Source organism: Macaca mulatta, chromosome 3 (genome assembly GCF_049350105.2).
Source record: "Macaca mulatta isolate MMU2019108-1 chromosome 3, T2T-MMU8v2.0, whole genome shotgun sequence".
NCBI classification, from domain to species: Eukaryota; Metazoa; Chordata; class Mammalia; order Primates; family Cercopithecidae; genus Macaca; species Macaca mulatta.
In genome coordinates, this window is record NC_133408.1 from 193247381 (window position 1) to 193319469 (window position 72089).

The window sequence follows — 72089 nt, forward strand, 5'->3', positions numbered from 1 at the left end:
TGGTATAGATTTAAAAAGAATGATTTGCCCAAGCTGATGGGCCAAAATAGTAGTATATCTTTCTTTCTTTCTTTTTTTCGTGATCCGCCTGCCTCGGCCTCCCAAAGTGCTGGGATTACAGGCATGAGCCACCACGCCCGGCCATGGAAGATTTCCATTTTTAAGAAATGTGTCTTGAAAAAAGTAATTTGATAAATATTAAAATGTTTGTAAACAGATATTTAACATTAAAAAAAAGACAGTAATATAGTATCTAAATCCTAACAGTCATTCTCCAGAGATGCTGTTCTTTGTACATGCAATGTGGTTAAGAAAAACATTTTATTTTTCTTTAATAATTATACATTAACATGTAAAAATCCCATCAGAGTCCCAGCACAGTGGCTCATGCCTATCTGTAATCCCAGCACTTTGGTAGGCCAAGCAGGGAGAATTTCTTGAGGCCAGAACTTCAAGACCAATCTGGGCAACATAGCGAGACCCCTGCCTACAAAAATAAAAAATAAAAAACTGTAGCCATGTGTGGTGGTATACCCCTCTAGTCTAGCTACTTGGGAGGCTAAGGTGGGGGAACTGCTGGAATCCAGGAGGTTGAGGCTGTAGTGAGTCATGACTTCAGCCTCAGTGAGAACCTGTCTCTAAAACAATAAAAATAACATAAGAAAAAGAGAAAAGCTGTGGTTTATTTAGGCATTGGTTTTAATAGTGATTTACAATTTCTTTTTTCTTTTCCTATTGTGTCTGTCTTTCTGGAAGGATCTTAATTGAAAGGGTGTTTCTTATGGGAACCTTTAGTGGACACCTTAGAAGGTAGAGCAGTTGAAGGAGAAATATATTATTCACACATTAATGGTTCAGGACTGGTCCTCATCAGACTGGCTAGACTCAAGGCAATAAATCATCTCTACCTTCATCAGATTTTCTTTTATAAAAGGAGAGAGAAATTCTAAGTTCTTCAAGACATGGAGAATATTTTCATAATACTCTAGGTTATTTTGTAGACATTAAATCTGAAAACCTCAATATATTAAATGACAGTATTAAAGCTTGCAGGCTGGTTTGGGGAAAAATATTTCTTTCTACATTTTGGGACACATTCAGCCATGTGTCAGAAAAGTCCCCAGAAAAATTTGTTTGACTCTGGAGGCACAGATCCATTGGCCTTCTGTAGCATTTGGTAAACTATAGTCTGCTGTTACCAACTGAATGACCTGTTCAAAATTAAGTAGTCTGTAGACTTTCTGAACAGTTACTCATACGTGCAAAAGTTTCACTGAAGAAAGAGTTAGATAAAAAGAATTCAATTAGTTCAGTGGCTCAAAAACTTATCCGTTTCAATGCCCACTTTATGCAATGCCACAATTCATTGGTTGACATTTTAACATAAAATAAATTTATACAATCGATGGCATCTCACAGTCAATATTGGCTGGTATGACACAGTTGTCATTGACTGTACAAATTTGCACCTGGTCAGAGGAGTTCATACTGCCATAACTTTAAGTGCAGTATATTGTGGTAACTACGTGTGTACGGGTCTCAACTCATATTAAAAATGTGTTCCTGGCAGAGTGCAGTGGCTCACGCCTGTAATCTCAACATTTTGGGAGGCTGAGGCGGGTGGATCACCTGAGGTCAGGAGTTTGAGACTAGCCTGACCAGCATGGTGAAACCCTGTCTCTACTAAAAATACAAAAAATTAGCCAGGCATGGTGGTAGACACCTGTAATCCCAGCTACTCGGGAGGCTGAGGCAGGAGAAATGCTTGAACCCGGGAGGCAGAGGTTAGAGTGAGCTGAGATCGTACCCTTGCACTCCAGCCTGGGCAACAAGAGCAAAACTCTGTCTCCAAAAAAAAAAAAAAAAAAAAAAAAGTGTTCCTGTTTGTTACCTGAAAATCTTCCATGGACACCTCCAGTAAGACCAAGGAACAGCCAGAATTATTGCTGGCTCTTGGAAGAAAATCGAGGTGTCAATAGTGGAGCAGCCTTTCAGAAGTGCTGTATCACTAATGCTCTTGCTGGCTTGGAAGATGATGTTGTGTCCAAAATTTCAAGCGATGATAAGGCATTGTGTCCTAATTTAATTGCAGTGTGTTTTTGTAAATGTTGTAACATAAAATTTGTTGTGTCTTATAATCAATGTTATCTTAGATCCAATCCAATAAGAAACGTAGTTTGTCATGTCCCCTTTATTATCGTTAAATAAAATTTATGGATAATAAAGCTACCTACATACATAATTTTCAAGAATCAATGTAATCGTCTATCTCCAATATGACGGATAAATAAAAATATATCAGTATTTATTCATTATGAAAATGACTTTGCACAACCATACCTGAATACCTAATGAGGCAGTCAGATGTTTTTATCTACCTATGGCAAATAACACTGCATTTATGAGAAATAAGACAATCAGAAGCTATTCTTAAATAAGAAGCACTTGAATATAAAATGTACAGGCACAGCTGGATGCTAGAGTAAAAAGTAATGGTATGATGAATAATAAGTGAGAAGTTTTTGTATTAATGAGAGAAAGAAGAAAATCACCTTAATTAACAGAGATATCGCCCCTTAGAAAATTATAAAGTTTTGAAGTAGAAATAATGAGAAAGTGTTTTCATAATGGCACTGGGACTTTTTCCACTGTAATGTCAACATAATTGCCTTTGTTATGACATGGAATGAGGTAGTGACAACTATCATTAAAAATGTTTACTTTTAAAAGGCCTGGTGTACATTCAGTTCTCTAAAACTTAGGAAAGATCTTAGAGACAATATACAATCTTCAAAGGTCAACTGGATCTATGGTAAAACACAGAAGCATCTAGAGAATTTGGGTTGACCTCTAGGGATATTATCCAAGTAGGATGGAAAAAATTAGTTAACTACAAAATGAATAAATAATTTAAGTAACTAATTTTTATGAACTAAAAATAAGTTAACTACAAAATGAATAATTTCAGTAACTAACTTTTATAAATTTCAGTAACTATTTTTTATAAAATAAATGAGGTAGTAAAAACTATCATTGAAAATATGTTTACTCTTAAAAGTTCAGGTGTGCTTTCAGTTCTCTACAACTTAAAAATCTTGTTTCTCTCAGGTTTGTCAAAGATCAGATGGCTGTAGATGTGTGGTATTATTTCTGAGGACTCTGTTCTGTTCCATTGGTCTATATCTCTGTTTTGGTACCAGTACCATGCTGTTTTGGTTACTGTAGCCTTGTAGTATAGTTTGAAGTCAGGTAGCGTGATGCCTCCACAAGAAATGGGGAAAAGATTCCCTATTTAATAAATGGTGTTGGGAAAATTGGCTAGCCATAAGTAGAAAGCTGAAACTGGATCCTTTCCTTACTCCTTATATGAAAATTAATTCAAGATGGATTAGAGACTTAAATGTTAGACCTAATACCATAAAAATTCTAGAGGAAAGCCTAGGTAGTACCATTCAGGACATAGGCATGGGCAAAGACTTCATGTCTAAAACACCAAAAGCAATGGCAGCAAAAGCCAAAATTGACAAATGGGATCTAATTAAACTAAAGAGCTTCTGCACAGCAAAAGAAACTACCATCAGAGTGAACAGGCAACCTACAGAATGGGAGAACATTTTTGCAATCTACTCATCTGACAAAGGGCTAATATCCAGAACCTACAAAGAACTCAAACAAATTTACAAGAAAAAAACAAACAACCCCATCAAAAAGTGGGCAAAGGATATGAACAGACATTTCTCAAAAGAAGACATTCATACAGCCAACAGACACATGAAAAAATGCTCATCATCACTGGCCATCAGAGAAATGCAAATCAAAACCACAATGAGATACCATCTCACACCAGTTAGAATGGCGATCATTAAAAAGTCAGGAAACAACAGGTGCTGGAGAGGATGTGGAGAAATAGGAACACTTCTACACTGTTGGTGGGATTGTAAACTAGTTCAACCATTATGGAAAATAGTATGGCAATTCCTCAAGGATCTAGAACTAGATGTACCATATGACCCAGCCATCCCATTACTGGGTATATACCCAAAGGATTATAAATCATGCTGCTATAAACACACATGCACATGTATGTTTATTGCAGCACTATTCACAATAGCAAAGACTTGGAATCAACCCAAATGTCCATCAGTGACAGATTGGATTAAGAAAATGTGGCACATATACACCATGGAATACTATGCAGCCATCAAAAAGGATGAGTTTGTGTCCTTTGTAGGGACATGGATGCAGCTGGAAACCATCATTCTTAGCAAACTATCACAAGAACACAAAACCAAACACCACATGTTCTCACTCATAGGTGGGAACTGAACAATGAGATCACTTGGACTCAGGAAGGGGAACATCACACACCGGGGCCTATCATGGGGAGGGGGGAGGGGGGAGGGATTGCACTGGGAGTTATACCTGATGTAAATGACGAGTTGATGGGTGCTGACGAGTTGATGGGTGCAGCACACCAACATGGCACAAGTATACATATGTAACAAACCTGCACGTTATGTACATGTACCCTAGAACTCAAAGTATAATAATAATTAAATAAAAAAAAAAAGATCTTAGACACAATATATAATCTTCTTCAAAGGTCAGCTGAAACTATGTTAAAATATAGGAGCATCTAGAGAATTTGTGTTGACCTCTGGGGATATTATCCAAGTAGGATGGGAAAAATAAATTAACTACAAAATGAACAAACAATTTCAGTAACTAAATTTATAAAATAAATTTGTCATTGTGCTATATAATTATTAAAAAGTATAAGCTGGCAATTATATGAAATGTTTTTAAAAGCATCTTTATTATTGAATTCAATAAGATCCCCGAGTTTCCTGTGGTTCCATTAGTTTAATTGTATTTGGCTTTAAGTCTCCTAAGAGGAGACTTCATAAAGTTTGTTGAAAACTTCAGTAAACATTAGGTTAGCAAATATTGAATGCCTAACGCTTGCTCTTTCTGTTGTAAAATGTTTCCACTGATGCTGACATTGGTCCTTCCTGGAGCCTCATAATCATGATTTGATGATATACATGAAACAACCGGAGAGGTATTCAGAAGAATGTAAAGTATGTGAACCAAAGAATATTGAAAACATGATCTGTTGTGTCCATTTTTGTAAAAGACAGAAGAGTGACTTATTTCTCCTGATAGTGTTATAAAGCTCAGCTGTAATCAGTTAATTAGAGGAAGCCTCTTTGAAGGAAGATGGAGAAGGAAATGGCAGAAGAGTATTTTGGAATCTTAAAGGGGTTTCATAACAAAGGGGTCTGGGGAACAAATCCTTGACTTCATTTCCGCAGAGCAACTAGTCATTTTGGAAGACCCAAGGAGATAAAGAAAGGCCTCAGGAAATTGAAAAAGAGAAATGATATGGTTTGACTTTTCGTGAGGTAGTTGAACGCAGTTCTGTTCATTATTATAGCCAACCTTTTATTCATCTTTGTGCCAACTTAATTTGTTATAAAAGGCTCAGAAATATTTTGAGAAATTATATGTGTTTTGTTGCCATGTATTTTTGTTGGGGTTTCATTGATACTCTTGATGTAGTATACTAATTAATAAGTTAGAAAAGACTGACTATGTCTATATTATGTTATTAGTGTTCCACATGAGAGCATTCCATGCAATGTCACTGAAACTTTGTTTTATGGCGGAGGGACTTAATATTATGGATAGATTTTGCAGTGCAGTGCACAAATCCGTATCTATTCACATCTCCAGGAAGCTCTGAGTTCAAAAACTGATTTCCTTTTCTTTCTTTCTTTTTTTTTTTTTCAAATGGAGTCTCACTCTGTTTAACAGGCTGGAGTGCAATGGCAGGATCTTGGCTCACTGCAACCTCCGCCTTCCAGGGGGTTCAAGCTATTCTCCTGCCTCAGCCCCTGTATAGCTAGGATTATAGGTGCCCACCACCACACCCAGCTCATTTTGTATTTTAGTAGAGACGGGGTTTCACCATGTTGATCAGACTGGTCTTGAACTCCTGACCTCAGGTGATCCACCCGCCTTGGCCTCCCAAAGTGCTGGGATTACAGGCATGAGCCACTGTGTCTAGCTAAAAACTGATTTTCAATGCTATATATAATAATTTGGTTCTTATAAGAGCACACAGAAGCCTACTTAATCCTATAATATAATTGAAATTAAGACAGAGGTCATGAAGAAGCCGTGAATATGAATGAGAGGGAGACAAGGCTATTTGTGTGTAGACATTATTTGTACCAAGTGATTTTAAGGTGGGCACCATGTGTACCTCCAGTCTGAATGGCAGACTGAGGATCTTTTTACCAGGAAAATTCTGGGTTTGCCCATGTGCTCTCCACAAAGACTGCTGTTCAAGGAGTCTTTCCCCAGAGAGAAATCTATTATCTTGTCTTTTGTGATAATGATTTCCCTGATATTTTTATGGTACACACAGACACACACACACACTACTCTTGTTTGTGAACTTTATATTGCTAGAATCACACCGTATTTATTCTTTCATTATTTGCTTCTTTCACACTACACTAACTTTGTGAGATGTTCCTATGTTGATGTTCACTGTTGTTCCACATTCTCTTCATTTCCATTTCCATATGAATTTTAGAATCAGCTCATCAAATTCTACAAAAATATCTTCTGAGACTTAGATGGGAATTAGGTTGAATCTACTGATCAATTTGGAGAGAATCAATATCTTAACAATAATAAGTATTCTAACCCAATAACATTATTTAGTTGTTCAGTTTCAGCAGTATTTTGAAAAGATACCTGAAAATGTGTAAGTGACATTGGAACTGGGTAAGAGGCAGAGGCTGGAACAGTTTGGAGGGCTCAAAAGAAGACAGGAAAATGTGGGAAAGTTTGCAACTTCCTAGAGACTTGCTAAATGGCTTTGACCAAAAGCCTGATAGCAATATGGACAATAACGTCCTGGCTGAGATGGTCTCAGATGGTGATGAGGAACTTATTGGGAACGGGAGCAAAGGTGACTCTTGTTGCATTTTAGCAAAGAGACTGGTGGCATTTTGCCCCTGCCCCAGGGATTTGTGGAACTTTGAACTTGAGAGAGATGATTTAGGGTATCTGGCATAAGAAATTTCTAAACAGCAAAGCATTCAAGAGGTAACTTGGGTGCTGTTAAAGACATACAGTTTTATAAGGGAAGCAGAGCATAAAAGTTCAGAAAATTTGCAGCCCGACAATGTGATAGAAAAGAAACACCAATCTTCTGCAAGCTGGCTGCAGAAATGTGCGTAAGTAATGAGGAGCGAAAAGTTAATCCCCAAGACAATGGGGAAAATGTCTCCAGGGCACAGCAGAGGTCTTCAGGGCAGCCCCTCCCATCACAGGCCCAGAGGCCTAGAAGAAAATGGTTTCCTGGGCCTGGCCCAGGATCCCTGTACTGTGTGCAACCTAGGGACTTGGTGCCCTGTGTCCCAGTTACTCCAGCTGTGGCTGAAAGGGGCCAATGTAGAGCTCGGGCTGTGGCTTCAGAAGGTACAAACCCCAAGCCTTGGCAGGTTCCACATGGTGTTCCACCGGCAAGTGCACAAAAGTCAAGAATTTGGGTTTGGGAACCTCGGCCTAGATTTCAGAACATGTATGCAAATGCTTGGATGCCCAGACAGAAGTTTGCTGCAGGAGCAGGGCACTCATGTAGAACCTCTGCTAGGCCAGTGCAGAGGGAAATGTGGGATTGGAGCCCCCACACAGAGTCCGTACTAGGGCACCACCTAGTGGAGCTGTGAGAAGAGGGCCACCATCCTCCAGACCCCAGAGTGGTAGAACCACTTTCTTTCAGCCAATTTCTCTCATTTGGAACAGCTATATTTACCCAATACTTGTACCTCCATTGTATCTAGGAAGTAACTAGCTTGCTTTTGATTTTACAGACTTACAGGCGGTAGGGACTTGCCTTGTCTCAGATGAGACTTTAGACTGTGGACTTTTGGGTTAATATTGAAATGAATTAAGACTTTGGGGGACTGTTGGGAAGGCATGATTGGTTTTGATATGTGAGGACATGAGATTTGGAAGGGCCAGGTGTGGAATTACATGGTTTGACTGTGTCCCCACCCAAATCTCAACTTGAATTGTATCTCTTAGAATTTCCATATGTTGTAGGAGGGACCCAGAGGAGGTAATTAAATCATGGGGGCTGGTCTTTCCCGTGCTATTCTTGTGATAGTAAGTAAGTCTCGTGAGATCTGATGGGTTTATCGGGGGTTTCCACGTTTGCTTCTTCCTCATTTTCTCTCGCCTCCATCATGTAAGAAGTACCTTTCACCTCCCGCCATGATTCTGAGGCCTTCCCAGCTATGCAGAACTGTAAGTCCAATTAAACCTCCTTTTCTTCCTAGTCTCGGGTATGTCTTTATCAGCAGCATGAAAATGGACTAATACAAATACATTTGGAAGAAACTAAAGCAGGCGTATGAAGGTCAAGTGCCCTTAAAATTTTCTTTATATTCTCTTATTACCCTTCTAATATTTATAGAATCTGGCTGGTGCGGTGGCTCACGCCTGTAATCCCAGCACTTTGGCAGGCTGAGGTAGGCTGATCATGAGGTCAGGAGATGGAGACCATCCTGGCCAACATGGTGAAACCCCATCTCTACTAAAATAAAAAAAATTATCCGGATGTGGTGGTGCACGCCTGTAGTCCCAGTTACTCAGGAGGCTGAGGCAGGGGAATTGCTTGAATCCAGGAGGTGGAGGTTGCAGTGAGCCGGGATTGTGCCACTGCACTCTAGCCTGGCAACAGAGTGAGACTCCATATCAAAATAAATAAATAAATAAAAATAAATAAATAAAAAATAGAATCTATAGTGATGTCACCTCTTTTATTTTTAATATTTGTAAGCTGTGTCTTACCTATTTTATCTGCTTACTTTGGTTAGAGCTTTATTAATTTTATGGATCTTCTCAAAGAACTAGCTTTTGGGTTTTTTTTCTCCACTATTTTCTTGATTCCTAGTTTACTAATTTCCACCCTGAACTTTTATTTCCTTTCTTCTACTTCCTTTGATTTTAATTTGCTTTTCTTTTTCTAGTTTCTTAAGATGGAAACCAAGATGTTGATTTGAAAACTGTGCTCTATTCTAATGTAGACATTTAATAAATTTCCTTCTAAAAATTGCTTTAAAAGACTCCCTCAGAATTAACATGGCATGATTTTATTCTCATTCCCTTGAAAATTCTCTATACTTTTTAAATTTCCTCTTTGATTTCATTTTTTATTTCTTCTTTGAAACATAGATTATTTAAAGGGGTATAATTTGGTTTCCAAATATTTGGAGATATTCCAGAGATCTTGCTGTTATAAATTTTTAATTTATTTTAATTATAATCATATCACATACATTCCATGACTTGAACCCTTTTAAATTTATTGAGACTTGTTTTATGGCCCAGAATTGGGTCTACTGTGGCAAGGGATCCATGCACAGCTGAGAAGGATGTGTGTTCTCCTGCTGTTGGCTGGAGTTCTCTGTGATAAAAAGTAGGTCAGGTTTGTTGATCCTGTTGTTCTAGCATTCTGTATCCCTGTTTGCTTATTCTGTCCATTATTGAGAGAGAGGTATGAAAGTCTATAGCTATAATGATAGATTTTTCCATTTCTCTTTGCAGATCTATTGGTTTTTGTTTCATGTAGTTTGAAGCTCTGCTATTAATTGCATAAGCATTTAGGGTTATTATATTCTCTTGAGGGATGACACCTATATCATTATGAAACGACCCCTGTATCCCTGGTAATAGTATATGCTCTGAAATCTACTTTATCTGATATTAATGTGCTACTCTGGCTCTTTTATGACCCATGTGGATGTGATGTTTAGTGAATGATTTGATTTGCCCAAATTGAAGCGTGGTGTTTGTCTCCAGCTCCTGGAAGTGAACCTTTAAACCCTTGAAATGTCTTGAGCAATAGGAGTGTCTTTGTTATTTATGGTGGGTCCCTGGGACTATGCCTAGTATTTTATGCTTAAAATATAATTTGTGCTAAAAATATAACACGTGGCACCAAGGCCACATGTTACCAAGCTGATCTCTGGGGGTGACTGGCCTAGAGACTGAGTTCAATGGACAAGCAATGAATCAATCAATCATACCTACATAATGCAGCCACAGTAAAATCTCTGGTCAGCTTCCTAAGTTGGCAGTACTCCATGTATACCGTCACATGTGGATTCCAGTAGGGTAAAATGTCCAGGAGCCTTGTGGGTTTCCTCAACTTGAGTGTGGACTGGGTTTAGTGACTTGCTTCTAGCAGAGAGAATGTGGCAGAGTTGAAGGGATGCCACCTTCAAAACTGGGTTACAAGAAGACTATGGCTTGTTTTGCCTCTGTCTTTTTCTCACTCATTCTGAGGGAAGCCAGCTGCCATGTTGCAAGTTGCCCTGTGGAGGAGCCCACATGGCAAGGAACAATGTGTATGACACCAGCTATCAAGGGCCTGGGATCTGCCAGCAGCCACATGAGGGAGCTTGAAAGTGAATCGTTCCTCATTTAGCTCCGAGATGACTGCATCTCTGGCTGACACTTTCATCACAGGCTTTCAAGAGACTTGGAGCCAGAGGATAAAACTAAACCACACCTTGATTCTTGGCCCATAAAAACTATGGGATGGGTTAAGCTACTGAATTTGGGGGTAATTTGTTATACAATAAGAACTATCTATCAACCAGATGTTAAAAAAAGAGAAGAAGAAGGAAGAAGAGGAGAAGAATAAAAAGGGGAAGAAGAAAATGGGGAAAGTAAAGAGGGGAGGAGGAAAGGAGAAAAGGAAGGAGAGTGTGGAGAAGGAGGAGGAATAGGATATTGTATTAATTAAGCCTTAAGCTCAATGATGCAAAAGTTCTGACTCAGACTGGACTAAAACAAGAAAGTTTATAATATACTATAGGAAGAAGTCGAAAATAGGAAGAATAATAAGTTCATGTGACTCAATTCAATTGTGTCTTTCTATTTCAATATTGGCTTCATCCTCAGCCTTCTAGCACGCTGACTCAGTCTGAATTTCCAGTGTTTTATCTTGAGTTGCCATAACCAACTACCACAGACTGGTGGCTTCAACAGCAGTCATTTCTTTCCCACAGTTCTGGAAAGTGGAAAACCCAAGATCAAGGTGCCAGCAGATTTGCTTCTTGGTGAAGTCTCTCTTCCTGGCTTATAGGCGGCCACCCTTCCTGTGTATCCTCGTAAGGTAGAGAGAGGGAGCTCTGCTGTTCCTCCATCTTCTTAGAAGGGCACTAATCCCATCATGGGAGCCCCACCTTCATGACCTCATCCAAACCTAATTACCTCCCTAAGAACCCACTTCCCAATGCATTGAAGGTTAGGGATTCAATATATTAATTTTAGTAGGTTTCTGGGACAGAGAAATTCAGCCCATAGCATCCAACAGCTAGACAAGGAAGAGATGTTGGTTCTTTGGTTTTCTCTAGAAGGGAGAAATGTCTTCTACCATCCTCCAGCTGATTTTCTGTCTTGTCCCACTGCCTGGTCCTCAGGCACATGCCAGCAGCAATCACAGGCAAAGGCTCTGAGATTCATTCAACCTACATGGGGCTGGAGACGGGGCCCCTTCCACTGAGGCCCTTGGCTACAAGGAGATGTGGAGGATCCCAAAGTAAAATTGTGTTCCTTAAGGCAGCAGTAGACCCAACTTTTTTGGCATCAGGGACTGATTTCATCAAAGATTATTTTTCCATGGACGAGGCTGGTATGGGGTGGCAGGTGGTGGGTTTGGGATGATTCAAGTGCATTACACTTGTTGTGCACTTTGTCTCTGTTATTATTCCATTATAATATAAAATGAAAGAATTATACAACTCACCATAATGTAGAATCAGTGGGAGGCCTGAGCTTGTTTTCCTGCAATTAGACAGTCCAATTTGGGGGTGATGGAAGATGACAGATCTTCAGGTATTAGATTCTCATAAGGAGTGCACAACCTAGATCCGTTGCACGTGCAGTTCACAGTAGGGTTCCAGCTCCTATGAGAATCTAATGCCGCTGCTGATCTGACAGGAGGCAGATCTCCGAGGGTAATCAAGCAATGGGGAGCGGCTGTAAATACAGATGAAGCTTTGCTCCCTTGGCCACCCCTCACCTCCTGCTGTGCAGCCCTGGACAAGGCCATAGATTGGTACTGGGAGTCAAGGACCCCTGCTTTAGGGCATGAAACAGACTGATAGCTACCGGTAGCTGCCAACAGCGTGAATGAAGATGTTCAATTCTTCTATAGAAAAATTCTTCACCTTCATGATTGATGGAATGTAGTAGAAGTTTCTGTTTGACTCTTCCATGGTATATTTCAAACTGACTGATTTACCTAAATGTATATTTTTTACGGAACTAGTCAGCCATACCCATCTTCAATCTTATAAGCAAAGAAATAAATTTTAAATAATTTGTATGATGAAGACCTGTTTTTGAGCTGAGTGGCTCCTAATTGCCCATTTTTCCTTGAGAGCATTTATTGAGTGTTTGCTGTGTGCTGGCAGTGGATTCTAGACTGAACAAAGCAGTCCCTGCTCCCGGAGAACTTGCATCATCTCCATGCATACACCATCCAGCTCTACTGCAGCAGTGCTGGTAACCTAAGAAGTGATAATCAGATTCTACATTTTATAGCCCATAACATTTCCTCATTAATTCATTGAAGCTTAAACTTCTCATCCATGTGTGTGTAGCAAGCTTAGTTCTGCAAAAATGTTTGAAATTTGCCCCTTCCTCTAAAAAAGATATTTTCTTCTGTGATCATTAATTATAATAAAATGCGTTTACACTTTTGAGACTGGATTAACTGTCTCGTTCTATTATCCCATTATTTATGCATTTGTAATTTAGATAAGAATTATTAATACAGTTTTACCATGAGCTGTATGAAATAGATCAAAAGTGACAGTAACAAGGCATATTATAAGAACCCTAAAATATTCCTTTTTAGACAAAAAATAGCATATCTGGCAAAGATGCACAGAAAGGGGAATGCTAGTACACTTCGGGTGGGAAGGTAAATTAGTACAGCACAGCCACTGTGGACAATGGTATGGAGGGTTCTCAAAAACTAAAAATAGATCTGTCATATAGTCCTGCAATCCCACTGCTGGGAATATGTCCAAAACAAAAGAAATTGGTATGTCAAAGAGATATCTGCACACCCATTTTATTGCAGCACTATTCTCAATAGTCAAGATATGGCATCAATCTAAGTGTCCATCAACAAATGAATGGATAGAGAAATTATATATATATATATATATATAAAATGGAATACTAGTCAGCCATAAAATAGAATAAAATCCTGTCATTTGCAGCAGCACGCATGGAACTAGAGGTCATCATGTTAGTTGCAATAAACCAGGCAAAGAAACAAATATTGTATGATCTCACTCATATTTAGGAGCTAAAAAAGTTGATTTCATGAAGGCAAAGAGTAGAATACTGGTTACAGAGGCTGGGAAAGGTGGTGAGGGGACATGAAAAGAGGTTGCTTACTGAGTGCAAAAATACAGTAATATGAGGGAATACATTCTGATGTTCAACAGCACAGTGACTACAGTTAACAAAACTTTTTTTTTTTTTTTTTTAATGGAATCTCACTCAGTCGCCCAGCCTGGAGTGCAGTGGCGCCATCTTGGCTCACTGCAACCTCTGCCTCCCAGGTTCAAGCCACTCTCCTGCCTCAGCCTCCCAAGTAGCTGGGACTACAGGCATGCGCCACCACGCCCGGCTAATTTTTGTAGTTTTAGTAGAGATAGGGTTTCGCCATGTTGGCCAGGCTGGTCTTGAACTCCTGACCTCAAGTGATCCACCCTCCTCGGCCTCCCAAAGTGCTGGGATTACAGGCATGAGCCACAGCACCAGCACAATTAACAAAATTTTATTGTGTATTTCAAAATAGCTAGAAGAAATAATTTGAAGTGTGCCTACCACAAAGAAATGGTATATGTTTCAGGTGATGGATATCCTAATTACTCTGATTTGATCATTACACATTGCATGCAAGTATCAAGACATCACATGTACTCCAAGAATATATACAATTACATATCAATTTTTAAAATTATTTTCTATTGCTTAGTTTAAGGTGTTTGTAGAGCTGATGTATAAACTGCAGCCAATGCAGAAAGTCAATCAGTGGCCAGTGGCAGAGAACAGGCAGCACATCTCGGAATTTCAAAGCCCTGGGTGCGCTTATCTAATCACCTTAATAGTTGGGTGCATCACACAACTTTTTAGACAATGTTCTAGCTTCTAATTACAAAAAATCATGTGTGTTTTAGTTTTCACAGTTTCAACACCAAAGAAATGTATCTAGCACTCATGAGAAGGAATCAAGGAAGCCAATTTAGGAAAGTCAGAATGACCTTTCATCCTCACAACGCAGGGCCTAAATTCGATGTCAGGTCTCTTTGCACATGCTCCACGTTCCTCATTACCCTGATGGGTTCCTCCAAGCCTCACCAGTCCTCAACCTGTGCCTTAAAGACGGCAGGTGTGCACCGGTAGAGGGAGAGCAAAAATGGAGTCTGGGTCACTGGTCATGCTGCCCAGCTGTGCACTGCACAAGAGGGAAGTCCTCAGAGTAGATTGTGTGGATGATGGCAGGAAAGGAGGCCACTCCAGCCAGTCTGCTGGGACAGTGTTGAGAGCTACACAGACCCCTAAGCTATTGAGTGGCAACAGAGGAGCCTCAGAGCCTATTTGTAGTGGGAGAAGAAAGAAAAAAGAAATTGCAAGATGGCTCAAGACAATTCCTAAACTTTTTAGAGGACATGGAAAACCGTGGAACTTCTCCCCAAGAAAGTACATAAACAAAAAGTCCTACATGAAAATTCAGAGAGCCCTTGAGGCAGCTCTTGTTCTCAGACTGGCCACGGTTCATTAAAAGTTAACTGGACTCTTCTTCTCCAATACTGATTTCTCTCTTTCTAAATTTCTCACACATCTAGCACATCACTTTGTTTACGAAAAATAATTCTGCTAGGAAGTCAGGGCAAGTATTGATCTCCTCATCGCTAAAACAGAGGGGAAAATTCACAGAAGCAAACTTCGGAAAGTCAAAATGAAAAGTGTAAGCGACTCGCCTGAGATCAAATGGTTATGTGGTGGCAATACCGAGATGTTGAATTGCATTGAGCTGGAACTCAGAAAGTTTCGGTCAGGAGCAGGCACACCATAGTGCCAAATTAGCTTGGCTTGCGGAGTGGGGCACACCTCAATCTAAATGCCATTTCTGCACGTTGTCTAAGCCACCCGAAACTTTGCTTCCTTGCCTCTGATGAGGGAATAACAATCCCCACACAGGGGACCCCATGAGGGTTAAATGAGGTGAAAAGAAATAATAGCTCAATCCCAAAACCAGTGCTCACCTTTGCCTACTGGCGGGGAATTCTCCCTGTAACAAGTCACCTTGAACTTTATTTAAGGGGCTTTCCTTGTTGAAATACTGAAATGTTACTAAGGCTTTCACACGGTATTTATTTCCAAACAAGAATTCTCTCTATATTCTAGAAATTTGAGAGAAGATAAAAAAGAAAAAATCTAACAAAATATTGGCTGATTTCTGAAATGAGCTCATCTCCTGGCCTGAACTATGACATCTGATTACCCCTCTTCCAGCACAAGTTATTACACTCCTTTACTCAATTATTGATGCTGTAAAATGCACTCGAATTTTATCTCTGTGATGCTGCTGTCTCCAATTCCCTTGCCTATTCAGGAAATGCATGAGGAAAGAAAATTATAATTCTTACTTCTGAAGAAAAACCTGTGTTTTGAAGTTTGAAACGTGTGTCACTCATTTAAAAAGAAGCCCCCTATTTTTATTCTAAAGAACTTGGAAAGAATTACGTTCGATGTGTCAGGGACTCCCAGTGGCTCTACTTTGAGGACACACCAAGGATCTGACCACTTTTCATCACTGTGGTGGTCTTGTCCGGCTGAGCCACCAGTATCCCTCGCTCCAATCCCCACACAGCCTTGTAACTGGTCTGCTTCCTTCCTCGACCCTCTGATATGCTCAGCCTGGCAGGCAGGCACTGTGGTCCTAGAAGAGCATGCTTCAGATTCACTGCTGCTGTGTTCCACATCTTGTGAGAGCACGGTCTCTCATGCAGAGTAGACCTGACCCGACAACAGCCCACGTGGTCCTGCTGACCAGCTTGACCACATCTCTCACCTCTCCCCACTGGCTTGGTCCAGACACATGGGCATCCTAATGTTCTCCTACGATGCCAGCATACCCCAGCCTGGGATATGTATCCATTTGTCCCTGGTACATGCAAACAGTGATGGTTAACTCAATGTGTCAACCTGAGTGGTACACAGGATGCCCAGATTCAACATTATTTCTGGGCGTGTGTGTGAAGGCGTTCCTGGATGGGGTTAGCATTTGAATTTGTGGACCCAGTAAAGTAGAGCCCTCCCCAACCCAGTGGGGCATCTTTCAATCTGTAGAGCGGGGCCCAAATAGAACAAAAGGCAGAGGAAAGAATTCACCACTTTCTACCCCTGCCTACCTGCCTGAACAGGGATGTTTCACCTCACCTCCTCTGGCCCTTGGACTCAGACTCATACCACTGTCTCCCGGTTCCCAAGTCTTGGCACTCATACTGAATGATACCACTGGCTTTCCTGCCTCTCCAGTCTGCAGACGGCAGATTCTGGGACTTCTCAGCCTCCTGATCGTGTGACTATTCCTCGTAATAAATCTCCATATATATAGGTATATATGTGTATTATATATATAAAGATATACATATCTCTTACATATATAATATGTAAAATCTCATTTTATATAGATTATATATAAACTTACATATATGGATATATACACAGATAAGTGTATATATGTATATATATAAACATATAAGTGTGTGTATATATATGTGTGTGTATATATAGATAGATAGATATACAAGGATATATGTACCTCTTCTATTGGTTTTGTTTCTTTGAAGAACCCTAATACACAAACTCTGTATCCAGATATCTGCACTCCTTACTCCCCAGCAATTTCAAGCCTTTGCTCAAATGTTAACTTTTCAAGGAGATCCTCCCTGTCCGCCCTCTATCTGAAATTGCACTACAATCCCTAGTACTTTTTTTTTTTTTTGAGACTGAGTCTCACTCTGTCGCCCAGGCTGGAGTGCAGTGGTGTGATCTCGACTCGCTGCAACCTCCACCTCCCTATTTCAAGCAATTCTCCTGCCTCAGCCTCCCGAGTAGCTGGAATTACAGGTGTGCACCACCACACCCGGCTAATTTTTTTGTATTTTTAGTACAGATGGGATTTCACCATGTTGGCCAGACTGGTCTCGAACTCCTGACCTCAGGTGATCCACCTGCATCAACCTCTCAAAATGCTGGGATTACAGGCATGAGCCACAGGGCCCGGCCCACTAGTACTCTTGAGGTCTAGCTTTCTCTACTCATGGCACCATAATTCATCAATTTTAGTGTAGATATAATTTTCCATATTTTAATATCGCTAGAATTAGGTGGATCTTTACAATCCCTATTGTCAGGGAAAGGTGATGATATTATTGCCATTGCTTGCAGATATACATCAAAACCTGTCGCATGGATGTCGGAGGCTTCTGAGAAAAATATTAGGATGGTGCAAAAGTAATTGAGGTTTTTGCCATTTTAAAAATTACAGCTGGACCCATTGGCTCATGGCTGTAATCCCAGCACTTTGGGAGACCGGAGCAGGCAAATCACAAGGTCAGGAGTTCAAGACCAGCCTGGCCAACATGGTGAAATCCCATTTCTACTAAAAATACAAAAAATCAGCTGGGCATAGTGACGGGCGCCTGTAATCCCAGCTACTCAGGAGGTTGAGGCAGGAGAATTGCTTGAACCCCAGAGGCAGAGGTTGCAGTGAGCCAAGATGGCACAATTGCACTCCAGCCTGGGTGACAGAGCGAGACTTCGTCTCAAAAAAAAAAAAAAAAAAAAACTTTTGCACCAACCCATTAATTAAGCACTGTTAATGACATCAAGCCTGACATTGTATAGGGAAAAAAATGATCCTGACTCTATTGGTGTTGAAATGTGATTCAGAAGAGCCGACCCTGGATGTGAAGACATTTCAGGAATGCAGAAACAAATTTATTTCATTTGTGTCTTCCTTTCAACTTATTAACAAAATTGATATGTGGCAAAAATCATCAGTAGACATAAAGGATTATTTTAATGAAATAATGACTTAAGTAAAAATTAATATTTCAAATTTTAAGTGTCGAAATGTTTCTTTCTCATTGGTATACGAAGCAATAGTCTTTATTACAGTCAATGACATTTTAGACTTGATAAAATATAGTATATGACTGATGTATTTTGTTGATTATAACCTGTTGACTTTATTATTGTTAGTCCAAGGGCCCAGCAGAGAGTAAGCCTCAGGAAATAATAGCAGCTGTTACTGTTGGAACACTTAGAATGCATCCAAGTCAGACGTCCCGAGGAAGGCGATCCTCAGGTTAAGTTTTGAAAGAGTGGCAACGGTTTTTTTTTTTTTTTTTTTTTTTTTCTTTTCTTTTTTATTATTATTGTACTTTAAGTTCTAGGGTACATGTGCATAATGTGCAGGTTCGTTACCTATGTATACTTGTGTCATGTTGGTGTGCTGCACCTTAAAATACTTTTCTCCCTCCTTTCCTCTGACTGAGGGAAGAGCACATATCTGATGTCAGGAAGAATGAAGCGTTTGGTAGCTCAGGACCATTTTTCATGATCAGAACAGTAAGGTGCCTTTGGGGGCAGGGAGAAATAGCCTGCCCTGCCTCTGGTCACTCCTGTCCATTTAGCCAGAGTCCTGCCCTGACTCCTGGCTCACTGCCTACCTTATCTACCCTTTTCAATCTTACAGATTCTCTGTCCCCAGCTCCTCCACCATGGGACCCTCCTGGAAGTCCCCTATCCAGATGTAATTTCTCTGTCTTCTCTGAATTCTAAGCACTTTATACTCCTGTAACTAATGTATAAATCATACAAATCATATACTCACTCGTTGGCTTACTTCTTTGACAAATATCTGTAGAGTGCCTTCTCTGGGTCAGTCCCTGTTCAAGGCACCAGGAACACAGGTGAAGGAGGTAGAGTGGGTGTGAGACTCCATTTCTAGCTTCAGTCTAAGCTCCTGGAATTCAGGGATGAGATTCTATACATACATTTTTCAATCCTTATGTAATGCCTTCCATATAATTGGTGGCTTATAAAGGATGATGGCTTATTGTCTTTATTAAGATTATCTTTATTGATAACATTTCTCATCATTCCTGTACAAATGTCACAAATATAAACATCAAAATGCCTCTAGATCTTCTTTTTCTCATAAAGAGTGCCTTCTCCTTTCTGTCATTTTGAAAGTGTTGTAGATTTGATGCCCCAGTCCTTTAGGAATGCCCATTTCTCTTTGTTATCATGCTGTTGTGTGGGTGAACATTGACCTAGTTTCAGAGAAGGGGTGAGAAAAGGCAGGGACAAAAAGAATAAAGGAGAGAGTTTCTTTTGAATGCAAATAAAAACTACCAGGGAAATCTGATTTACCAAAATGTGCTAGGGATTAGATTTGCGACTATTAAATATGATTTAACTGAAGGACCTCTATGGCCTTTTTAGTCTCTTCTTTTTTACTAGAACTCTTTATCAAGTTGCAGAATCCTTTTTCATTTGTCTCAGTAAGTAAACTTCAATACATTATAGGTAACATTTAGAAAACTGAAAATTCTGTTAGAAATCAGAATGCATTAATATTTCTTGCCTTAGGCTGGGTGCGGTGGCTCACACCTGTAATCCCAGCACTTTGGGAGGCTGAGGCGGGCAGATCACCTGAGGTCAGGAGTTCAAGACCAGCCTAGCCAACATGGTGAAACCCCGTCTCTACTAAAAATGCAAAAATTAGCCAGGCGTGGTGGCAAGCCCAGCTACCTGGTAGGCTGTAGCTGTAATCCCAGCTACTTGGTAGGCTGAGGCAGGAGAATTGTTTGAACCAGGGAGGCGGAGGTTGCAGTGAGCGGAGATGGAGCCACAGCTGAGATCTGTGAACCTGGGCCACAGAGAGAGACTGCATCTCAAAAAACAAACCAAAAACAACAACAACAAAAACAAAGACCATAGAAGCGTATGAATAATATGAATACGGTTTTGGAGATTTCACAGGACATGCAGTAAATACAAGGCATAGAAGAAAAGTAAGGTGTCCAGGGTAAGCCCCCAAATCAGCTTGCTTCCTGGAGATGTACCACTCTTTCCTGGCAGTTTACAACAGAGGATGTTAGTTATTGGAGGTTTCGACGGGGCTCAGGTGGAATGTTGTGATGAATTATTCCTTAGATGCCCTGAGACTGAGCGTGGGTTCCAATCTGGATGTTTCCAGCTCAGCTGCAGGAGGAAGGAGAATTTAGACAGAGACGTTGTGCGCCAAAGCTAAATACCTTCTGCCCTTGCCCACTTTTCATTTCCAAACACCCGTATTGATTCCTTCCACGATGAATCGATCCTGTGGCTTGAAAGAAGCCTCTGCCTGGAAGCTGTGGGGGAAGGATGAAGTGCAAGAGAAAAAATCTGTTAATCTGGACAGAGGCGGGGGTCTGAAATGACAGACATACCAACCCCATCCTGGGAAGAAGGGTTTCTACAGGTAGCAGCCAGCAGCAAGCAGAGCTTGTTTCGAACAGGCTTCCCGCTGGCTCCTTTCCCTTTGATATTTTTTCCAGCTTTATTAAGGTATAAATGACAAATAACAATTGTGTGTATTTAGGGAGTACTATATGGTGTTTTGATAAACACATTGTGAAATGATCACCACGATCAAGCTAAGGGACATACCCATCCTAACCTTGCTGCCACTGTGTGTGTGTGTGCCCGTGTGTGTGGCTGTGTGTGTGTGCGTACGCATGTGTGTGCCTGTGTGTGTGTGCATGTGTGTGCCTGTGTGTGCGTGTGCGTGTGTGTGTGCCTGTTTTCCTGTGTATGTGTGCGCGTGTGTGCCTGTGTGTGTGCGCATGTGTGCCTGTGTGTGTGTGCACATGTGTGCCTGTGTGTGTGTGCGCTTGGGTGCCTGTGTGTGTACCTGTGTGCTTGTGTGCCTGTGTGTGCGCACGTGTGCCTGTGTGTGTGTGCGCCTGGGTGCCTGTGTGTGTGCCTGTGTGTGTGTGTCTGCCTGTGTGTGTGCCTGTGTGTATGCCTGTGTGCTTGTGTGCCTGTGTGTGTGCGCGCGTGTGTGCCTGTTGTGTGTGCCTGTGTGTGTCTGCCTGTGTGTGCCTGTGTGTGTCTGCCTGCCTGTGTGTGTGCCTGTGTGTGCCTCTGTGTGTGTGTGCCTGTGTGTGTATGCTTGTGTGCCTGTGTGAGTGCCTGTGTGTGTGTCTGCCTGTGTGCGTGTGTGTGTGCCTGTGTGTGTGTGTATGTGTGAGAAGAACATTTAACATCTGCTCTCAGCAAATTCCAAGTGCGCAATACAGTGTTATATACATTAGTTCTGCAGAGCTTATTCAGCTTATATCTGCAAGGTTTGACCCTTTGACCAAGATCACCTGTCCTCAGCTCCTATTCTGCTCTATTTCTTCGAGCCCGCCTTTTTAGATTTCACATATCAGTAAGATCATGCAGTGTTTATTTTTCTGTGCCTGGGTTATTTGACTTGGTGTAATATTCATATTCTTGCAAATAGCAGGATTTCATTCTTTTTTTAAAGCTGAATAACATTTCATTGGATGGTTACTACAATTTCTTCATCTATCAATGGATTCTTAAGTTGTATCTGTATCCTGATTATTGTGAATAATAGTGCAGTGAGATGGGAGTGCAGTTATCTCTCTGAGATAATGATTTCATTTTATTTTTTTAATGTATACCCAGACGTGGAACTGCTAGATCATATGGTGGTTCCATTTTTATTTTTATTTTTTTGTGGACCCTCCATACTACTTTCCATAATGACTATAAACAATTTACAGTCCCACCAACAGCATGCAGTTTTCCCCTTTTCTTCACATCCTCACCAACATTTGTTGTATTTTGATCTTTTAATCATAAACATCCTAATGGGGTGAAGCGATGTCACATTGTGGTTTTGACTTGCATTTCCCTGACGATTAGTAATGCTGAGCACCTTAATACACACCTGTGGCATCTCTGTGTGTCTTCTTTGGAAGAAATGTCTATTCAGGCCCTTCACATATTGTTTTACTTGGATTGTTTGATTCTTCACTATTGAGTTGTAGGAGTTTCTCTTCTTCCCTTTGGATATTAATTCTCTGCTTTCTAGTGCCTTAAAGTTTCTGTGTCCCACCCCTACGACGTGTTAGCCTTTGCTCAGTTCTACTCATCCCTGTAACCCAGCACCGTGCCTAGCGTGAACAGATGCTCCAAGAGGGATTGATGACTGAATGTATAGACAAATGTGGCTTGATGCTTGCCCTCAAGCAGTTCATAGTCTTGTGAATGCTCAGTGGTAACACTTTTGCAAGTCCTGCCCATTCTGCTCTTCGTCTATGCTTCCTACTTAGAGCATTTGAGTTGGAGGACCTTGCAGCCCTTCCCTTTGATGCAGGGTTGGTGGAACTCAGGAAACTGCAGTTCCTAAAGATAATGTGATCATCTAGATATAATGACTTGCTGGTAGAGAGGATGGGGCAGCACCAGAAAGCCTGTGTTCTAGCCCTGGATCTGTTTCCTACTGAGGGTATGTATGAGCTCCACCAAGTTGCCCAACCTCTCTGAGTCTCACTTTCTCACATCTCCCAGTTGGGTGATTATTCCTCTGCACTCTCTTCTCAGGGTTGTTACAAGGGTCACATGAGTTAATTGATGTGAAAACGTTCAAATAAAGTTTAGAAACTATTCATGTGTTAAGGATCATTATTTTTCAGCCTATTATCTCCCAAGGAGTATCCTTGCATCTTAGTAGAACTCTCCAGTGCCTTACAGGAGCTACCCCTAGAAGGAATCCAGGCAGAGTCCTGAAGAACACGTTTTGGATCCTGATGAGTCTTCAGGTCACTGTTTTGACAACAATATGCTGCAGTTTTAGGCAAAGTTCACCGACTTGATGGCAGAAAAGCGAGTTTGCATGACATAAACTGGACAAGTACCATGCGTCTCATCTCACAGCTGTAAAGCCTTGTCCACAAGCTTCTGTATTTCAGAGAACAGCTGAAATATCACCATCATTTCACAGCAGCTCATTTCTGGTGTTGACACATGACTCATAGAGTTTTAGAGTTGAAAAGAACTGATAGGTGGTAAGACTTAGGACGTACAATTAACCAACCCCTCAGTGAACCGTGAAGTTTTTAATTAGTAAAATACTAGACAGGAATAAACCTTCATCCTTTACAGTACTACTGATACACAGTGAGAAAACTCAAATACCTGGAGAAAAAGGAATGGGATGACATTGGTGTAAGAGGTGCTGGGAGGAAATAGTTGAATATGTATACTACTACATTAAATGGGAATTAGGGGAGGGAAGAGCCATTGGCCTAACTAGTGTTTATTCCAGAATCAATAGAAATTTAAATTGAATGATCTTGTTCTCAGTATTTCATTTCTACTTATTATCTCTCCAAAATAATCCATATCTCTCTCTCTCTCTCTCTCTCTCTCTCTTTCTCTCTCTGTCTCTCTCTCTCAGTAAGCACCAGGATACCTATTCTATGGCACATGCTTGATAGTTCTTGCTAAGATACTCAAGTCTTAAGTCCTAATCAACTTTCATTTTTATTTCATCAAGAGTGTAAACATTTATTTAGTGATAATGATAGAATGGTAGGAAATTGGTCCCACAGCCTCAGAACAAATCACACCATATAAATGTGTCTATCATATTCAAGATTAATTTATTTTGATGAACTGTTCTGTTAGTGCGTAGTTTAAACACATGGCCTTCCTATGCTTTAACCAGTTCTGGAATTTAACACACAGCCGCAAACAGGAATCTTGCTTAACTTGACCTGGACTGTTGCTCAGGTCCGGCTGCTGACCCTCCAGTAAGAATGCAATAACCTGGAATGACGAATGAGTCAGGGAGGCTGGACAGCAGATTGTCCAGCACAGTATGTAATTCCCATGAGAGGGAAGGCTGTGGAGACCAGCTCACCCACCTCACTGACTTCCTGCAAGGCCCAGGTTAAAGGATGCTCCACAATTTCCTCTCCATTCCAGAATGACATTTCATTTTGGTCAATGTCCTCTTACAAGGTTGACTTTTACTCTCTAAACGCGCTGTTGAAAATACAAGGAGCTCTGGGGTGTGGCCCATTACATGAATTACTAGGGCAGAGCGTTCTTCCCTACATTAGAGAACCAGAGAAGCCCAATGGGAATTTGGTGCCTAGGAGGATGCGGAGTGAGGAAGAATGAGCAGAGAGGGGAGGGCAGGACACGTCCATATCCAAAACTTGAGTCGTCCACTTCATGATCTCCTTTCTGAGGTTTGCTTGTCACTTCTTCAGGGACCCTCTGCCAGTCGAAGGCATGTGTCCACCCTCTCTGGAAGGCTGCCTGTGAGGAATGACAGGAGATGGGACCACAGAGTCACAGGACACTAGAAGTCAGAGAAACTTTTGAGACCATGGGTCTCAAGTCCTCATTTTACAGACCCATATATTACAGCTCTGCTCTGAAGGTCACAAAACTTACGTAAATGTTGTGTTTTTACTGGGTAAATGAAGACCATTTTGAGGCCTTGTGCACCTGCTGTGTTTTTGGTGGGACTCTCTCCTGTCCCCAGGCTAAGATTCTTTATATGAATTCTCAAATTCCACAGATGATGAGAGTTTATAGCATCTGCCAGTGTTGGGTTTGGGTTTTGTTATTTTGAACGAGCTTGCTGACTGTCAGAAGTGATGAACTCGAGCGGCAGTTGAGATAAGAGGGACTGAAAACAAAGTCAAGTGTAACAGGATGCTGCCTCGGTGATGTTTTCACTGCCCAAATGCACAGCCCTGATCCACACACCTTGACTTCATCTGTTCCCCGTTTATTTTCCACCGGATCTCCACGGGCACTTTTTTCTCCTCTTTCATCTTTTCCTCTACTCAGAAAAATGCTCATAAAAGAACAACTGTGATATTGCTTCTATTTGTCTTCTTGAAGGAAACTGGATTACCCTGACCCCGTCTTGTAGATTTCCAGCCCGGTCGATTCTTCTTAGGCCTGTGTTTGTCTACGTTCGCCTTTTAACATTTGGGCCAGGGAAGGGACAGGATCCTTAAAACACGATACCTATTTCCACATCTGAGGAAATGTAAATAGGTTGTTGTAGATTTTGTTAATATCATTTTTGTACCAATTCCTTACCCAGGCAATTCGCTACAACCTTGGAACTCAGCATGTTTCTGGGTATCGTGTCGTATCTGAAGACTCCAAACCCAATTCTGCATGTGGCTAAATTACAAACTCAGAGGAGCAGCTTCACAATATGAGAATTTTCTGGGTGATGATTTAGTCAACATGTAAGTGCTAAGCTCTGATTGGAATACGAAGAGCCCCCTCAAAAATTTACTTTTCAGAATGAATGAGTCAAAGCGTTATAACTTGCCGTGTGCTGGACACAAAACCAAAAAGCCTGATTCAACAGAGAAAGTGACTGAGGTGCATGTGCAGGTTTGTCATGTAAGTAAAGAGTAAAGCAGGGACATGGATGCAGCTGGAAACCATCATTCTTAGCAAACTATCACAAGAACACAAAACCAAACACCGCATGTTCTCACTCATAGGTGGGAACTGAACAATGAGATCACTTGGACTCGGGAAGGGGAACATCATACACCGGGGCCTATCATGGGGAGGGGGGAGGGGGGAGGGACTGCATTGGGAGTTATACCTGATGTAAATGACGAGTTGATGGGTGCTGACGAGTTGATAGGTGCAGCACAGCAACATGACACAAGTATACATATGTAACAAACCTGCACGTTATGCACATGTACCCTAGAACTTAAAGTATAATAATAATAAAAAATAAATAAATAAATAAATAACAAAAAAAAAGAGTAAAGTCGTGTCATGAGGGCTTGTTGTTCAGATTATTTTATCACTCAGGCATTAAGCCTCGTACCCATTAGCTATTTTCCCCATCGTCTCCCTCCCATACTCCGCCCTCTGGTAGGCTTCAGTGTGTGTTGTTCCCCTCTATGTGTCCTGTGTTCTCATCATATAGCTCCCACTTATAAGTGAGGACATGCATTCCTTGAGAGAATGTTACACTACTGTTGGGATATTTTTCCAAGTGTGCCTTTTTTTAATCATCCGGAAGGTGTCAACCAAAAACCTCCTGGTAATAACCAGGACTCCTATTCCTGCCTGAGTGGCTTTCCTGTGACTGGACTGAAACGTCCTGCAGCTGTGGTTGAATGAGGGTGACGGCGAAGTTTGCATGGCACACACATCATGACTGCTGCCTGACTCACAGACACCACACAGCGCAGCCTTGTTTCAGAGATGCCAAATGTGGGGAAAATGCATCTTAAAAGTCACAGAAATAAATGTAGTTTATTAATAAATATGATAATGAATAAATGATTAATTATTTGAATCATTTATATTTTATGTCAATTTAAAAAATCACTGAAATAAATGTAGTTTGATCAGTATTTGTTTCAGAAATATTTCTGCAGCTTTTTTGTTTGTTTCTGCTTATAGGTTTTGGCCTCTTTTTTCTTCTTTATGTTTTTCTTTTATCCCCCTGTTGTTTGTATAAAAAGATAATTCATCCCATCTTAAAGCTAGGGACATTTTTTTTTTCAAATGGCGAAAGTTTAATAATATAAAATTACATCTTCTTTGTGGCTATAATCACGTTATTTAATTCTTCAGGGAATGATATTTTCATATGCCTAATATTTTAAATGTTTTTAACTGATTTTCAGTTTCCCAAGGAAGATAACCTCCTTTCCAGAGAGGTTCCTTTGTGATTTTGGAACAGAAAGTCAATAGTTGAAGCCTCGACATTATAAGAGGCATGGTAGGTTTTCTGTTGAAAGGTACTGGAGGCAAATGCAGTGTACACTGCATTTTTCATTTTACAAATGGGTAGCAAGAGATGCTGTGTAAAACTGATGGGTACATTACTTAAGGTTCTTCCATTTGCTATAGCAAATAAACCCTGCAATCTCAATCTTTTAAGAAAATAGTAGTTTCTTTCTGAATTGCTCAAAATAAAATTTATTTTATTACAATAAAATATATCAGTTATTTGGCAGATGGACTTCAGAATGCTGAATCAAGAACCCAGGTCCCTCCACCTTGAACATCCATCATCTCTGAAGATTCAAGAATAGTTTAATTCCAACTTTAGAATGGGAGAGAGCCAGAGAGTTCTCAGAAGGTGTCCCCGGATGTTTCCAAGGCCAGGCCTGAGCCTGGCACATACTTCTGCCATGTTCCAGTAGCTAGAATGTAGTCACATAGCAAAGGAGGCCAAGAAATGTGGAACAGCTGAAGGGCAGTCAAAAAAAGAAAACCAGTTTGGTAAATAATGAACAAGTTTCTTCCAAAATGGATTAAAAAACAGTGTTTTAAATTCATTATTGAAGTGATAATGTCAACTTGAAAAGGTAATACAGGAAAAATTGGTAAGAAAAGGAGAAAAGAACAATTGATTGTGGAAGTTAGTGGAACTCTTTGTCTTACAGCTGAGAGGTGATGGATTATGTTTGAACTGGGGAAATAAGGAAGTGGATCTGTGTTCCTGCTTCCCGGGTGGACAGACCTGTCCACCACAGAACTCGCATTGACACCGGCCAAAGTGCTTTTCTCTGAGAACTTGGAGAGAGGATAGGGGTCATGTTGGATTTGGTGATGATAGTGATGGTGGTGATGAGGAATAATTTATATTTTTACTGTGAATTTTCAGTAATATTTTGAATTTTTATTTTAATGTGCATGGATAACTTTAATAATTACATAATGAATCACAGTAAAAGTGGTAAAATACAAGCTGAAAATTACATCCAAGGACAGAGATCCAGTTACATAATAAGCAACTATAGACATGGAATAAGAATACTTTTTCATAACTTGTATTATTACATTAGCAAATGTTCATATTTTTAAGAGGAAATGCAGAGTAGAAAACTATACATAAGTATAATCTCTTTTACATAAATACTACGCATAGAAAAGACTAGAAGGGAAACACAGGTGGTGTTTTAGTATATTTATTTATGATAAATTATATCATAGTCTTTGTTTTTGCTTATATTTTATCTTTGTTGTCATCTATATTTACAATGAGTTGTATTAATGTCCATACTTTTGTGTCTAAAAAATTGAAATTCATTGTCAAAAAATAAGCCATGACAGAAAGCACAATAACTTAATAGTGAAGTAGAGTTCAGGGTGCTTGGAGCCGTAGCTGGCTTTGTCTAATGATGAGATAATCATTAGGATTAGAACTCAAGAACCCTAGGTTTCCATCCCAGATAAGTTGCTAAATAAATGTGTGACCCTATGTAGGTCACTTTATCAGCACCTCAGTTTTTCACTTGCTGAGTGATGTTTGCATTTTCATTTCCTATAACCCTAGTATTTTAATGCAGCCACGACCCTGGTGCTGCCTGTTGAAATGGAGCAGATTAAAGACCACAAGGCCTATGGCAGGAAAGATGCTTCTTTTTCCACCTCCAGTGACAGGCTCTGAGATGAAGAAAGTCCTTCTAATTCAGCCAAATTCTGCTGCTGGTGGCTTTTCTCCGTTGGCCACATTTATACAGCTGCGGACCTGTAACACACGCCTCTCCAGGGGAGCCCTTCAGGTCTTCTCTAGCTAAATATTCCCGACTCTCCCTCTCCTTGTGGCTCACTGGTTTGCCATTTCCTCATCATCAGGTTGGCTTATGCCCAAGTTAGCACCCTTATATATTCTGTATCATTTGACCCCCAAACTCCATTTTTTCCTCTCAGTTATTTCTCTAGGTGAGCTGCTTGCAGTGAAAAATAGGAAGAGGGAGTGGGGAATCTTTTTTTTTTTTTTTTTTTTGAGATGGAGTCTCACACTGTCCCCCGGGCTGGAGTGCAGTGGTGCCATCTTTTGTGGCACAATTCTCCTGCTTCAGCCTCCCGAGTACCTGGGACTACAGGTGCGCACCACCACGCCCGGCTAATTTTTTGTATTTTTAGTAGAGACTGGGTTTCACTATGTTAGCCAGACTAGTCTCAAACTCCTGACCTCAGGTGATCTGCCCGCCTCGGCCTCCCACAGTGCTGGGATTACAGGCATGAGCCACCACGCCAGATCAATCATTTTGTTTTAAATAAGTTTCAGAGAGAATATAGTGCTCCTTCCCCAAACAGAGTAACCTTCAATTCTCCATTTTCTTGTAAAAGCAGGTGGCATTTCTTGCGTACTGTACAGATGGCATGATTATTAAACAGCTAATAATTAGAAAGCATTCCAGAAATAAAATCAGCATATCAATACCCAGTATGATGGGTGTGATTAAACTACCAGCTGTGGTGGACAAAAAATAATATTTTTCAATAGTTTATATGCATTTAGCTGATCTAACAAAACATACATTTGTAAGATTCCAGTCAGAAATATTTCCAGGTAGTAAAATATAAATTATAGTGTTCCCTTATGGATTGCATACTTTCTTCCCTCTTTACATTTCAAAGAAATTACCTTCTATGTATCGCTTAAATACTATCAGGCTTCTGAGGTGCTTACGACAATTTGAACAGTACCGAGTTAAAATACATCTTTAACGTGGTATTTTTTTCTAGTCTCTAGGAAAGCTTCACTCAAGTGCATTTTCAAAGGTTTTGAAAATGAAATATTCTGAGGGCCTTGTGCATTGCTGCTGAATTTAATAGTCCTTAGCAATCACACTGAAATCCATTCCCTTTGCCCTCAGCTTCCCTTCCTAATTCTATCACGTAACTGCCTTCTTCAACAGCCTTCTTACCACCTTAGCAAAAATGACAACTTGGATTTCAGTGAAAATGTATGGATTTAATTTGCAAGCTCTCTGGTCTTGGCTTTGTTCTCTGTGAGTCTTGACGGAGGGGAGAAGCTACACCGGAGGCCAAAAGAAGCCTTGCCCAAGCTCACCTGATCTCCTTCTCTTCCAGAAGCCCCCCCAGGTTCCAGCCCACTCTCACCTTCCATAGGGGGCTTCTTGCCTCCTGGCTTCTGCCCAGTTCAGCCAGTGGGAGTCGGGGGTGTGAGTTCTAAGGGGAGGGATGAAGAGTCAGGGTCGCAGGTGGGTCCGGCCTGCTGTCCTCTACCTCAGGTTCCCACAGATAGCCCTGTCCTAAAGCTACAGGATGGCTGAAGGACAACACAGTTCCCCAGTCCCCAGCAGCCGCATGTTTAATTTCCACTCTTATAGTTTTGCCTTTTCCAGAATATCATGAAAGTGGAATCATGAAGGATATACTCACCGAGGGCCAGGGGAGAGGACTCATGGCTGCGGGGTGTGAGGGGTTGTCTGGGAGCGCTGGGAATGTTCCGTGTCCTGATTGTGGTACCCGTTACGTGACTGTTTACAGTCATTGAATCTGTGTGCTGAAAAGGGTGAATTTTATTGCATGTAAATTATATTTGAAAAAGCCAACTAAAGAGTGAGAAATAACTTAATTATGTCTGTTTTCACTGCAGTCAATTCCCTCGTGACAATAGGGGGAGTTTCAGAAGATGCTTTGATATCATAACTCTGTTGTACATTGTGCATTTTCATAAGTCATTAATATTTATAGGCCAGATAACTTCATCCCTCTTGATTTTGATTATGCAAGGAGATGCTAAACAAAATGTGTTTCAGGAAAAACTCACACCTCCACAGCTTTCCATACCATTGGCCAATCTCTGGGTGGTCCTTCCTTTTCAAGTTTCTACCCTATCACATCAGAAATAGGTATTGGGGCTGGGTGTGGTGGCTCACACCCATAATCCCAGCACTTTGGGAGGCAGAGGCAGGTGGATCACTTGAAGTCAGGAGTTCGAGACCAGTCTGCCCAACATGGTGAAACCCTGTCTCTACTAAAAATACAAAAATTCGCCGGTGAGGTGATGTGAGCTGTAATCCTAGCTACTGGGGAGGCTAAAGCAGAAGAATCACTTGAACCCGGGAGGCAGAGGTTGCAGTGAGCCAAGATCACACCACGGCATTCCAGCCTGGGCAACGGAGCAAGACTCTGTCTCAAAAATAAAATAAAAAATGCTGGGCACAGTGGCTCACACCTATAATCCCAGCACTTTGGGAGGCCGAGGCGGGTGCATCACCTGAGGTCAGGAGTTTGATACCAGCATGGCCAACATGAGGAAACCCCGCCTCTTACTAAAAATATAAAAATTAACCAGGCAGGGTGGGCGCCTTTAGTCCCAGCTACTCTGGAGGCTGAGGTAGGAGAATCGCTTGAACCCAGGAGGTGGAGGTTGCAGTGAGCCAAGATCACGCCATTGCACTCCAGCCCGGGTAACAAGAGCAGAACTCCATCTCAAAAAAAAAAAAAAAAAAAAAAAGAAAAAGAAAAAAGATAAAGGTATTGGAATTTATGTCCTCCTTGGTGACTGGGAAGCTTTTGAGACCAGATTTGTATTCATGAAGATTTCTCTTAAGTCGGCTGAGTATTTCTTTGACAATACAATTCCTCAAACATTTAACAGATTTATGATTTGTTTGTTTTCCCTCAATTCTAAGGACTAGTATCTACACCCAAAGTTTGACTTCACCTTCTCCAGTGTGCCTGAATTCAGCACCTCTTTGCTTTCTCTCAGTCCACAGCAACTGGCCAGAGATGACTTAGAGCAGTAAGAGGGGAGGCAGTGCTCTCGTCATAGCTGTGACCTCAGTCACGCTACTCAGCCAAGTAGCTTCATTAGGCTTTCCTGTGGGAAGTGTTGTGATACCCCATCTGTTTCTGTTTGGGTTCAAGAAGCAGATGGGTTTTCTAAACCTCAAGGTCCCAAATTTCTTGATACTCCTATCTTCTTTTCATTTTCTTTGCGTATGTCTCTTTCCTGTGCTTGTCTATGTCTTCTATTAATTTACACTATTTTGTAATGAAAACTGGTCCTGCTTTCTCATCTTGGAGAGACCCCCTTTGAGGAGTACCACTTATGAATCCCCTCCAAAGACTCTACTGTAGGTAGACGTACTGCTTGCTCCTTCCTTTCCTATTCCCAATCCCCTTTGAAGTCTCCTCTGACTTCCCCAGAGATTCTCAGGCTGCTATGGAGGCACAGCTGATGAAATTATTCATATAGAATTGGTACACAGACATATCATAGTTGATGACAGTCAGTTATCCTCCCTCCATTTTACCAGACAGTGCCCCTTAGGGACCTCCACATGGCATCTTGCCCATTTTTCTTTCTTTTCTTTTATCTTTTTGTTTGTTTGTTTTTTAAGACATCTCACTCTGTTGCCCAGGCTGAAGTGCAGTGGCATGATCTTGGCTCACTGCACCCTCTGCCTCCCAGGTTCAAGTGATTCTCCTGCCTCAGCCTCCTGAGTAGCAGGGATTACAAGTGCACACCACCATGCCTGGCTAATTTTTTGTATGTTTAGTAGAAACGGGGTTTTGCCATGTTGCCCAGGCTGGTCTGAAACTCCTGAGCTCAGGCAATCCTCCCGCTTCAGCCTCCCAAAGTGCTGGGGTTACAGGCATGAGCTACCACTCCTGGCCTTTTGCTCATTTTTCTGCCTTCCGTGTCTAACTTACTGTCAATTTCATAGCAGCCACCCAGTAAGTATTGGCCAAATAAAATTGTCTTCATTTAAAAAAGAAAAATAAACCTTGATAATATGTATAAATTGTTAAGCATGCTTGCCTGGTACCGTAAAATAATACAAAATAGCCCTGCACAGTCTTTTGATGGAGATGTCTTCATATAAAGGCAGCGAAGAGAAGACAGCACATTGGCTGCATGATGACCCGTTGGAAAGTGCTTAATACCACTGGGAACCTGAACTGCCAGGGCCATCATCAATGAGGAACAAAGCTTCAGAGAGTGTGTGGGATTGCAGTAGATGGGGAATTGGATGTAGAGTATTTCAAGCTAAAGGAAAAACGGATAAAAGTCAGCTTTAGGAATGGGCCTCATATGTTGGGGAAGAACAAGGCAACCTGCCCAACCAAAGTGAACACACGTTTGGGATAGAATTTAGGTTGCCTGAATTGCTTTGGATTTTTCTAGATATAGAAAACTAGGCTATCTTTTTTGTCCTTCTGCATAATCTCCCAACCCTAGCCGTCATCGTGTCCATTGAAGCATGGTCTCTCTGTGTCCTTGGGCTGCTTTTATTTGCTCCCTTTGGTCTCTGACATTTTAAAAGAGTTGCAATTTCCTGTTGCTTGCTTGCATACGTATTCTGAAAAACTGTATTTATGTTAATAATTAGATAGACAAGATTTCTGCTAATATACCCCACCTGCTAGGAAATTAATTTGGATTCTACATTTGTCTACAAAGGGTCTTAAGTATTATCACCCTGATTAAAAACTTCTGTGTCTCTAAGTTACATATAGAAACATCAATTTGGTTTCCATATGCCACTTGTTATTGGGGGAAAAAATAGATTAAGAATCCCAATACATTAATAATAGCCATGAAATTTAGCTCTCTGCTTTTTGCTTAAAAATTATATTCAGCATACGTGTGTGTGTATATATATATGCACATACACATATATATATGCATACATATACTAACAAAAAAATGAATTTTGGCATATAGATAGGTGTAAAAGTGAAAATGTAACTCATTTATTCAAATGTGTAAGCTAAATGTATTTGGAAAAATAAATAGAAACTGAAAATCATTAAAATTAACTTTTATGACATTTTCTGGGAAATTTATGACTACCAAGTGTTGAAGACCATGTTTGAAAAGAAAAAAAAATTAGGCATGAATAAAAAAGTTAAGTCATTAAATGATAAAATATTCTAAAGAAATTTTCAAGATAAGGTGACAGAATACAAGTGTGGTAACTGTCTTAACTTTTAGAAGAAAATATAACACTGAAGTGTAAGTTATGCCAAGCTACAATTTTAAGAGTTTTCAGAAGAATATATAACAGTGTATAAAAATATCCAAGTAGCAGAAAGAAACACAGACAACAAAGTGAATTTAAAATTTATGTCATACATTGTACTTGTGCTTCTGGTTGCTGGAGTAGGCATCCTTGTCTGCATTCCTCCCACTAAGTGCAGCTAAAGCCACTGGGCATTACATGTAAAACAAATGTAAGACGGCTCGGAAAGGAGGGAAGAAGGCAGACCAGCTGGGGAGCTCGTGACCAGAGGAAGAAACCAGGAGTAAATTCCTGGGTTTTCTTTTTGCCTTATATCTCCAGACTAGGTAGTTGAGAGGCTGACACAAAACCCCACTACGTGCAAACAAACATGCCCCAAGAAATGCTCATCTCTTGCCAAAGACCAAGGAATGGGCAGCCTGAGACAGCGGCCACTCTAGTCCAAAAAGGACCACATAGGACAGACACCATGGTCCACTTCTGCTGCCACAAGGAGAAGCCAACTGGAAAGCTTTGCCAGGCTGCAGTGTGGCCCCAAACTCCCACCAGGATGGCATCAGAGGAGGCCGAGTGAGAAACTTCCCACTTCTACCCACACAGTCAGGGGCTCCCCTCCCTGTGGTGTCAATGCAGGCCCTGTGGAAAGCTGGACTTTTACCTGCACCCCGTGTCACAGCGTGCCCCCTTACCCTCCACCAGCGGTTGTCCAAGAAGCCTAGTAGAGTCGGGATGGTCACCGATGCTCAGAGATAATGAGGCCCCTGCCCTAGAGTGCCAGCGGGACTCCACGTGGAGCGGTGATGAGCTTCTTTACCCCTGGCCATGGTGTTTTGATGTGGTTAGTGGAGGGTCTGAATCCCACATCACCCCACAGCAGCAAGGAGCCCTTCCTCCAGTGTCCACCAAGACCAGGTGCAAAACCTCAATTGTCCCTCCCCACTGGCAGTGTCATGAGGCGCCCACTTCCTCTGCCAGTGCAGTGTCCAAGAGGGCCTGCAAAATAGGACATTTAAGTAATATATTGAGTACCTGGGGATAGGGCAGTGGAGGGAGACGGTGTGACTGTGGCGTAGCAGGAGAGAGCTTGTGGTGGGGACACAGTTCCATGTCTTGATTGTGGTGGCTGTTAATGGAATCTACACATGGGATTAATGACCCAAAATGATACATGCACACATATATCATTGGCCGAAGCTGAGGGAAGGGTGGGTACATGGGACCGCTTTGTACTATGACTGCAATTCCCTGTGAATCTATCCTTGTTTTACCAAGAAAATCTTTTTGAAAAGTATATGCCATGTATCAGAGAGGGCATAGTATGATTATTAACAATAAATGTGATTAGGATAAAACCTTGAATTAGGAAAGAACTTATATCTGGTTAAAGAGTATATTCATGTGCAAAAGATGGAAATACGTATGCAAACATGTTTGTGCATGGGGAATTTTTGGGATGGATACACAGACTCTGGATAGCGGCCTGATAATTGAGAAGAAGCTAGGAATTTGCATTTTATTTCTGCCTTTCTATACTATTTGCCAATTTTACCATGGGAATTAATCACTTTTATAATTGAAATGCGCTACCTGAAGGCTGTAAAGAAAAACGATCTTGAGAACATAATATTTTCAAAATCTGCTTATAAATAATATTAAAACCAAATTGAATTAAACCACAGAAGTCTGGATGGGGAAATCATTTGAATGCAAGGTACACAGAACATTTGAATATATTTATTCCAAAATGGACAGTTTTTTGGGTTTCTGTCCAATCATGCCCAGTGTGTGGTACAGTCACACAGATACATCATGCTTGTGCATTTATCATGCATCTGCATAGCTAGTTAAGCACAAAGTCAGGCCCAGGAGCCAGAGTAGAAACAATATTTTGCAATATGAGAGGCAAGAATCTTCAAGCGAATTATGATAAAGAAAACCTCAAAGTCTTCCCTGGGGCCATGTTCTGGCTTTCCAGGTCTGTGTAATTGCTTGTCCTCCTCCTTTTTTTTTTTTTTTTTTTTGAGACAGAGACTCGCTCTGTCCCCCAGGCTGGAATGCAGTGGCATGATCTCGGGGCTCACCGCAACCTCCACTTCCCAGGTTCAAGCAATTCTCCTGCTTCAGCCTCTGAGTAACTAGGATTACAGGCACATGTCACCAGGCCCAGCTAATTTTTGTATTTTTAGTAGAGATGGGGTTTCACCATGTTGTTCAGGCTGGTCTCCAACTCCTGACCTCGTGATCAGCCCACCTCCGCCTCCCAAAGTGCTGGAATTACAGGTGTGAGCCACCGCGCCCGGCCTGTCCTCCTCCTTTTTGTCTCTCTCTTTCCCTGATATTCGGCACTTTAAGTTTTCTGTCCTCGTTCATTCTACTGTGCCTTCATTCCACAAATCATTTGTTGAGCAATTTCCTATGTGACGGGCAGCCTTCTGGGCACTGAGAATACAGCTGTGAAGAAAGGAATGTCACTTCTGGAACACAGAGTGCATACCAGCTTTGGGTGGACCTCTGATGGCCACTTTTCATTTTACCACGCCTCGGTCTCCTAGACAGCAGTGTGGTGTCCAGCAGGGAGCCGGAACTGGGCAGCTCAGATTGTTGTCAGATTGACTGATTGTTTCAGGTACTCTCTACCTGCAGCCTTAGGCATAGACAGCGGCCACCCCTTCTTATAACTGCAAGGAGCTCGTGCCCCTCATCCACTGTCACTAAATGCTACTCTGTGATTCTGTGTGCCTTGCCATCAGACAGCTGCAAGAAGGGAAGCTGAGATTTCATCAGAGAAGGTAATTGGGGCATGGAATTGTATTTTGAAACTTGTGCTCCATTTTATTATATGTTTATAGGAGACCGAAACAGAACAAGGGAAAACAAATTTGGGCTCAACAATAATGTACTTGTCTCCTGGTTGCAGCTTTAATCATGTATTAAATTGTATAAATCTTTTTCAATTAGATTAATTTAACTCACTATCAATGGCAGTGGATTGATGTCAGAACATTTTCAGTTTTCATTGTTAGCCAAAAACCCTCAGCGAAGTAAATAACTGACGAAGAAATATGTAACTCTTCTCTGAGATGAGCTTGGAAGGGTTTCAAAGCTTTGGTCATTGGATTTTCATTTTTTTACCATAGCAAAACCTGCTGAAAGAGCACCTCATGCTCAATCATTCCTTCTTCCAGTCTTTGTGCACATTTAAAAAATGAAACAGTGATTGGCATGGCCTAACACTGGTCTTTGATTAATGGTCTTAAGAACTTTGCAAGCTTTCTGAACTTTCCAAGAGCAATTTGACCTATTAAGACAGCTTTTGGTAGATGATTTGCCTTGGCAACTGAGGCCACAAAGAAATCAACAGAGATGAAGAATAAGAAGTGTCTGAGCATGGACAGGAGCTCTCTTTTCTCTCCCTGTTGATTTCGAATTGGCCACCGTTTAATTATTCTTGTGTTCATGCTTGGTAACAGTGGCTGTGGGGGTGGGGAGTGTGCCATGTTACACAGGGTCCATCATGAGTAGAATTTTATCTCATACTGAATTTAATATTCTTATGACTTAAGAAACAGAATCACACCAGGAAATAACAATAGCTTAAAATATGTTTCACATATTTTGGCTAAAGAGCTTAGGCAAGAGGGAAAACACGTCATTCTATTAAATACTGACTGCTTCCCTTCCAATGAAATAACAGATTGATGAGCATTTCCTAAGCAAGCTGTTCTGCGTTTATTTGATTCACTTAGTGTCCATACATATAACTGATTTAAACTTCACATTCTTTCTACACTTATACAGATCACATCAGGGAAAAGGAAGATTTTCATGGAATAAATTAACTTACACTAAAAACAATCTGAGCACAGAAACATTAGCAGAATGAATATTTATGAATTTGCAATTAATTTTACCAATTTTATTGTGTATTACCCACTATGTAATCTGTGACTAATTTAATGTACTCATTTATTTAACAGATGTATACAGAGGACCAACAATGGGCCCACCAGCACTGTGTAAGTGCCAAAATTACAACATTAACGGTGGCAAACAGACTCCCTATTTTCATAGAATTAATATTCTAGGGGAGGAGCTAACATTTCCAAAGGCAACTCCACATTTTGTATGACCTATAAAGGAGAGGCAAGATGGTGTTGCCTGCATGTAGCTGAGTGAAAGGCAGCCAGCAAAGACCTCTCGGAGGAAGGAACATGGACACCTGACTGGAAGTCCAAGTGGGTGAAGAAACTAAACTATGAAGAGGGACACAGAGGAGGTCAGTGAGGCTAGAGCAGGGCGTGGCAAACATTTTCTATAAAGGGACACAGAGTCCATGATTTTGGATTTATGGCCCAGACAGCCTGTGTCACAATGACCCCCTTTTCTTTGGCAAGTCAAAAGCAGCCACAGCAATATGTGAACTATGATGCCAATAAAATGTATAGATGGACACTGACATTTAATAATTTTGTGTCACAAAATAGTGTTTTTTAAAAATTTTGTTATACCCGTTGAAAAGCATAAATACCATTCTTAGATCACAGGCTGTAAAATGCAGGCAGTGGGCTGGGTTTGCAGTGGCGATTGTTTGCAGACCCCGGGCCAAAGAAAGACCAGAGAGGGAAGAAGATGAGGGGGCTGAGGTGGGCCCTAGGTCACTGTAGACCTTAGAGACTATTATTTTGTTCTAAGAGAATTGCAAGCCATGGAGGGAATTTAAGCAGAGGAGAAGGGGTCTGATTCATGATTTCATAAAGTTCCCTCTGGTTGCTGTCATGAGTGCATCATAATAGGCAAGTGTGGAAGCAGAAATGCTGTTTAGGAGGCTATTTTAAGAGGCTATAGGTGACAGGTGCAGGGTGGTGGGGGTTTCAACCAAGGTGAGAGAAGTAATGGGGTATGTGAGTGTATGAACATATCATATTATATCTGTTCTTCCTCCGCAGCCTCCAGCCTGGCTCTGTAAATAACCAAAACTTACGGATGTACCAATAAAAACTAGCCTACTTTAGATCCCAGCTTAATTCTATTACCAACCACACACATGTTTAATCTCCTTTTCTCACTTTAAACGAAAGCAAGGACAAATCCTCTGTTCTCTGCTGGTAAAAGGGATATGTCAAAATCTCCAGCCATGAGGGGGCTCCTGTCATCATGCCTTATGTGTTCATAACGACATCAATTGATGCCTCCTTCTGTACACTGGTTTCCGTTGGATGCTTCTAGAAAATACTGTTTTGCTGTTGAACTGAGTCTGATGCCACAGATGTTTGCATTTTATTTAAAAAAAATTCTCATATAGTTCATGGATATCCACCACTTTTCAGAAGTTGCTTTTGTAGGGCTAGTGGCATGTTCTTCCCCAGGCAGTTTGCCTGATCCCAAGGACTTACATACATCATTTGCCATCAGTGGAAGTTTGAATAGGATCCAGGGATATATCAATAAGTCAAGAATGCATGACCCAGAGTGACATATGATACTGGAATGATGGTATACCATGAAAATATATGGCATAAGGTAGTTAGAGGTTTTGATGTCCTATGTTTAGCTGTGATGTTTTTCTATAAGCACATGATTGTTATTCCAAAGATAATATGTACTTCCAAGCGTAAGTGACTTTATTTCAAACTATAGTCTCTTTGAATAATTTTTATTCTTCCATTTCCAAGAGTCACATCATGTTGGGGCAATAGAGATAGTGCACTGCAGAATTGTTAGAATCCCAAATGCCTCCCCTTGCACTCATGGAGGCTCAGATGTGGGGTGATATTAGAAGGATATATTTGCTGGTTTTTCAACGTGACACAGCTAGGGAGCATTTCATTTTCCTTGGCCGTGTATGGAAAACTTAGCACTCGTCTTCAACATTTGGCTAGAGATTTGGGCTACATGGTATTTCTGGCTGAGGCCTGGAGGTTTTCATGGTCATGTGAAAATGTTGATGGAATGACTTCCTAAAGTATTCCTCTCTTGCCTGTGCTTCAGTGGAAATGCATCTACACTGCAAAGGGGATTTTCCAGAGTTGTGGATGGAACTAATCTCCTAAATAGATCCCCATCTCTAGTCCTTCATCACCCAACTCCACTCATGTCATATGCAATCTAAAACGTAATCCTCTTTTTGTATAGGCATAAGCACGCTTTACAAACTCTCAAGATTTAAACTGAAATGGAAACAATAAAAAGAGAGAAGCCGGCTGAGTGCGGTGGCTCACGCCTGTAATCCCAGCACTTTGGGAGGCCGAGGTGGGTGGATCACTTGAGGTCAGGAGTTCGAGACCAGCCTGGTCAACATGGCAAAACCCCGTCTCTACTAAAAACACAAAAATTAGCCAGCATGGTGGTGTGCCTGTAATTCCAGCTACTCGGGAGCCTGAGGCAAGTGGATTGCTTGAACCCAGGAGGTGGAGGTTGCAGTGAGCTGAAATTGTGTCACTGCACTCCAGCCTGGGCAACAGAGCAAGACTCTGTCTCCAGAAAAAAAAAAAGTGGGGGGTGTATAGGGAGAAGTCAAACTCACCTATCTGGCTTTGGAATCTCTCTACACTACATAGTTGGTGTGCACTCTTGTCTTGCTGTACAACATAGTCCTAAGTAACTCTATTATGGGACTGAAAAACCTTGGCTCATGCGTTTCCTACCAGTGAGACCAAGGACAATGCATTCTACTTTCATCTCTGCAGCCTTTAAGACACAGCTAACCGTCTTCAGCATAAGGACTTGCATGCCTCACATTGTCTTAAAATATCTGTTGTACTTTCGCCTTGTACTTTAAACTCCCAACTTGTTGGTTAATAGTGTGAGTACGGGCCGGGTGCGGTGGCTCATGCCTGTAATCCCAGTACTTTGGGAGGCCAAGACGGGTGGATCACCTTAGGTCAGGGGTTCAAGACCCGTGTGGACAACATGGTGAAACCCAGTTTCTACTAAAAAAATAAAACTTAGCTGGGTGTGGCAGTGTGTGCCTGTTGTCTCAGCTACTCTGGAGGCTGAGGCAGGAGAATGACTTGAACCCAGGAGGCAGAGGTTGCAGTGAGCTGAGATCGCACCACTGAACTCCAGCCTGGGTGACTCAATCTAAAAAAAAAAAAAAAAAAAAAAAGTAAGTACATCCATCTCCTCCTAGGAAAGATTAAAATATATTGAGGAATATAATGGTAAATTTATTTATTTCTATGCTAATACTGTCAGCCATGGTACAGATCTGGAGCAATGTGCTTAACCCTTCTGGGGCTCAGTTTTCTGAGTCAAAATTTCCTAAGTCTCAGTTCATTTATATGTAAAATGAGGATAAGAACCTCCACTTTACTTGCTTCTTCTAAAGGTTAAATTGTACAATAAAATGAAGAGCCCAGCAGCATGTGTCGCATAAGGGATTAGCATGGTTACGTATCACCTTTTGGTTTACATAGAATTTCACAAATATTATCTCATTTGATTCTTGAAACAATGAGATGGCCAGAACCTGTAGTTTTGCATCATTTTTTAGTAGAGTAAACTGAAGTTAGGAAGGCCTGTTAGCAAGCTGCATTTGCTGGAACTGCCTGTTATATAATTATCGAATAAATAAACAATTTGGGGCAAGGAGAATGTGTCTTTTCATATAGAGAAACAACGTGGCAAACAAATGTTAATCCAGTTAAGTAGCTACGTTTTAATGCTAAATGATTATTCAGGTAACTAAAGCTGGAGCATTTGTATTTTCATTCCACAATAACTATTAGCAAATACTCTGTATACTATCTCAGCAACCCAATGCAGTGCAAGGCTCCTCTTGGGGAATGCTAGTATTAAGAGAGAAGTAAGCAAAATTGACAAGGAAGAACTTGTTTCTCTTGGCTAAAGGAACATGGAGGTGCCCCATCATTCTTGTTATGTATGCAGAAAACAGATTGTAAATAGGTGTGATGTTAATGAATCCAGAGGGGAACTAATGGAAGAAAACTGAATTTATTTCTGTCTAACATATTGTTTCTTGTCAGTTTCCTTCCTTTGTCATATAATTTTTAACAAAATGCCTGACAAGTAATTTAGTGACAGGTGTGATTAATGCTGATGTGGCTTTTAGGTAGCGGTGAACAGTTAGAGGAAGCATTGTTGTAAAAATAAAAGCCGTCTTCCTGGTGTCTTTCAAATACCTAGAAAACGAAAAGACTAAGTTTGCCCTCTACTGGAATTCAGAATTACACCACTGGCGGTTTTATGAATGTATGGAAAAAAAGGATCTATATATTTTTCCTTTCCATGTTAAAAATTCAAGCCTCCTTTTATTACCTTGGTTAATCCACTTTCGTATTAGTTCTATACATAGATCAGATTCTGTGGACCAAATACTCTCAAGATAGAATTTCTGTTCCCATGGAAGACGGCTGTGAGAGCAGGTGATCAGATGCCCTACACAAGGATTACAGCAGGAGTTTTGGCTCTCCTCATTTTGCAAAATATGAATAATCACCTACCACACAGTCTGGGGTTTTAGTAGTTTTTGACTGGTGTTAGGAACTTAAAATAACCCCCAAGAATAAAATTGTGCCAGAACCTAGAACATCATCCAACAATTGGTTTTGAGGACAGACCTAAGGGCAGCCAAAAGGGAAAAGTGGTGTTAGGGAGGCAGAAAGCTGCTCACTGGCCTTTTATAAAAACTGCACTCCCAGTTCACTGGCTCTGAGCATGCCTGGTACAACAGTCTAAGGGGTGGACTTATTATGGCAGCTGCCCTGGGACCAGTGCCAGTAGAGACCCGGAGACTCTAGGAAAGATAAAGGTCAAAAGATGGATCACAAGACCCGTCAGCTGGAAGTAAAGTTGGTTTAGGCAAAGCAAAGTGCAGCCCTAATTTGTCCTCTCCTTCTGGCTAAACATCACTTAGACTTTGTCTTCCTTATCTGATCTGCAAACACCACCAGTCAATGCCTGTATTTTGTTGTAACATGAACATTTATATTTGCACACTCAATGGTGCACAGATTTCAGAAACCGGAAAACAGGAAGTTTGCCACGCTGGAGGCCAATGCACATCAACAAATCAAACTCTCGTGTGCCTCTTCCTGGCTCATATCTTTTTCAGAATGTTTTGCATTTGCCCAAAGGTTCAGAAAGAAAATAGATGCAATATTATCTATCAAAGCTAGAGTAAGCATTTGGAACGTGGGGTGGGGGTATAGGGGGAAGAAGAGTACATCCCAGACCCATATTTCACTCTGATATTTAGACTTTAGTATCTAATATAGCAGTTTGCTGTAATTTTAAAACAGCCAGGGAAAAGTGAGTTCGAGACTTACCTATGCCTCCATAGAGGACATTATATAATTTATCTTTGCTGGTCCTCTAGAATAGTAGAAACTGGCTCCTTCTATCTAGATCAAGGTGTTTTATTGTAGAAAGAGAATAATGCCATTTTTTCTCAGTTTGTAGAAACATAGTAGATTAAATTTTATACATGTTTGAGCTTTCTCAGTATTTTTCATAAACGTAGGTAGCCTGCCAGTACTCATCCCTACCAGAATGAAGCATCTTCCAGTCTCTGATGAGGCATGATGTATTTTGATGTAAATATTTTAAGTTTAATATATCATAGCGTTTCATGCCATGATGTATTAAACCAGGTCATGAATTCCAGGGCTCTGTCCCATGAACAATACTAGACTCACTCTGACTTCCAGTTAAAATTACTCCCCAGTTTCAGATAAATTGTGAAAATAAAAGATACTTGGATTACCCTCTATCTTGGTGCTGATAAGAGAGTGGCTGCTGGGGAGGCTGGTCCAGCAGCATCCTTGGTCAGTCAGGGCCATGGGTGTGCCTACATCCCAAGCAGAGGGAGGCAATGTGCTCATTGTAATCATCATGCCACACTGCCAAGAAAATATTTGACACTGAGGTCAGAAGACAGGGATTCATAGGGTTTCTTTTTAGATCATAATCACTTCTAAACTATGGGGGGTTAAATAGGATTCTACTTCAAGGAAAGTGAAAACTTTTGAGGTGTTTTCTTTCTCAAAGTGTACAATTTGTCCACTAAAATGGGATGGTGCATAATTTTATATCTGAAAATGCTTTCTTTTGTTTTTAATCCAGGATATTCCCAGCAATAGCTGCCGATGTTTGACTCTCTACAATGGGTCACATGTATTATGATAACTAACTAATTTAGCATTGCTACAATTCTGCAAGGCAGATGCTGTTGCCTCAAGCTTTAGTTAAAGAAATAGAAACCCAGACAACTTAAATACCTTAACCAAATTCACTTAGCTAATCAATATTAGACACTGCATTCAGACTCAGGTTTTTCTAATGCTCACGCTCATCTTTGTGCCACGCTACCTCTTCAGGAAACCTGTTAATTAAAAATCCCTTTTCTACTCAGAATATACACTCTTCAGTGCTAATACAGACCCATTTTCCTACTGTCTTATTGAATGTATAGAGGGTCACTGGTAACATCAAATAACAATGCCCTTTTCCAGATCTTTCTAGTTTTTTGTTTGTTCTTGTTTTTGTTTTAAGACAGACTCACTCTGTTGCCCAGACTGGAGTGCAGTGGCATGATCTGCAACCTCCACCTCCCGGGTTCAAGCAGTTCTCTTGCCTCAGCCTCCTAAGTAGCTGGGACTACAGGCACCTGCCACCACGCCTGGCTAACTTTTTTTTTTTTTTTTTTTCAGTAGAGATAGGGTTTGCCCAGGCTGGTCTCGAACTCCTGACCTCAGGTGATCCACCTACCTTGGCCTCCCAAAGTGCCAGGATTACAGGTGTGAGCCACCATGGGTAATACATGGGTATTACCGAAGCTAGTTTTGGGAAGGAAGCCACTTCAGAAAAGAAAGGCAAGTATATTCATGAATGGGTGTCATAATAGGGCCAGTGTAAAATTTCTCAAGACGGTAGGATAAAAATGTGTCTGCACGTTAAGCCACAAACCTCATACTGGGCATCCAAGAAGTGGACCAGAACCAGGAGTCCCATGCATAAGGGTTCCACTGGATTCCACACTCCCAGCAGCAGTTGGCTGTTGAGTCGAGGTTGCAAGGGACCAGAGTCCACAGCCAGAAACCCAGTGAAAGGGTGGGGAACTCTGCCAAAGGGAGACATTTTCTCTCTCCTCCATGCTAGGCTCTTCTCTGTGTTTCAATGACTCTGCACCCTGATGTTGAAATGAGCAGGCAGTTACCCCAGGATAGTAACTCTGCCCCTGATTGACTCAGGTAGAAAGAAGTGAGAATTGTGTTACCATGTAACTATTATTAAAATAGCAAGGTGGAGATAATGAGAAGCATGAAAATGAGAGGAAGAGAATGGGATACTGAGTAAAAAGGATGTCTGTGAGAATCATTGAGAGGATGTACTGATTAGAATAACAGAAACCAAGTTAAGAGTGAAATAGCTTATAGTAAGTATTTTACATCACCTCATTCCATCTCAATGTCTTGGTGTAAGAAATGAGAAACGTTTTCTGAAACGATAACAAGAAAACAGTGAATGGCTAGGTCAAAGTATCGGAAATCACATTTTGCCTGTAGCTGATTTTGCTAGCAGATGACATTTGCTTTAGCTTAAACTAAAATAAAGGAACATTATTGCTCTGATTGTTTGAGCTTATAAACGAAATTCTTTCCCACTTAAAACTGAAAAATTAGGAGCATTCCTGGCACGTGAATGACATTCAGTTCTCAACACCAGTGGTTCTCAAATGTACCATTGGAGTCAGTTTCTGAAACGTTGTTAAAACTGATTGCTGGACCCATCTCCAAAGTTCCTGATTCAGTGGATCTGGAGTAGAGCCTGAGACTTTGCACTTCCAAAAAGTGTCCAGATGCTGCTGCTGCTGCTGCTGCTGCTGCTACTTGGAGGACCACACTGGCAACCACTGCTCTACACTAATGGAGCCGTGGCATATGTCTTGCTATCTGATATTACTCTTCCGTTTTCCCCCATTGGAAATGATAAACTATGAGAAAAAATCTCTGAATTCTTACACTGGTATCATTGACTGGAAAAAACAAATAGTCATTAATTTGACAAATGTCATCGTTTAATTTGGCAGGTTAAAATCTGACAGGATGTGAGGCCAAGGCATTTCATCCTTCGTGGTCCCTTTGAGGTTGCACACAGTATTTCTTTGCTGAGACCTTGGGAGCACAAATGCTTGCCAGAGGTTTTGCAATGAAATGGTGAGGAATGCAGAATGTTCGGTTCAGCTGATGGAGCCTGAACGCTAACCAGAAGGCACACATCTGCACACTTAGGCTTAGAGTCCTCTTCCAGGCCAACTAGTCCAACCTCAGACAGACACAAGAGTAGGGAGAAGTCCCACTGGGGCAGGCTCCTTTCTGTAGTCACAGCTGCATGGACAGATTTCTTTCCTACACCTGCCCCTCTGGAGAAGAAAAACACACATTTTCACAGTAGTCATCAATAGACTCTTTCAAGTTAATTGCATGGAGGAACCTAAATCATCGTGTGCTGATGGATCCAGAGGTTCTCAATCTGCCCTTGCATCACAGTCACTTGGAGGACTCACTGGAAAATAGCTTGCTGGGAACCGCCCCAGTGTTTCTGATTCAGAAAGTCTAGGTCTGATTCTAGGGTCCAGAAATATGTTTCTGATCCCCAAGTGAGGTTGTTGCTACTGGTCTTGAGGTCCACATTTGGAGAACCATGGGTCTTTATCCAAAATACATAGAAGAATTCTACACTGACCAAGTGAAGATGATTGTTCCCAAACGCTGTAGATGTGTGATCTTGGCTTTGTCCAACAATGAAAGCTCGACATAGCCACTGTGTCCTGGAGTCCTTATGAGAGGCAGACAGTTTTATTGATTGTAGAAATTTGCAACTTTGTACAAGGAGCAACATTTACACAAGATGTAAGTTTTTATGAAGACCACTTCTAAAATTTTGAATAATACTCCATTTCAGTGTGCTTCACTGAACTTGTTGCAAACATGATTTCAGTAATTTCCCTACTTTCAGTTAGTAATTGCATTAAAATATCGGAGAAAAATATATACTGTGCAGCAAATCTCAGTCCAGGAAAGAATGGATATGTAGAAAGGATTTTTGTTATATAATTATAGTTTTATAATAGAAACTATAGAACTGAATTAAAATTTATCTAGTAAAAATTCTTACTCTTTCTAAAAGCAACTCACACATGTTACCCTGTAATTTGATTTTGGTACTTGTATGAATTCTGGTATGAAATAGGAATTTCCTGAGGGCAGGATAAAAAATTTTAAAAAATTCTGCTCTGGATGCTTTAACCAGTGCCTCAAACATAGTAATTGATGCTTATTAAATCAAAGTTTTATCTCCACTTCTTCACGTAGAAAAGTAACTTGGAAATAAACAATCAGAACTGCAAATGTAAGACTTTGAGATGCAAAGAGACTATCTGAAGCTGAAATGACCTGTTGGAAAACCATCTGGATAGAGTTCTGCACTTAGGGGATTATTGTAAGAATTTGAATATCTACACCCAAATAATTCATGGAAAAAGATAGCAGATATTTCTGCCTAGGACTCAGTAATGTTCATCAAAGGGATCAGAGCGTGGGTGATATTTGCCTCTAGCAATAATAGACATTTCCTTCCACCCCAATCTTTACTTAATAGAACAAGAAGTTCAAATGAGGGTTTCTCATCTGAGTTGAGCCTGAGAAACAAAGTGAAAGGCATGCCTCAGGAGGAGTCAACTCTAACTTTGTCCAGCCCGTTTGTGAAACGAGGCCCAATGAAATAGCCAATTAAAAGCTCCCTCCTCTGAAGAAAAACCAGCAAGGTCTAGAAATAACAGAAGAGCCCCAACCCCAGCACCTGTCAGTGGGCTGTGGTTTCAATCTCAGGCAAGAGTCACAGAAGATGCCCTGTGATAATGAAATAAAACCCCAACCAAACCAGTCATTGATTCACCAATAACACTCATTTTACCTTAATGGATATTATGTGATGATGGGGGGATTACTTAAACACGGTGCAAAATATTTTGGAGAAATGAATTCCCAGGCTTGAAACACTTCATATCTCATTGCTTATACACAAAAATGCATTATCATTTTGAAAGTCAGAATATCACTTATCACTAAATTATGTAAGTAACCTCCAGGAAGTTTCACAAGGAAAGTCTCACCTCACATGTGACAAATGATCTGGATAATTGGAGTGCTCTTCTTCAAGATCCAAGCTTTCGTCTTGTTGACTGCCCGCTCTGCTTTTTCCTCCCCTTCCAAATGCCAAGTTCAGGCTGCTCGAACTCATTTTTCTTGTGCTGAATGAGGCATTGAATTAAATTCTCTAAACACAAATTAAAGGGTATCTCGGCATTACCAGGAAGATTAGTGTCTTGTGAAATAATAGGATGGTTTGAGTCAAACGAGTTTGCAAGAACTACTCAAACCAAATTCGTTTTATCCATATTTTAAAATCTTTTCACATTTCACTTATATATTCCACACAAATGCATAAATCTTAAAGCAACTGGAGTCAGCTGAAAAAAAGAAGTGTTCTAAGCATTTACCGTGAAGAAAAGATCGTTAAGAAAGTGGGCTGAGGAAAATTGGGAAGAGTGCTGAAATGAGAAGCAGTAACTGATGAGCTGTGCTGATCTAACACACTCCAAGGAAAGAGACTAGCAGTCAGTTGACATAGTGTTGTTTCTTTCTATGCGATATGTTCATCTTGCTAAAGAAATTCCCTAATACAAAATAACTCTGTCACTCTTTGCTTCTGGCTAAATTCTTCTATATGATTCTCTAATTTAATGTGTGCCCAGGTTTCTCTTGACGTTTCATTGATGATCCAGTGGCAAAGAAGAAGAAATGATACTAAGATGGAAGGAGTTACTGTGAAAATGTACATGGATAAAAACAAGAACTTATTGCATAAACACGTGTTTCCTATAAATGAAAATCAAACATACATATGTAAGTCTTCTGATCAACACTGCAAATTTGCCCTTCAGAAAGGTTATGCAAGTGTGCAGTCCAAGAAGCATTATTCAGAAATGCTACTAAACAGCTTGGCATTGCTTTGAGAAATAACTCATTGTTTGTTTAAATAACATTTTTAATTTTATTTCATTATATATTGTTTAGTTGTATTTCTTCTTCATAATTTACCATTCTTTATTCTTTACAAATCATTTTGACTACAGGAATTAATAATTAATATATCAACTGTTATAATTCAATATTCCCGTAGTTAATATTCTCATTTACCTTACAGGTTTTTCTTTTTGTGTGTGTGAGATACAGGTTTTTTTTTATTTTTCTATTTTGCATTCAATCTTTTCCTTTATGGCTTCTGCCTGTTTAATCATGTTTAAAACTGCCTGTCTATTGTAAAATTATATAAATATTTATCTTAATTATCTCATAATCCTTTTATGACTTCCGTTTTTACATTTAAATCTTCAAACCATCTGGGTTTTACTTTACAGTGGTAAGAAGGATGAGATAGACCTTAATTATTTCCAAATGATTAGCAAATTATCACAGAACCTTTTGAAGTAATGATTTCTTCACTGATTGATTGGAAATTCACTTTTTTTATATAGTACATTATTTATATATGAAGTTATGATTCAGAGATAAATTTAAGCTCAGAAATAGATCTAAGTATTGGAAGTAATTTTAGAACACACAAGGTGTTCTGATAATGTTCAAATCTCCTCTAAAAGTTTTTCATCGATATCATTTATTTCCAAGATTTTGATAGAAAGTATTTTTTATTGGAAGAAAATTGATGCCCCCACTCACCCACCTGCGCATGTGTGCATCTGTATGTGCACACACACGCGCATACACAAACACACGCACACACGCGCGCATACACAAACACGCGCATGCACACATGCGCATACACACATGCGCATACACACGCGCACGCATACACACACGCGCATACACATGCACACACATGCTCATGCACACATGTGCATAAGCACATGCACGCACTCACGCACACATACACACGCGCACGTGCATACACAGGCATACACACACACACACACACACACTTCTTCTCTATATCAAAAGTCAACAAACAGTTTCTGTACATGTTTCAGGCTTTGTGGTCCCAGCCTCTCTCACAACTACTGAACTCTGCTGTTTCGCCACAAAACTGTGGGTGACACCCAGATGAAGTAGTGCGGTTCTGTTCTAATCAACCTTGATTTTTGTACATTACAATTAGAACCGTGGATGACTTTAACATGTCAGAAAAAGCTTTTTCTTCTTGTGATATTTTTTCAACAATTTAAAGCTGTAAAAAGCATTCTTAGTTCACGGATCATACAAAACAAATGGTGGGCCAGATCGTTCCTGTGGGACATCGTTTGCACTTCAAATATTGGAAGACTGTTATGATAGACTTTCTATAATCTTTAGTTGGTAATTAATGTACTTTTTAAATATAATGTTTTGAATTGGAATGGTCACAAATTATTTGTTGTGACTTACTATCAAGTTATATTAACAACTGAATTCTAAATAAAAATATAGGCTCCTGAGTGTGGTAGAAGTAAACAAAAAACGTTGAAGTATTTGTCACACATGTAGATTAATTCATGCATCCTGCAATGGTCCTGTGAAATATTTGACCATCCAGGCACCAGGAGCAATACAAGTAGGTATTTAGCTTTCATTTTTTAATTAAAAAGTAGAACATTCACCAGAAGAAGCATAATTTAGAAGGCAAACTTTAAGAAGAACTGGCTTTAACAGATGGATTCTGTTTGGGGAATGATCATCAATGTAACAGACAATGTATTGTGAATGATTTTAATTTACAATTTTTTAAATTAAAATGTGCTGTATTGGAATTCTTGTATTAAGAATGCTTATAGGTCAACCTCACTTTTACTTTAGCTGTAACCTAAAGTTTAATAATTATAGTAGTTTTGTCATGACTATTTTGATGAACATATTTTAAGCTAGATTATTAGGTTTAAAGAAGTGAATTCATGTTACCATATATTGAAGCCGTCTGTTTCATTAATAAAACTTATTGTCTTAATAACTCTTTTGTCTGACATTAATGTACTGCTCCAGGTTTCTTTTGATCAGTTTATCCTATAATTTTTCTTCTATATCTTCAATTTTTCTCTTATATTTTAGATATGCCTCTCTTAAAGAGCATAAATCTAGATCTTTTTTTACATTTTTGTCTGACAATTTCAATCTTTTAAGTTTATGTTTAACCATGACTGTAATTACTGATACATTGGAATTATTCTAATTTTGTGCTTTTCATTTATCTGTCATACTAGGCTAAGTGTTTCTTCGCCTTACTTTATAAACCAAATCATTTTCTTTTCTCCACTAGTATAAGAGTGAAATACTCTATTTCTGTTCTCTTGTGGTTATGATAGGCATTTTGATATGCATATTTAATGTAATAAGCCAAAATTTAATCATCTTCTTCTTCAAATTAACCATGACTTTAGACTAATTTAACTCTAATCATATTCACCCTTCTCTTTGCCCTAAATATATTCCTGTAATGCCCAGGTTTGAATGCACCTTGATTTAATTATACTTTCATTATTTTGGATTATTTAATTATTTTGATTAAATAATTTCATCTGATGATCTACTGTTTTCTATCTCCCCGATAAGTACATAAAAGTAGAAACCTTGCTCATAAGTTAGTGTATGTTTAACTTTATGACATACTACCTAACGTCTTTCAAATTAGTTTTATTTGTACTTTTCCCCACTAGCACAGCAATGTAAGAGAGTGTCAGGTGCCCCACATCCTTGTCAACACTTGGTGTTGTCCATTTTAATTTTAGCCATTCTGATGAGTTTTAATTATTTTCTCTGATAACTTATAATGTCAAGCAGCTTATTTTTCTCCTGTACTACTGGCTCCTCAAATTAATTATTCCCAGAAGTGTCTGTTCAAGTTCTTTACCATTTCCTTATTGGTTGATTTATCTTTTGGCTATTGATTTGTAGAAATTATTTATGTATTCTGGATACCAGTCCTTTGTCAGATATATGCAATGTGTTCTCCCAGTCTGCTTTTTATTCTTCTTTCTCTTAATGGTGTTTTTGATGAGCAAAGGTTTTTTACATTGATGAATTCAACTTACCAATTTTTTCTTTTGTGTTTCCTTCTTTATGTGTCTTTTCTGGGAAAAGTATTTAAATTTATTTTAGAGCCCAGCATATATTCTACCTTGGTGAAATTTCATGTATGTCATTTTTTTCTGCCTCATCCAATCTCTATTCTTCTTTTGCAACTCCAATTATATATGTATTTTACACTTGACACTGTTCTAGAGCTCAAAGTGGCTTGGTTCTTTTTTAAAAATATTTTTTTCCTCTCTGTTTTTCAGATTTGACAATTTGACTTGTTGCTTTATCTTCAAGTCTATAGACTATTGATTTAGCCATCTCCAACTGATGTTAAGAATATCTGTGATTTTTTAAAAAAATCAGATAGTTTCTAATGTTAGAATTTCCATTAGTTTGTTTTTATTTTAATTTTTTAAGTGAAAGCAAGTTTATTAAGAAAGCAAAGGAATAAAGGAATGGCTACTTCATAGGCAGAGCAGCCTAATTTATTTTTATACTGTACATTTCTCTGCTGGGATTATCCCTGTCTTCACTCATTTATAGCTATTTTCCCTTTTACATCTTTGACCATATTTATAATAGTGGTGTTTGATTCTTCGTCTACTGATTTCAACATGTTGATGATCTCAGTATTGGTTTCTATTGATGCTTGTTCTCTTGATTGTGCATAGTATTTTGCATTTCTTTGCATATATAGTATTTTTGCATTGTATGCTAGACTTTGGGGATGATGCATTCTGAAAAGAGAGTGGATTTTGTTATCTTTCGAAAATTATTCATTTTTGTTTTAGTTTGACAGTTACATTCAGGGCTGATCACCTTGAATTTATGGAGATTTGGTTTTGTACTTTATTGGGGCAGGCTCTAAGTGTGAACCTTACAAGATTTTTGCAGACACTCCAAAGCATTTACTAAGCCCCTTTAATTTGAATGGAGTTAAAATCTAAATTCTGTCTTCCCTCTGATGGGCAGCAATTGAAACCTATGTCCAATTTTTTTCATTCATCTAACTGTTGCCTTCTATAGGGCTGGTGTTTTTTGCATGCATCTGCAGTTCACAGTTCAACGAAATATTTATGGGGATTTTATATGCAAACTTTTGTCCCCTCCCATTTCTGTGATTTCCCATCTCAATTCACAGTCACATTGGCAGTGTCACACTCTCTTCTCTGTTACCTAAAGCCAACAGGCCTGTGGTTTTCTACTTTCTCAGTAGTCACCTGCATCACATGTACTGGGAACCCTGCCAGGCCCAACCCACATACCCTGGCCGAGCGACAGATGAAAAAATGTACGCAGACACAGGTTTCTTGCCTCGCCAGGCGGCTAGGGAACCAGGCCGCTCAGACATCGAGGAGGATGCCATAAAGAGTCACAGCGGCTGAGGCCCTGACAATCTGGTGCTGCGGGCATTTGTTTAGTACAGATTTAATGACAAAGGCTTTCAGCCAACACACTTGTGGGTAATTAACATGGCTGCCCCACCCCACCCTAGAGAGAGCAGTCCTACGAACGGATGATTAAAGGCCAGGTTCCAAGACCTAAGTAAACTAACTTATCTGGATTAATTCCCTTACACTTCCTTGTTATCTGTCCTTAGAGAATTCAGCTGCCTTTGGCCATAATTTTCTTCTGCAGCTATGCAATCCCCTGGCCTTCCGAGGTTTGCATTCTCTAATTTTTCCCACCACCCTGACCAATCTCCTACAGAACACTATTAGGGGAAATCTGTATAAATATGTGTCTAACTTAGTGCATTTCTGTCTTTTCAAGAGTGAACCATACTTAACCATACTTTTAGAAATTCTCTACAACTGTCAAATAGTTTTCTTTTTAAAAAATTTTCCAGAGATTATAAGGTTAGTTTGATGTAGGCTGCTTTACCATTATGAAACTCAGAATGATCAAAATCATTATTATAGTTCACAAACTCTCTCTTGAGCTGTGTTTTATATGTTGTTATATCCTTTAAGGTTTAATTTTTGCTTTTTTACTTTTATGCATTCTACTGGGTTATTACTAATTTGGCTCATCAGTTTTGATAGTCTCTTGTTCTATTGTGATACTTTCCACTATTTCTTTTTTCTTTAAATACAGTAAACAGCCATTTTATTCAGTAATCCCATTGTTTTCCGTATCTTAGGTCTAATACATAAAAGGGTTCTTTTACTTTAATTTATGATGGTTTATTTCTTCATGTTTATTTGAGATATTTTTATTGTAAGCTCCCTACCCCTAGGGAAATTAATCTGTAGGAATTCATTGAGCATAGAGCTTAAAGTGTTTGCCTACAGAGAATAACTTATTTTCTTCTACTGAAATATGAGGGACGTATCCAAAATTGGATTGCCTTGCATTAATGTTTGACCTGATGTTTTATGGGCCACACAATTAGTACAAATGGAGACCTTAAACCCAGAGGTGGTTAGAAATAATTACCAGAGATACAGATGTTTTTCTTTTTTTGAATACTCTGTAGCATACTAAGACTGAGGCAGACAATTATACCCACAACTCCCTCTACAGAGGTGCTTTCCTGCTTCTCCTGCTGAAGGTGTCATCCTTGCTGGGTTCTGACCTGTGCTCTTATGTTCCATCCAACCCCCCTTATTGCTTGGAACCAGGTTTTGTCTCATTTCCTGATGCTCCATAAAACCCTAGATAATTCTCCCATCTTAACTCCCATTAAGCCACCTATTTAAGAAAAAGAACTGGGTAATATCTTATCCATTTTTTTTTGAAATGCCATAATAACTAAGTTATTCCAAAAGTCTATTTAGCAATTTTGCTGGAAATGGAAGTTTTCCTACCGGCTTTTGTTTCATGTGTTTCTAGGCTGAGTTTTTAAGTACATACAAATTTTGACTTTTTAAAGTGTTCTTTGACAACTTTTACATCACCGACATGCAATATCCTTCCTTGTGCATTACATTGCTATTTACTTTGTGTTCCACTTTGTTTCATACAAATTTTGGCAAACCTATCTTCTTTTTGTTAGCATTTTCTTAGTATTTTCTTTATAAACATTTTCATCCCTCCTATATCATTTTAAGTGTCTTTTTATTGAGTAAAAAAAATAAATTAATTTGTATTCTGTTCACAAGAATCCCTCTGTTATTTAATAGATACATTTGGACCCATTTATCATTATTGAGAATATTAATAGTTTGGGTCCTATTCTTGCTGCATTGTTTTGTGCCTCCTTATGCTTTCCAGTTACTTATTTTTCACTTTCATATTATTAGCTATCACTGTATAATAATATTGCCATACTTATCGCCTTACAACAACACACATTAGTTTTCTCAGTTTCTGTGGTCAGGAGTCCAGACACAGCTTAGGTGGCTTTGCTGCTTCAGGGCCTCACAAGGCTGCAATCAAGATGCCAGCCAGGACTGTGGCCTTATCTTAGGCCTGGCTGGGGAGGGATCTGCTTCCACACTCCTGTGGCTAATGGTGGCATTCATTTCCTGGTGCTTTGTTGGGCTGAGGGGTTTCATTCTTATTGGCTCGGGGGGTCACCTTCCTTCCTGTGTGGGCTCTCTGTATGACATTACACAACATGGTAACTTGCTTCTGCAAAGCCAGCAAGGGAGTAAGTCTACTGCCAAGACTAATGCTACAATTTCATGTAATGCAAGCATACATACATCTGTAACATTTTCCATATTCTATTGGTCAAAAGGAAACCATAGATCCTATTCATACTCAAGGAGAAGGTGTATTAGTCTGTTCTCGTGCTGCTAATAAAGACATACCCTAGACTGGGTAATTTATAAAGGAAAGAGGTTTAATTGACTCACAGTTTCACATGGCTGGGGAATCCTCACAATCATGGCAGAAGGCAAATGAGGAGCAAAGTCGTGTCTTACATGGTGGCAGGCAAGAGCTTGTGCAGGGGAACTCCCATTTATAATAAAACCGTCAGATATAGTGAGACTAATTCACTATCACAAGAACTGTATGGGGGAAACTGCCTCCATGATTTGGTTATCTCCACCTGGCCCCACCCTTCACACATGGGGATTATTAGAATTCAAGGTGAAATTTGAGTGGATACATGGACAACCCGTATCAGGCGTCACACAAGTGTGTAAGTACCAGGAGGCAAGAATCCTGGGGCCACCTTCAAGTCCATCTACCACATTTCTTATATCCTTTTTAGGACTGGCATCATTTTTTTTCCTGTCACATTTTTTAATGCTTTGAAGGTTATTTACATGTGTTAACATTTCTATTTATACCTATATTTTCCCAACAAGGTCTAGCGCTGATCAGATTACATATTCTTCCCTTGAATAAACCATATAACCTTAGCAAGTGTGGAGTTCCTTTCTCACCCAGTCCCACTTTGGCCATTTGCCTTTTGGAATTCTAAGTTGAGAATTCTAAATTGAGAATTTAAAAAATGTAAATATAAACAATCAGCAATTATTTGCCTTAAAATTAATTTTACTAAATTACTTGCTGACTTTTCATTAAACCCACTCCTTTTCTCTTGGGTTTACTTTGTACATTTCAAAATATCACTGTCTTGCTCTCATTCCTGAATGCTACCCTGATTAGATATAGAATTCTTGATTCAGGGTTATTTTTTCTTTCTGAATTTTTGAAATATTGCTCCCTTCACCTTTTGTCTGAAACATTATGTCCAATCTACTCCATATGCCAATCTGATTTTTGTTCTGTTGTATATAGTCAGATATTTTTCACTTTTGTAACTTTCAAGTATTTTCTTTTTATCTTTGGCTTTCTGAAATTTGACAATTTGATATTTTAAGTTTTTGTATTAGGTTACTTATATCTTAGTGTGTGTCCTATCCATTTATGGAGAATAATTTCAACATAAGTAGATTTATTCTCCAAGATCTAGGGAAGTTTCTTTGGTTATTCTTTGAATATTCTCCTCCATCTTTATTCCTTTTTCTAGACATTCTTTCATACAGTACTAAAGTCACAAATCCCAGATCTAGTTTCTATGTCTTTCATGCTTTCTGAACTTTTTCATTGTTTGACTAAGTTCTTGAGGAATTCCAAAGAGTAATTTCATTGCTCTGTAATTTACATTTTAGGCATATCAAATGGTATTTGGCTGATACACTAAGGTTTTATCTCAATAAAATTTTTACTCTGCACGATTTCTATTTGATTTTTTACATCTATTATTCTCCCTCCCATCTCTCTGTGATGCTGCTTATCCTTACACTCTGCTTTGTTCTTTGATTGTGTGTTATTCAACTTTTGGAGTTTGTTATTTCACGGTGGCTTCTCCCTTTCAGTGCTAGGTGAATCTCGGTAATGCTTTCAGCAGCGTTTTCTGTTAGGCTCCATGTCAGCACAGCCTGGCTGGGAGGAGCAGTGAGATGTGCTGGAGTGGTTCATTCTTTCTTCTGGCAATGATGCTGTACTAGGCTGTTGCCTTGCTCTAAAGAAATACCTGAGACTGGGTAATTTATAAAGAAAAGAGGTTTAATTGGCTCTGAGTTACATAGGATGTATGGTGCTGGCATCTGCTTGGCTTCTGGGAAGGCCTCAGGAAACTTACAATCATGGTGGAAGGCAAAGGGGGAGCAGGCGTCTCACATGGCCGGAGCAGGAGCAAGAGAGTGGGAGCTGCCACACACTTTGAAACCACCAGATCTCATGAGAACTCACTCACTATCATGAGGACGGTACCAAGGGGGAATGATGTTAAACCATTAATAAGAAACTACCCCCATGACTCAATCATCTCCCACCAGGCCCCACCTCCAACAATGGGGATCACAATTCAACACAAAGTTTTGGCAGGCACATAGTTCCAAACCATATCAGATGCACACGAAGGACATAAAATATACATTGTGAGCCATGACAAACATGTGTATATGTCTGTGCTTATTTATGAAACAAATAGTTTACTTACCAAACACTTATTTATCCTCTTGTGAAATTTAATATGAATCCTCTTGTGAAATGAACTCTGGTGTTTTCTATTCTGCTCAATTGCATTGCACTTTTTCACACGAGTTAAGTACTTTTTTGATTTTCACACACCAAAATGCATCTCAATTATGGTTGATAAATATTATTTTAGGCCATTTTCAGTAAAATGAAGGAAGAGGATGGAGAAGCTATGAAGTGAGTATAAAGAGCTAATTCTCAGCATGTGGGCACCCCTCTATCTCCTGGTCACCCCCAGCCATTTGTACACAATGCCCCATCTCTCTGCATAACACCCAGGCTAATTTTACTTAAAAGACATACAGCTCTGTTGTTCTGTGCCTAAGCACAGAAGAAAAAGAGGAATCACAGAGGAATAAAATATATGGCTGTAGTGTCCTCACTATCATCTTTCAGCTTACCCTTGGCCCCTCTTCTCTGTCTGTCTCATATCAGAAAGTGAAGCATTTCAGGCTTGCTCCCACATTTATAGCTGTTCTGCCTGTGCATGTTTGGTGATATCATTGTATCTTTAACCTGATCTCTTTCACTTCCATTTCAGAAGCTACTAGTAATGTCTGTTCTACCAAGAATTCTCCTTCGGCTTTTCCAGTGTTAAACTGTATTTATTTATGTCTGTTATGCCATTTCTGGGGCTTGAGGCAGGATGGGTAGCTATAATATGTTCGGTTTGCTTCCTCGAACTAGAAACCTGGGCTATCTTTGCCAAGAAGCATTGCTGTCAACCAGTTTTTGCTGATTTAAGGAGTGCTGGTTTTTAATGATATAACTAATGGAAGTTTCTATTAAGGAAATACCTCTAGGACTTGTACTAGGACTGGACGGAAGGCCATCCCATCAGAGCTTGGAAGTGTGCTGTGAATCAGTGCTGCAGAGAGAGTGAAAGTGCTACTCAGGAAAGGAACTCTTTGATCTATGTGTCTCAGTGGACATGGCAGAATCATGCATTCAATTCAACTTAACAAGGAAACATTGTTTGCTAACTTTAAAAAAAGTTATCCTTTTTCAATATTATTTTGTCTATTAAGTTCCTTACTTTTCCATATGGATTTTAGGATCAACTCATTGACTTATGCAAACAAGGGAGCTGGGATTCTTTTTTTTTTTTCTGTTTTAATTTATTTGCATGTCTCCATTTTTTTCCCCATGAAAATTACACATTTAAAATCATTCACTGTGTTAACTTTGGAAGTCAGATTCCCTCCTACTTTTTAGTGTTTGCTCTTGTTGTTGTTGTTCTTTGTTTAGCAACTTTGTGCATTAATTCTGAAAAGTCCCTATTCTTTTTCACATGTGGTCATGAAGACTTTGGTTAGCTTAGTGATCAGCTAATGATTAGACAGAGATTTCTAGTCTTATTGACCTGGAACCAATAGGGTTCTCAAATCTGCCAGTGTACTTATGTGTGTGTTGGGGCACACGTCAACACTGAGCCAGACATTGGACAACTCTGCCTTAGCCCTCCCTTCCTGCTTAGGAAGTGCCTCAAGGTCAGACAGAGGTGAGACCTTAGAGTCTTCAGTCATTGTTTACCATACGTACATCTCTGTATATGTACTTGGTCTTCTAGATTCAAAAAAAAATGTGTTGGAACTTTTCAACATTCCTGTGGAAACTGCATTTCCCAGTCTTACCTTTTTTTTTTTTTTTTTTTTTTTGAGACGGAGTCTTGCTCTGTCGCCCAGGCTGGAGTGCAGTGGCGCGATCTCGGCTCACTGCAAGCTCCGCCTCCCGGGTTCACGCCATTCTCCTGCCTCAGCCTCCCGAGTAGCTGGGACTACAGGTGCCCACAACCGCGCCCGGCTAATTTTTTGTATTTTTAGTAGAGACGGGGTTTCACCGTGGTCTCGATCTCCTGACCTTGTGATCCACCCGCCTCGGCCTCCCAAAGTGCTGGGATTACAGGCGTGAGCCACCGCGCCCGGCCCCCAGTCTTACCTTTTAAGCTTTTTGGTTAGTCTAGTGTTTCTCCCATCTATTATGTAGTGCCATAGGTGACTCAGAAGTTAAACAATTGCCTCAGTACTTCCAACAGTGTCCCCCAAGTCAAAGGCTTTCTGCACTGGGCAAGCACCAAATCATGTCATATAAACACAGCCTTGTGAGCAGGCCCTTTCAGAGAACTATCAGGCAGGTCAGATCGTGACAATTCTCTGGAAATGAAGCACCTCATTGAAGGTACCTCACCCTGTTCTTGCCACTCCAGTGGCAGCTAGGTTGCTGATTTTCACTGAGTTTGCAGACAACTGGTTACAAAGCCTTACCACAGAGCTAAGGGTAGTGTTGAGGATGGGAACAGGAAAAGTTAAAACACTACAAGGTCACTGGTCATTTTGCTGGAGTAAATGTTTTCCATATTTGCATGAGGCTTCGGTTAAATTCCATATTTCTGAAAAGTTGATGCTCACAATTTTTGTCAATTTTTCCATGACTTTTAAGAGGAGAAAATGTTCAGAGGTTCTTCTTCTGCCATTTTCACTGGCATCCTATTTACTTTTTTATAATTCCTAATATTATGTACAAAAAATATTTAGTACACATCTGGGGTATTGACTCTGATCAAGAGAATAGCTTAGTCCTAAGCATAAACATGAGTTAAGAGGAATTCTTTACTGTGGGATTTCATATCTGGTCCTGCCTTATGGGACAGTTTACTGTGAGTTTACTTACCTCTGAGCCCCTCTGTAAACACATCTGCCCCACATCCCATTCTCAAGGGATCTGTTTGCTAACTTACCAGATAATTAATTTAGGGTCAAGTGCTAATGACTCATAACGGCATAATATGTAATCATCCAAATCACATTTTCAGGATAACCAAGGGCCTCTGTATCTTAATCCAAAATAGTAAACTGTGTGGATTATTGGCTCCTTAAGAAGATCAAGCTCTCATACATAGAATGAGCTCTGAACAAGATACTTAGCCTAAGACAAGTCAGGGTGATTCATGGAGTTGATATTTCTTTCACTGAAAATGCCAGAACGTTACTTTATTCAAATTGTCTGAATAATGTTGGATTTCTTATCGCCTCTAATTCATTGTCTCTGTTTACTTTGCAAATATAGAAAATATTGATGAAAATGATCATCAATATGAAAATAAAATGCTCCAAATTAATTCCTTTTTACTATTACAAAGAAACCTTTACAAGTGGAAATAATTTGTATCTTCACAAGGCTACCTTGTTAGGTCACAATCTGGACTAAAGATTTTATCTAAAATTTTTAAGCATTTTTCTTTGCAAAATAGTTAAGCACAATTTTTAATAGTTATTTAGAAAATATTGGCTATAACCCTAATCTATACTTATTAATATGTATCCTTAGAACTCAGAGGTTCTCTCTCTCTCTCTCTCTCTCTCTGTCTCAGCATGTGTATATAAAATTGCTGGTGCTAGTTGCTATGGTCAACATTTAAAGTGCTAAGCAGAATACGAAATCAAAAATTCTGTCAGAAAGAAGCTTTTTCTACCACTTGAAAAATGTCCTCTCTGCCCAGACACTGCTTACAGCTTTCTGGCATGTGACTTAGGAACAAAGCCATGATTCTTTTACCAGAGAAGGTTTGGGGATATACTTTGAATGTTAAGTTATTTGGGATGATGTTTTTCTCATTTGATGCCAGCTGCCACTGTTCATGCAGAATTGAGATATCAGTTAAACTAAAGCAGATGCAAAATAGATATTATATCTAGACTAAGTATCATGCTTAGAATATAAACATATCTATGGTGCTTTGTTATAAAGATAAGGCTATGAATATTTCAGTAATGTTTGGTTTTCCTGATAGAATTTCGATTTGATCTGCATAGGGCTGAAATCTCTTTAAGAACACCACCATATACTTGGGTTTTGTGATCATTTGGATATGATCCACGGTTAGGTTGTCCTTCTTGTAAATGAAGAACAGGTTGAATAAATCAATTGTATAAAAATGTTATAAGTGAAGTTCTCAGTTGACTCCAGTTTTCTCTAGCTTTAAATTTGTGATGATGTGATCTTTTTGCAAGCACCATTTACATACTGATGTACTTGTTACATTTCATTCTAATTAGTCATTAACATATGTCTTCTAAGGACAATTGAGGAAGCATTCTCTTACCAGAACTTGTTATGAGTTTTTTTCTTTTTCCTGTTTCTCTTTCCCCTGCTTTCTTCAAAATGACAAGAGAGTTTTCTTTGCAGTCATTCAAAAGAGGCTCAGTGGAGTTAGAGTGAACTCATTAAATGTAGATGTGTAGTAACCATAACTAATTTTTGAGGAAGGCATGGCACAGATGACTGTATCCACCAGAAACAAGTTTCCTATTCCCTGATTCAATCACCCAGGGGATTGGTTCTGCTGGGGCAGCATGATGGGAACAGTTTTCAGTGTGTGGGGTAAAAACAGAGATGCTAGTAACAGTGTAAACACTTGTTTCTCCAGGGAAAGTTCTGGACCTGGCTCAAGACGGGACTCTTGTTCTTGACTTCTCGGATTCTCAGGCCAATGATGATGCTGCTCTTCCCCTCTGCATTCCCTAGATCACACACGAGGCTGTGAATACTTGTGCACCTCGTGTGTTGGGCATTTCCAAGAACCAGTGGCTTCCTGTGAAAGCTGATTCACAAGTATGTTTTCAGCTTGCTGTGCGAGCAATTAAATCCACTGCTCTCATCCACAGTAAAAACTTTCCACATGCTGCTTCACAGACCTTTTTTTCCCTTCAGCTTTAAACAGAGATGTTTAATGAAGATGAGATTTTTATTTCCTTTTCCATATATAGGACCTACTGAATGTGAGGTAGAAAGAACGTGGCTTAATATGATGGAGGTAATGGAGGCAGTATATAATTATCATTATCTGCTACAATTAAGGCAGCATCACGCTGTGTTGTGACAGTTTATTGTGGTGTGTGGTGATGCAGTAAAGTGATATTTATACCTCCATGACTGCCTTGCCATTCAGAAATCCATAACTCTATAAATGCATTCTGTGGCTATAGAGCATATGTCTTCAGCACTTACCTATTAGACTGGGTCTTTACATTGAGAATGTGGCCCATGAAATGAGAATAAGCTCATAGAATAGATCAGAAAGTAAAAAACTCTCCAACAGCAATGATGAACAAAACCTTCTCCGATGCAATAAGGGTGTTGGGATCTATTGGTAAAAAGTCTGGGACCCATCTGGTGATAGGCCAGGACCCTGAGGCAGGGCTGGATACGATGGAGAGGGCTGCATTGCACCACACATTGGTGAAGAGGCACACTCATTTCAAGAAAGGATATGGGCTTGGCTGGGCGACACATGCAACTAAAACTCAAGACACACATTCTAACTTTCCCTCAAGCTGGAGTCAGGAGGCTGGCATACAAAGAGGACAATATAAAGCCAGTTATCACATGCCAATAAGGGTGGTGAAGAACCAAGTGTTCCATGCGACGTGGCTGTCTAGACCATATTGTGCAGAAAAGAACCCGAGTGAGACATAAGAGCTGAAATCAGTGTTCTGAGCTGGACAGGACAGAAGCTCTAAGACAACCAAGTGGCATTTGAGTTCTGGCTTTGCCAGCGCAACTAGTGTGGCCATCATCCTATTTACTGTCTGTTGCATGGAGACATGATGGTACCCAGAGGACAGGGCTGTGGCTAAGTGTATTATTCTGTTCCCATGCTGCTATGAAGAAATATTCAGACTGGGTAATTTATAAAGAAAAGAGGTTTAATTGACTCACAGTTCTGCATGGCTGGGGAGGCCTCAGGAAATTTACAATCAAGGCAGAAGGCACCTCTTTACAGGGTGACGGGAGAGAAAATGAGTGCAGGCAGGGGAAATGCCAGATGCTTATAAAACCATCAGATCTCATGAGAACTCACTCAATATCATGAGAATAGCATGAGAAAAACCGCCCCCATGGTTCAATTACCTCCACCTGGCTCCGCCCTTGACACATGGGGATAATTACAACAAAAGGTGAGATTCGGGTGGGAACACAGAGCCAAACCATATCACTAAGGTTCACTTAGCTAATGTGTAGAAAGGGTTCAGGGCAATGTCTATAACATAGCTGTCACTCAATAAAGGTTGCTGTTATTATTATTGTTTTCATTATAAAGTTATTATTCCAGAACAGCAAAAGCCTGCACCATCTATTCCAGCATATTTGGAGATTTAAAAGTACGCCACTGTTTCATTCTAAAGGAATGACTTGCCAAGATTTAAATTTCAAGTACTTTGGCACCCAGGGGAATCTCCACCATGTTGGTGCTGCAGGGGGTACAGGGCCCCTCATTTTACCCTTCTGGTGCCTCTCCACCCTGCTCAGTGCCCCGGGAGGACTGGCAGAAACTCCATTGCCATTTGGTGTTTGACTGTGTTTGGCCAATGGGAGGCACTGGCACGAGTTGGAGGATAGAAGGGAAGTGAGGCCAGAGCATTTGCACCCAACCTCCCTGCCCACTCATTCCCTGAACAGAAGCTAGAGCTTCCACCAAGCAACCTTGTCATTCAGCCTTCCCAGGTTACAGGGCCTGCTCTCCTCCTGCATCTTCCGCAAGCCTAGAAGGGGGAATGCCTTCCCAATTACAAGCCCCAGGTACTGCACTGTCCTTGGGTGGTTTCCCTAAATCTTGCCCATGCCTCTTTCCTTCACTTCCCAGTGTGAGTATGCTTCCTGCCTCCTGCCATGGGTACTTCCTGTTGTCCTTTAAATCACACCCATATAATTGTTTCCATGACTTCAAAACTATTTATAGCATACTTTACCTCATGCCTCTCTGTTCTCACCAACTAAAATAGCTTATATTTTAACCTTTGTCATAGAGACACACAAATACACACCTAGTACATAAACAAAGCAGAGGAGAGACAAATTAATCCTCTGTGCCTACGAATATGTTAATTTTTAAAAGCATTACTGAGATGCTTAGCAAAGTAGCAGGTGTTGTGAAATTGCATTTTTATTACCCTTCCCCATATCAGGCAAGGAAATTATGGTCTCTTCAGCTATCTTACCATTTGCTAAATGTTCCCAGTCAGTTATCACAGATAATGCTTGTTTTTAAATCATATTTAGGCAATTAGAAACTTTTAGGTTAATTAATTTTGTATATTAGAAGACAGGACTTTAATATAAATTTAAGGCAATGGGTTTAATATTGCTAATAATAATAGCTATCACAAACCATAAACATATTGATAATTTATATGCATGAAAATAGAGCCTCTGCATGTAAAAATATTGAAAATTAAGATAACACAGCTTTCAGCCTCAAAATGAAAACTTTCTGCATAGCTACACTCTCTAAGTAAGACATATTTGGCCAATGGCTTAAAATAAATGAATGGCAATTCTTTATTCAGACATACCATTATTCTCTAATGCATGTAGCATATCCAAATGATGCATTTGTTTCCAAAAATTGTACCATCAAATGTGATAAGAAGGGAAGTTATGAGGAAGGGTAAATAGGAGGACAAAGAAGCCAAGAATTGGGTTTGAAAGTAATGTACGTGTCCCGAAGGCCTCTACAATGAGCTATGCATCCTCCCTTTCTTATCATATTCAATGGTACAATTTTTGGAAAGATATGAGGGAATTGCAGTTGGCTACACTATGTTTATTATCTAGAAGATGAAAATAACCACCTAGTCAGGTAATGCAGATTTCTTCCCAGCACCAAGATAAAGAGATGTTTACTCATTAATGAGACACTGTGGCAACGGAAGGAAAGCCAAGCTCTGTGACAGCATTCACCTGATTTCCGAAGACTGTCTTATTTATCGAGCTCCTCAATGTAGACAGATGGAGTAACCCAAAAGGCAATTTGGTGGTAGCAATTCTTTGGGGGAAAAAGGCTGAGAATGTGGCAATCCAGGTAAACCTCTCTGATGATGGCTCTAATGATTACAGCTGTCAATTAACTGATACTCCCCAATTTTGGTTGCAATGGCAGAGAATATGAAAGTCCTAAGGACAAAAAGAGCAAACCATCCTTGGGACTTTACATGTGGAAGGTGAGAGCTTGAGCCTGCGGGGCCTGACTCCAGGCTCCCAGAGTCAACATGTGATTCTATTTGGACTTGAGAAAAACAGGGGAAAAGAAAGATGAGGAGGCACAAAAGTTGTTTTAAAACCAGGATGTAGTTATAACAAATACAGCTGGAAAAGAGGAAATGAGATTTTTAAAATACAAGAAAGCAAAAAAGAGCCTCTGTTCCCGTTAATACCTCCTACTATGCTACCAAAGGTCAGAGATTGCAAATGGCTGTAATTATGTCGCCACCGCCATGGACTGGCCTGTTAGCAGCAAAGTCAGGTCTGCTGGCAGGTTCCACTCCGACGTCTCAGCTCCACCGTTAGCAGCAAAGTCAGGTCTGCTGGCAGGTTCCACTCCAACGTCTCAGCTCCACCGTTAGCAGCAAAGTCAGGTCTGCTGGCAGGTTCCACTCCGACGTCTCAGCTCCACCGTTAGCAGCAAAGTCAGGTCTGATGGCAGGTTCCACTCCGACGTCTCAGCTCCACTGTTAGCAGCAAAGTCAGGTCTGATGGCAGGTTCCACTCCGACGTCTCAGCTCTACCGTTAGCAGCAAAGTCAGGCTGATGGCAGGTTCCACTCCAATGTCTCAGCTCCACATTTTAGGGTTATTCACCTGTCACCTTGAACAACACCTACTGCGGTTAATTATTAACTGTCACCTTCGCATCACCCAGAGTGGGCTGATGTTACTGAACAGCCTCAGCCAACTCTCATCTAAACTCTGTGTTTGGTTTTCTAGTTTTTGTTTTGTTTTATTTTGTTTCAGGCATCATACCTAAATAATGCCAAAACATTTTTCTCCTAGTAGACAGATTATTTTCTCCTTCTAAATGTAATCAAAAATACAAACTCAAGCTGTGCTTGTGCTTGCCAAGAAAAGAACAAGCTAGATTTGGTGGCCTTCATAGTGTTTTTTTTAAATTTTAGGTTTCTCCAATTATCTCAATAAAAGTCCATTTTAATACATTGAAATATTTGAAATATATTTATAAAAAGTATGCATTAAGTAATTTAGAGCTAAACAACAAATCTGTAACATATAATACTATTTAAAGCAAGTATCTTCAAGGGTCAGTTTCCTTAATGCAAAAAAAGTCATGCAAATCAATATGTGAGAAAAGAAATAGACCAACAGGGAAAAATAGACAAATATTGTGAGCAGACAGTTTACAGGAAAAATGATATATAAGAAGATGCATATATCTTAAAATATATTAGTTCAATAATATTCTATCTTAAATGTTTTATTTCTACTTAAAACATATGTATGTATACTTGCTAACCTATCTTTTGACATAATTAGTTTTTCATGTTTTCTTTTTTATATAACTCTACCCATCATGCATTGCCTTTTATTTCCAATTTTGATTTCATCAAAGCATAGCAAAATGTAAAAACCTTCTAAGTGCTGACAATGATGGTTTTCAGCTTTATCCATGTCCCTGCAAAGGACATGAACTCATCCTTTTTTGTGGCTGCATAGTATTCCATGGTGTACATGTATCACATTTTCTTTATCCAGTCTATCATTGATGGGCATTGGGGTTGGTTCCAAGTCTGCTATTGTGAACATGTATCCCAGAACTTAAAATATAGTGAAAACAACAACAACAACAAAATCCTTCTAAGTGCAAAATCTCCCTAGATTTGTCCTTTTTTCTCCTCAGTCTTTTTTTTTTTAACAGCTTTGCTGAGATATAATTTTCATAGCATAAAGTTCACTCATTCAAAATGTATAATCATCCAGCCTGAGCAATTGGATAAGACTCCCATCTCTAAAGAAATTTAAATGAAAAAATAAATACAATGTGGAATTCAATGATTTTTTAGTATGCTTTAGAGTTGTACACCCATCGATTGAATTTAATTTTAGAACATTTTGTCACTCCAGAAAGAAACTTTATATATATTAGCAGTCACTCCCCACACCTCTTCCTCCTGCTCCCCAGACCAAGCAGCTGCCGCTTCCTGACTGTGTAGATTTTCATTTCTCTAGTCTGCACGTTTCATATAAAAGGAATCATGAACTATGTGGTCTTTCGTGATTGGCTTCTTTCGCTTAGGATGACATGTTTTCAAAGCTCATCCATGTTGTGGCATGTATCAGAACTTTATTCCCTTTAGAGGCTGAATCATCTTCCACCGTATGGATGGACCGTAGTTTGTTTATCCGTTCATCAGTCAATGGACATTTGAGCTACTTATCCTTTTTGCCTATTGTAAATAATGCTGCTATAAACATCTGTGGGTGTGCAAGTGTTTACCTGGATGCGTGTTTTCATTTCTCTTGGGTATATACTCAGGACTGAAATTGCTGAGTCAAATGGTAACTCCGTGTCTGACATTTTGAGGAACTGCCGGACGGTTTTCCACAGCAGCTGCACCATTTTAACAGTCCTACCAGTAATGTTTGGTTCGAATTTCTCCGCAGTCTTTGCATCACTTATTATTATCTGACTTTTTTATTATAGCAATTTTAGTGGTTGTGAAATGGTAACTTATTGTGGCTTTGAGTTGATACTCCCTTGTAGAAAAACAAGAGTCAAACTTTATGTTTTAAAAATTATATGCTTGGGGCCGGGCACAGTAGCTCATGCTTCTAATCCCACCACTTTGAGAGGCTGAGGCAGGTGGATTAACTGAGATCAGGAGTTCAAGACCAGACTGGCCAACATGGAGAAACCCCATCTGTACTAAAAAATACAAAAAATTAGCTGGGCGTGGTGGCAGTCGCTGTAATCCCAGCTTCTCGGGAGGCTGAGGCAGGGAGAATTGCTTGAACCCAGGAGGCAGAAGTTGCAGTGAGCCAAGATCACACCATTATACTCTAGCCTGGGCAACAGAGCAAGACTCCATCTCAAAAAAAAAAAAAAAAATATATATGTATATATATGTACACACACACACACACACACGTGCTTGGGGCACTTTTAACAGGGAAAATATAATGTATGTGTTATGTCTGCTTCAGCCACAGATACGTGATGAGGCTTACAACTCTAAACATGCAGGCTTTACTCTTCTTGATTACTAAGAGGGATGGCAGTTTATCAACAGTTATTCAGGTTTTTGCTCCTTTCTGTCAATTTAAATCTCAGGATCAGTGAAAAGAGCCCAGGGAGAAGACAAAAGATCTGTGTGTCCCCAGTCCTGTCCCCAAACTGTCTGTAAGACCTTTCAGCCTCTGAAACTCATCAGCAGTAGCAGATAACTTGTCTCTGATATTTGACAGTGGTGATGTGAAGGTAAAGTGAACTGATTAATATGAATCAACTATGAAAAACTTAAAGCGATTTACCAGTGTCTTATATGGTAAATAAGTGTATTTAAAATACGTGTATTTTGCACACACACACATCTATTATATATACAGGACTGAAAGAATAAAGAGAAATCTTTTCTTGTGTAGGAAAATGGCAGGGACAACAGTGATAGCAGTATTTTCTGGCAAAATGTTAGAGAATAAGACGGAGTATACAGAAAAATAAGGTTACTCATTCAAAACAACAGCCACAGATATTTTTTGCTGATATTGTTAGGATTGGGATTTATTTTTTAGATTTTAATGAAGATGGTAGGTTAATTGATAACCTTCGTGGCAGGAGACCATAATCTTGGCTTTCAGAATGTGAATAAAAGGGGCTTTAGTTTCTTTCCCCTTTTTGTAATATAGTTGTCAACTAATAACTACAGCTTGGGGTTTTAGCTACAGTCCAAATGACATTTTAATGAATAAAATTTGGCCATAATTAAATTACACATAAAAACATATCACAAGTACCTCTTATTTAACTTTTACTTCTTTACCAGTATATAAAGTGGTCAATAAGACTTCTATTCGAACATAGTGTATTTTATATAGTTTAGAGAGTCATTACTCCATGGTTCGGTATGAACCTTCTTTTTGCCACAGTTTGTACCTTTTCATCACTGTGACTTCATCAGGAACAAGAATTTCATCCCTGCAGCAAAGACCACTGTGAATATGGATGCAGGGTGACAAAATCATTCTCACAATTTTTATGCTTTCTGAATTTCTCTTGCAAATATCCACATTAATGGTGCTAATATTCTTCCAGCCTTCAAAACTCATGCTGTTTTATTTCTCACACTTGCCCTTTATTCTCTTTTTAATGGATCCACAATCATTCCATCTGTAATGTTTTGCCTTAAACAGCAGTTTTTTTTTTTCCCAAGTATCTTCAAGAACTATTTGTATTAGCATCAACTGGGTGCATGTACAGAATGCAAATTCATAGGCCTGAAGCTAGGCTGGATCAGGGTGTGGCCTGGAAATCTGTATTTTCATAAGCGTCCAGGTACTTCACACGTGCACTTATATCTTGTACATACTGCTATGGAAGGTGCTTTGCTCTAATTAATCAAACAAGTATGTAAAGAGTAAGCCTCATAGCATACTAAGTAATACTATGGGCCATGGCAGTAAGAACTGGCTCATTTAAATACTGTTACATTATCAGGACAAGTATTAAATATGTAATTTTTAGTAAATATGCCACTGGTTGCCAGATGAATTCTATTGATGTAGCAATTTTCACATTTATGTATATTTATAATTTTAAAATGATAGATAACATATACTGAATGCTTACAATTAGCCACGCCCTGTTCTTCATAAATTAATCCATGTATATTAGTATTTTACATTTACTCATGTATACAGCATGATGAGCCACAAGGTGCTATCATTATCATCTTAGATGGGGAAACTGAGGCATGGGGGCCTCACAGCACTACTACATGGCAGAGCCATGATTCCGCAGTAAATAATCTAGTATCAAAGCTCTGGTCCTTAGCAATTTAACAAATAGAGAGACCTATACTGTCTCTAAAGAAAGTGTAGGTCTTTAAATGCTGTTTTGAACAGACTTCCATACACCTATGTATAGAGTAACCAACTACAATTGAACTTTTATGATACCTTCTCAGACTCTACAGCTAGATGGCTGTCTTTAGTCCATTTTGCACTGCTACAAAGAAATACCTGAAGCTGAGCAATTTATGAGGAAAAGAGGTTTATTGGGCTCACAGTGCCCAGGCTGTACAAGCAGCATGGAGCCATCATCTGCTTCTGGTGAGGCCTCAGGCTGCTTCCACTCACGGTGAAAGGTGGAGGGAAGCTGGTGTGTGGCAATTACGTGGTGAGGAAGAACACAAAACAGAGAGGGGGAGGTACCAGGCTCTTTTTAACAACTGGCTCCCATGGGAATCATGTGTGAGAACTCACTCACTGCCCCCCACCAAGGAGGGCATTAATCTTTTCACCAGGGATCTGCCCTCATGACACAAACACCTCCCATTAAGCCCCACTTGCAACACTGGGGATCAAATTGCAACATGAGATTTGGAGGGGCCAAACAAACCAAATGATAGCAATGTCTGTGACATTTAAACAATATATTCATCCATTTAAAACTATGGAGGCCTACCTAATTTAAAATGAATGAAAATAGACAATAATCCTACCCTTATAATGCCTATAATCTAGTTGCAGAGATTTTTAAAAATTCTAACTGTTCCATAAATAAACATAACTTTGCAACTTTGGCAAATAATACAAAAGAGAATTACACAGAATTGTGAGACTTTTAAAAGATAGTTTATCCTCGACAGGAAAGTCTGGAGGGCCTTCCTTGTGAACAGATGAATGGATGAACAGGCATTAACTTGGTGAAGCAGGGACCGGTGATGGGGACCACTGCCCTCGGAAATGGAAGACTGCTGTTACAGAACAAATCCACTATGGAGAACATCTAGAAAAGGTCAAAGGCCCTCAGAAATGGAAGACTGCTGTTACAGGACAAATCCGCTATCGAGAACATCCAGAAAAGGTCAAAGGCACTGCGGAACTACCAAGGAAATGAAGACTTCTGTCCTCATGTCCAAAAGATGGAAGAACAGAGAGGTAGAGAAATATATAGGAGTGACATTCACTCATTTGCACAAGGCAGCTGACAGGTTGTGGGTCTCTATGACTCGGGGTCTAAAAGTAGAAGTCCTGAGAAATACACT